At 44.5% G+C, this 60,025-nt stretch overlaps 2 protein-coding genes across 4 annotated transcripts; both read left to right on the plus strand.

The window, feature by feature from the left end:
- Window positions 1-8,765: 8,765 nt before the first annotated feature.
- On the plus strand, window positions 8,766-27,530 carry PNLIP (pancreatic lipase). 3 transcript variants are annotated; one of them, XM_032608515.1, is made up of 14 exons: window positions 8,766-8,811; window positions 10,048-10,202; window positions 10,806-10,928; window positions 12,835-12,969; window positions 15,235-15,346; window positions 16,593-16,712; window positions 16,829-16,948; window positions 17,470-17,588; window positions 19,722-19,851; window positions 20,965-21,073; window positions 22,203-22,351; window positions 23,546-23,555; window positions 24,394-24,399; window positions 27,405-27,525. In XM_032608515.1, the coding sequence occupies exons 1-14, from the start codon at window positions 8,766-8,768 to the stop codon at window positions 27,466-27,468; spliced, it is 1,398 nt and encodes a 465-aa protein (XP_032464406.1). In that variant the 3' UTR covers window positions 27,469-27,525. The 3 variants fall into 3 exon arrangements, with proteins under 3 accessions (XP_032464406.1, XP_032464404.1, XP_032464407.1); XM_032608513.1 differs by lacking the exons at window positions 23,546-23,555; window positions 24,394-24,399 and having other exon boundaries at window positions 22,203-22,367; window positions 27,405-27,530; XM_032608516.1 differs by lacking the exons at window positions 23,546-23,555; window positions 24,394-24,399 and having other exon boundaries at window positions 10,048-10,217; window positions 22,203-22,367; window positions 27,405-27,468.
- An 8,336-nt stretch (window positions 27,531-35,866) lies between these two features.
- Window positions 35,867-50,681, plus strand: PNLIPRP1 (pancreatic lipase related protein 1). The gene is made up of 13 exons (XM_032608520.1): window positions 35,867-35,874; window positions 36,330-36,378; window positions 36,922-37,076; window positions 37,555-37,680; window positions 39,338-39,472; window positions 40,281-40,389; window positions 41,907-42,026; window positions 42,134-42,253; window positions 43,742-43,860; window positions 44,773-44,902; window positions 46,792-46,900; window positions 47,673-47,840; window positions 50,564-50,681. The coding sequence occupies exons 2-13, from the start codon at window positions 36,330-36,332 to the stop codon at window positions 50,625-50,627; spliced, it is 1,404 nt and encodes a 467-aa protein (XP_032464411.1). The 5' UTR covers window positions 35,867-35,874; the 3' UTR covers window positions 50,628-50,681.
- The last annotated feature ends 9,344 nt before the right edge of the window (window positions 50,682-60,025 follow it).

Genomic DNA, 60,025 nt, shown 5'->3' on the forward strand with positions numbered 1-60,025 from the left:
CCATCAAATGTGAATGAGATCCTTGCTGGGTAGAGTAGTCTTGGTTGCAGGCTATTCTCCTTCAGCACTTTCAGTATGTCCTGCCACTCCCTTCTGGCTTGTAGGGTTTCTGCTGAGAGATCAGCTGTTAACCTTACGGGGATTCCCTTGTGTGTTATTTGTTGTTTTTCCCTTGCTGCTTTTAATATGCTTTCTTTGTATTTAATTTTTGACAGTTTGATTAATATGTGTCTTGGCGTGTTTCTCCTTGTATTTATCCTGTATGGGACCCTCTGTGCTTCCTGGACTTGATTAACTATTTCCTTTCCCATATTAGGGAAGTTTTCAACTATAATCTCTTCAAATATTTTCTCAGTCCCTTTCTTTTTCTCTTCTTCTTCTGGAACCCCTATAATTCGAATGTTGGTGCGTTTCATGTTGTCCCAGAGGTCTCTGAGACTGTCCTCAGTTCTTTTCATTCTTTTTTCTTTATTCTGCTCTGCAGTAGTTATTTCCACTACTTTATCTTCCAGGTCACTTATCCGTTCTTCTGCCTCAGTTATTCTGCTATTGATCCTATCTAGAGTGATTTTAATTTCATTTATTGCATTGTTCATCGTTGCTTGTTTCATCTTTAGTTCTTGTAGGTCCTTGTTAACTGTTTCTTGCATTTTGTCCATTCTACTTCCAAGATTTCGGATCATCCTTACTATCATTATTCTGAATTCTTTTTCAGGTAGATTGCCTATTTCCTCTTCATTTGTTAGGTCTGGTGGGTTTTTATCTTGCTCCTTCATCTGCTGTGTGTTTTTCTGTCTTCTCATTTTGCTTATCTTACTGTGTTTGGGGTCTCCTTTTTGCAGGCTGCACTTTTGTAGTTCCCGTTGTTTTTGATGTCTGTCTCCAGTGGCTAAGGTTGTTTCAGTGGGTTGTGTAGGCTTCCTGGTGGAGGGGACTAGTGCCTGTGTTGTGCTGGATGAGGCTGGATCTTGTCTCTCTAGTGGGCAGGTTCACGTCTGGTGGTGTGTTTTGGGGTGTCTGTGGCCTTATTATGATTTTAGGCAGCCTCTCTGCTAATGGGTGGGGTTGTGTTCCTGTTTTGCTAGTTGTTTGGCATAGGTTGTCCAGCACTGTGGCTTGCTGGTCGTTGAGTGAAGCTGGGTGCTGGTGTTAAGATGGAGGTCTCTGGGATATTTCCACCGTTTAATATTATGTGGAGCTGGGAGGTCTCTTGTTGACCAGTGTCCTGAAGTTGGCTCTCCTACCTCAGAGGCAGAGCCCTGACTCCTGGCTGGAGCACCAAGAGCCTTTCATCCACACAGCTCAGAATAAAAGGGAGAAAAAGTAGGGAGAATTAGTAGAAGTATGAGTAAAGAAAGAAGGAAAGGAGGAAAGGAAGGAAGGAAGAAAGAAGCAAAGAAGGAAAGAAAGGAGGGAGGGAGGGAGGGAGGGAGGAAGGAAGGAAGGAGGGAAAGAAGGAAAAAAAGACAGAAAGAAAGATGATACAGTAAAAATAAAATAAAGTATAATATAGTTATTGAATTAAAAAATATTTAGAAAAAAAAAAAGGGACGGATAGAACCTTAGGACAAATGTTGGAAGCAAAGCTATACAGAGAAAATCTTACACAGAAGCATACACATACACCTTCACAAAAAGAGGTAAAGGGGGAAAAATCATAAATCCTGCTCCCTGAGACCACCTCCTCAATTTGGGGTGATTCGTTGTCTAAAGGAGGGAGGGAAGGAAGGAAAGAAAGAACGAAGGTAAAGTATAATAAAGTTATTACAATTAAACTTAATTATTAAGAAAAAGAATTTTTTAAAAAAAGTCATGGACGGATAGAGCCCTAGGACAAATGGTGGAAGCTAGAGTATACAGACAAGATCTCACACAGAAGCATACACGTACACATTCACAAAAAGAGGAAAAGGGAAAAAAATCATAGATCTCGCTCCTAAATTCCACCTCTTCAATTTGGGATCATTCCTTGTCTATTCAGGTATTCCACAGATGCAGGGTATATCAAGTTGATTGTGGAGCTTTAATCCGCTGCTTCTGTGGCTGCTGGGAGAGATTTCCCTTTCTCTTCTTTGTTCTCACAGCTCACAGGAGCTCAGCTTTGGATTTGGCCCTGCCTCTGCGTGTAGGTCGCTGGAGGGCGTCTGTTTTTTCGCTCAGACAGGACGGGGTTAAAGGAGCAGCTGATTCGGGGCCTCCGGCTCACTCAGGCCGGGGGTTGGGGGATGGGGGAAGGAGGGGCACTGCGTGTGGGGCGGGCCTGCGGCGGCAGAGGCGGCGTGACGCTGCGGCAGAGGCCTGCGTGATGTTGCACCAGCCTGAGACCCGCCGTGCGTACTCCCGGGGAAGTTGTCCCTGGATCCCGGGAACCTGGCAGTGGCGGGCTGCACAGGCTCCGCGGAAGAGGGGTGTGGAGAGTGACCTGTGCTCGCACACAGGCCCCTTGGTGGCGGCAGCAGCAGCCTTAGCGTCTCCCGCCCGTCTCTGGGGTCCGCGGTTTTAGCCGCGGCTCGCGCCCGTCTCTGGGGTTTGCGCCCTCAGCCGCGGCTCGCGCCCGTCTCTGGGGTTCGCGCTTTTAGCCGCGGCTCGCGCCCGTCTCTGGAGTTCCTTTAAGCAGCGCTCTTAAACCCCTCTCCTCGCGCACCAGGAAACAAAGAGGGAAGAAAAAGTCTCTTGCCTCTTCGGCCGGTGCAGGCTTTTCCCCGAACTCCCTCCCGGCTAGTCGTGGTGCACTAACCCCTTCAGGCTATGTTCAAGCCGCCAACCCCAGTCCTCTCCCTGAGCTCCGTCCAAAACCAAAACCCGAGCCTCAGCTCGCAGCCCCGCCCGCCCCGGTGGGTGAGCAGACAAGCCTCTCGGGTTGGTGAGTGCCGGTCGGCACCGATCGTCTGTGCAGGAATCTCCCCGCTTTGCCCTCCGCACCCGTCGCTGTGCACTACTCCGCGGTCCCGAAACTCCCCCCTTTGCCTCCCGCAGTCTCCGCCCGCGGAGGGGCTTCCTAGTGTGTGGAAACTTTTCCTCCTTCACAGCTCCCTCCCACTGGTGTAGGTGCCGTCCTTATTCTTTTGTCTCTGTTTTTTCTTTTGCCCTACCCAGTTACGTGGGGAGTTTCTTGCCTTTTGGGAGGTCTGAGGTCTTCTGCCAGCCTTCAGTAGGAGTTCTGTAGGAGTTGTTCCACGTGTGGATGTATTTCTGGTGTATCCGTGGGGAGGAAGGCGATCTCCGCGTCTTACTCTTCCGCCATCTTCAAGGTCCCCCACTCTTGTTTCCAGTAGACCCTGTAGGCAGTGTTCCAGGAGACTGACTGACAGGGTAAGAACTTAGCTTCTGCTCTTATTACAGTCTTGTACTACCCATTGTTCAATCTTTGCAAATCATTTATATATATTTTTTTCCAAACTTTTAATTATTTATGGTAAAAGGGCAAGTCTGATACCAGTTGCTCCATCCTTACTAGAAGTAGAAATCCTTCAGCTTATAATTTTTTAAGTGGACTTTGCTACTTGCCTTACAAGGTTGGTTATGAAATGCACATGGTGAGACAGCCTCTGGCTTTGCCTGCCTCTCTGTGGGGTTCTTCAGGTCGTTTCTAGTTGTCTGACCCCCAAAGCATCTTAGGTATAAAAAAAATTGGTACAAATTATTAGTTTAATATTTTTCTTTCTTTCTTTTTTCTTTTTCCTTTGCTTGCTATCTCTCTTTTGTCCCTCTTTCACCATAGCTCTCAGTATCCAAGCTGTGATCTCTGGGTCTGTTGAATTTTGCATCTCTCTACCTATTTGCTGTCTCTTCCTGCTCAATGACATCTGGAAAATCTTGTTATTCCATTCGTTAAGTACCCTGTAGTTGGATCCCATTAAACTCTCTTGAGAGCTCATGTCTTGAAAGGAGTTCAGAGTGGCTGGAAAATGGACCAAATGGGTATGCAACAAGGTTAAAAACCTCAGAGAAGGTAACCATATCTGTAAAGCTTTACTTGTGATAAGAAGAGTTAATTTGATCTAGAATTGTGCTATCTGTTATGATAGGTGCTAGCCACATGTGGTCCCTTGAAATGTGCCACATGTTGAAGCGATAATATTTTGGGTATTTTAGATTAAATAAGTTATTAAAATATATTTCACCTATTTCTTTTTACTTTTTAAAATGTGGCTTACAGTATATTCCTATTAGGCTGTGCTGATCTAGAAAGCACAGGGCTGGGGTTTTAAAAACAATAGTGGCCAGTCTGCATTTTAAACCCGACTATCAGGCAGTGTGTAGAGGATAGACAGTGTCCTGAGGGCAAGAAAAGCAATTAGAAGTGTGATGGCCCAGGAAAGAAATGATTATCATAGTTAATATCACAAAAGTTGCATTTCCGTTTGAAAAAATACTGCCATTTGCTGCATTAGTAGTAAGGGAACAAAATACAAATAAAACAAGTTATCTAAAAGATATGTGTGGCTTTGTTTTGGAAAGCAGATACCCAGTCTTATACATATATATATATACATACACATTTAACATCTTCTACGGTACCCATTCTTGACCATTTTTAGATCAACTGTAACACAGCCTTGGAGAACATGGCCTTTTGTGGATTTACGCAAGTCATCTGGAGCTGGAGGAAAGAATTTGTCCCCAAGACTTAGCTCTCCTGCTTACCAACAGTGTGACCCTGGAAATGTTGCTTAAACTCTCTGAGTCTCACTATCCTCATAAGAAAAATAGCTAAAGCTTCCACAGGTTCTGCAGGACATTAAATGCATACTTTATAAGTATGTAAAACTGAATAATTAATGCTATAAAATTTTAAGTATGCTTGCTCTTCTTTTTCACAAAGTAAACCATCTTCATACATAACAGAGGAGGGTTGACTATAATTTCAGTCCCTGAGTCTGGGGGAACTGAAATCCCTCACGTTTGTTTTTTTTTTTTTTTTTAATAAGCACACTCAGCTATAAAGTGTTTTGGTGTTTTTTTAATTAATTTATTTATTTATTTTTGGCTGCATTGGGTCTTCACTGCTGCCTGAGGGCTTTCTCTAGTTGCAGCAAGCGGGGGCTGCTCTTCGTTGCGGTGCGCAGGCTTCTCATTGCAGTGGCTTCTCGTTGCAGGGCATGGGCTCTAGGTGCACGGGCTTCAGTAGTTGTGGCACATGGGCTCATTAGCTGTGGCTCGCAGGCTCAGTAGTTGAGGTGCACGGGCTCAGTTGCTCCGTGGCATGTGGGGTCTTCCCGGACCATGGCTCAAACCTGTGTCCCCTGCATTGGCAGGCAGATTCTTAACCACTGTGCCACCAGAGAAGTCCCAGAAACACCTCACATTTGGCAGGATGGTTGCTCTGGAAGGTGTGAGGCCACAATAACCCTCAGATTATTGCGGTCTCCTTCTGCTCAGGGAAGGCTGGCATTCTCATGTAGGCATATTCTCCCTCCCATTGAAGGCCCTGGCTGTGGGCTGAGCAGGATAAGGGAGGACATGACAGGCTCTGTGAAGGTTAAGTAAATGAGACCCCGTTTGGCTAACATGTCAGTTATCTGTCTGCACAGGTGTCCCAGGGTCTTTCTTTCTCTCACCTGGAGTTTGTTATCACAAGGCTGCCAGAATCAGAGCCTAAACATATGTCAATATTTAACTCCTCTGCAAACATGGCTACTGGATTAGAAACATCTAAGTTTATCTTTTTATTTTTAAATGTCCAAGGTTTCAGAGTCAAAACTGAATCAGTGTTATGTAGGGCTCTGCTGAATCCAGGAGACATAGAATTATTTTTCAATGAAAGCCCACTTTCAATGCCATGCAATAGCTGGAGAAGGACTGCCGTGGCTCTATCAGCCTTCACAGGGCCCACCCTCTAGCCCACAATCCTGAGATGTGAGGAGTAACAAAAGCTAGTGGAGAGCAGAATTTTGGTGGTAGCTCCAATCCACCTGCCTGTGGTGCTTGAGAGTTTCCTAGGTACCCAGCACACTGAACTGCTCTAACTACAAGTAAGTTGCATCTGGGGACCCAGGCAACACTGGGTGAATTCTCACTAAACGTTGAAGTATCATATGGCCTCAGGTTCCTTGTGAAACAATGGTCACTATCAGGGTCTGAACTGAAAAATACCCAGTAAAATTAAAATTCTGCAAAAATAGAGTGAAGAATTGGGCAATTACTTTTTATAATTTGGGAAGTGGCAGGAAAGGGGATTTTTTAAGCCAAGAATTGGAAAGTAACCTGGCAAAGTATTAATGTTTTGCATAATGTTTGCATCCAAATCTCATGGTAAAATTTGCAACCCAGGATTCAATGTTTGGTACCTGAACTGTTCTTGGAAGTAGCAGAAGTCATTGCACAATAAAATAATCTTTGTTGGTTGAGGTAATGCTAGTTGATGTAACCCTGAAATATCAGTGACTTCACATAATAGGAATTTATTTCTTGCTTAGGTAAAGTTCAAAATGGGTGTTAGCGATTGATGGTTGGCTTTCATCTAAGCAGGGAACCCAGGCTCCTTCCAGCTTGTGGTTCCACCAGCTTCAACACATGGCCTTCAAAGTCACTGTTCTTGTCTGCATCAAGCCACAGAAAGGAAGGCATACGGCAGATCACGTGTGGCTTTTTTATGAACAAGACTAGAACTGATGTGCGTGTGGGCGCTCACATCTCATTGGCCAGTGGATCACGTGGCATATCATACTGCAAGACAGGTTGGGTAACAGAGTTTAGTTCTATTCCCTGTAGGAAGAGGCCAGCAATCTCTCCTATACACACTATAAACAGACATAGATAGCATGTTAGTGATGTGAATGGAACAATATAGTTCATAAAATTTTACAACCGAACTAAAGGGTTCAGCAAGATTGAGTTTAGGGGAAGTCATTCATCCAGAATTGACATGATAGACTGCTGATTACATACAATTCCTTTCTTAGCTTCTATAAGTCAGTTTGGGAAATTGACTCTTCCCAAAACACGATAAAATTTGAACTTATTTTAGTTTATTAAAAAAAAAAATTCTCCATGAACTCTAGTCTCTGTTTCAGAACTTAGTGACTTTTGGTCCTAATTCTACAACCTATATTGAACAAAGGTCTCCTTAACTATGGATTAAATTTTGTACTATCTAAAATGCCAACTTAGAAATCTTGTGTGAATTAGTTGGTAATTCACACAGAAGGTATTTTATTTTATAGTCAACTCCAGAGTGAACATTGGCTCCTTTTTTTTTTTTTTGGTTTGTTTACTTTGCTTGTTTTCAGTTAAAAATCACAGTTCTTTACTGTGAGATTGTGTAGGCAGTTGTTCCTGTAGAAATTATTCAAACTATATTGCTTTTTATATTCATTTCCTCATTTGTTTGTTCCTTCATTCATGGGGGATGTGTTCAGGGCCTGCTGCATGCCAACATGTCTAGATGCTGACGTAAGACAAGGCCTGGAGAATTCCAGCTTTCTCAGAGTTTATGATCCACAACTGATTGTGATGGGTGTCAAATGAGGCTAGTTCTGAAGGGAGGTGTTTCTAGAGGAGAGAGGGAAACCAACCTAATCAGCGCTGGAGAAGAGTCCCTAAGGATAGGATTAAATGCTGAGACATGAAGGATTCAGTGGGACTTTGCCACTGCTCCCATCCATGGGATTCCTTCCTTGCAACTTCTGTCCTGATTTTAACATTTCCCTTGCCCAACATTCCTGAATTTTCTTCATACACAAATAATTTTCTTGCTTTTTTTCTGTACCTGTAAACTTTGTCAGGGAACTGAATCCTTTGACCATTTTTGACCTACAAACGTGACAATTTCATATGATTCGACCTATAGCTGTGATGCTGTCAGGCCAAATGCTCCAGTCTCTTAAATATAGTAGCCTATCCCAGTCTTTTTAAAATTAATTTTAAGCAATGCGATCACCAACTGAAAACATACCAGTTCTTTTCTATCAAATACTTCTCTTCCATATTATATTTCCCAGACCATTTTTTTCCAAGTTGAATTTTGTTTTTCTCTTATGCACAATTTCATTTGGTGATGGGGTCACTGATTTCACCTCTGTGTTCTTAGAAGTACCCCCAGTTCCTTTCATCAGTTCATTTATTCTTTCCTCCATGCTATTGTTGAGAAATAAACTAGTCCTATGGACTATCAAAATAAGCTGGCAACAGCTTTCCTAAAAGAAATGAACTCTCTTGTAGAAATGCCTCTATTTCACTGTTTTGGAAGGTAAGGCAAGGTTGTACAAAAACTGCATGAGCTGGTAAGCTTTTAGTATTTGTGGTCAAGACTGCTGCTATCAAATCTATGAAAACAATTTAGTTTCACCCATACCCACAGACCTGCACAGAGGACTGTAAACTAAAAAACGGGCAGGCTAGAACCTTCACTACAATGAAATTGTGGTGATTCTAAGCATTGTATAATCACATTGAAAGAGAACTGTGCTTATCTACCCTTTCCTCATCTTTCCAAGAGTACTGTGGAAAATTTTACCTACTCTATCAATCTCGGTTTATTTATGATTAAAATTAGAAATACATCCTTGGAACCTCCTCTTTATTCATGCCACTTTTCCATGGAACTGCTCAAAAAGATAAGGTTTGCCTATAAAAGGACCTCTAGGTGCTATCTTGTGGGCAGAACTTGACAGAACGGCCATGGTGAGTCTGGAACATGTTTACCAGGTCTAATTTAGTCGAATTTACCCATTTTCCCTCAGAGGTCTAACTGAACTTGAATTATCCCAATCTTTTAAGAACTTACTTAGCCAGACTTAATTATATTTTAAATTTTTATTTAGATGCTGCTAATCTGGACACTTTCGCTGTTGCTGGGAGCAGTAGTAGGTAAGAAAAAATATTTATGTCATGCTGGAAGAGACTTGCTGCTCAATACTTGGAAGAAGGGCTACAACACCTGAATTCCAGCTACTATGAGGATGAGAAGTAGAGCAAGGGGGACAGACCCATGATTAGGAGCACAGCACTGGGAGTAGGGCTGCCAGATAAAAGCTAAGACGCCCAGTTAAAGTTGAATTTCAGGTAAAACGAAGAATATGTGACATAGTTATATAAATGATAAAATTTATCATTATAATAAATAAAATTTTAAGTTAAGAAAATTTAAATTTATTGTTATTGTTATAATAAAAAATTTATTGTTTATCTGAAACTCAAACTTAACTTGTATTTTCATTTGCTAAATTTAGCAACCCTAGCTCGGAGTCAAGCGTAAGCTTTGAACCCTGGTTCCATCAGCCACAACTGTATTTCCCTGAGTCAAATTCTTAACCTCTCTGTGCTTCACTGTCTTCATCTGTGAGCTGGGCATATAATGCCACCCCTGTTGTAGGGTAACTGTGAGGCTTAGGTGTGATAAGTCACGTAGATCATCTTGCCCGGCACGTGGCACATATCGAGAATGCAGCGCCCACAACGACTACTACCCCTATTCCTGCTCCCACTATTAATGGAGACTTTATCCCCCTGGAGAACCCTTCCTTTGTGTTGTTCTTTTATGGGTTAACATTCAAGCACAGAGTTGTGTCAAACCATGGGCTTTCTGTTTGATTATTTGTGAGCAGCTTCTTCATCACAAGAATCCAGGATGCCCCTCAGATATAGGTCAGAGACCTAAATACTCATCCAGGGAGAGACGTAAAGTTTTGGCATTTGCATGAAACTTAAGCTCTCAACCCAAAGCCCAATGCCAGAAGATGTTTACGAGGAGGTAAGCGCCTCACCCCCTGCTACCAAGACCTGGGGACACCAGACTGCTCCCTTCTTGGGCACCAAGGGCCCAGAGAAGACATCTGAGTTGAGAGGCTCAAATGAGTCCTAGCATGGGACTGGACAGAGACAGAAGGGGAGTGAGGCGGTCCTGCATAGTGGAAATTAGAAGCAGCAGCCTCTCTTTAGCTGGGATGTTGTCTGTTGAAGCTGTTTTGTGAGTGTGTGTAAAGGAAGGTGTTTGAAGATGTGGAGGAAGAAAATATGCCACAAAATGTAGTTTAACTCATGTATTGTCAGAGAGACCATCAAAAAGAACATCCTGGTGAAACTAACACTTCTGGGTGATTGCAGGAAAAGAAATCTGCTATGAAAGACTTGGCTGCTTCAGTGACGATTCCCCTTGGGCAGGAATTGTAGAAAGACCCCTCAAAATCTTGCCCTGGTCTCCAAAAGATGTCAACACTCGTTTCCTCCTATACACTAACGAGAACCCAGACAACTTTCAAGTAAGAACACTCATGGTTTTCAGAACTAAGTTTCATCTGTTTTATGTAATAAGGATACTGAATTTTGTCTTCTAAAGAGAACAAATCAGACAGTGGAATTTGCACCTCTGTAGACTGTTAGCACAGTGACTGTATTATCTTATATAACTTGTTTATAAAAGGTTTGCTTGATAATTTGTTTAAAGTATCCATTACTTGATATTATTTTTATTCTACCTCTATGGTACCATTTAATACAATATTCTAAATATGGATATGACATATATATAATCTCTAAGTATTATGTATAACCTCCCGACATACTTTGTATCTATAAAACACGCACACACACGTACATAGCCTTCCTTTGGGTGGAGACAAGACCCTACCACCAATATTATAGCAGACATATTACCCCAAGTACAGCAAATGCAAAAATGTCATGACATCTGGAAAGTATCGACTTGGTGATGATTGCGAATAGCTTGGTTGTAATGAGAGAATCCTTACTCACAAGGTTCCCAAGTCCCAGGAGTCTTCTCCCATCTGCCACTTCCCTCCTCGTAACAGTTCTATTTGATATTTTCAGAAACTTGACATTAAACATTTTTCTCCCCCAAATAGAAACTTGTTGCAGATCCATCTATTATCACAGACTCCAATTTCAAAACAAATAGAAAAACTGTCTTTATTATTCATGGATTCATAGACAAGGGAGAAGAAAGCTGGCTGCACAACATTTGTAAGGTGAGACTGTAAATCTCTTAAGGGAAGTTTGTTTCCAGAGTGATAATTAACAACAGAGAAGGCAAGGCCCTACCCAGGCAGGACAGATGCCTGCCACAGTGAGGCTGGAGGATCCTCTGACCCCACTGGGCCTAGGGTTCCCAGAGGAGGTCCAGGAGGTGACACGGGGTGGAGGGGACCTGGGACAGTCAGAGCAGCAAGGCTGGCAGGCATTTGGTGGCTCTGGGTAGCGATTATTTAATAACTAATACAGAGATATTTCTAAATTTTAGCAACAGATGTTGCCATACTGATGCAACATTTGTTGCATTTTCAATAGCTTTTAGTCTCTTCAATAGGCTTTGATTTCTGTGTGAAGAACTAAGATAATTCATTTTGCCCAAACTAATTATTTTCCCTTGCTACTCTTTTATCTCCTATGGTAGCAATAGCTAAGAAAACTGTGTAGATTTTCATTTCTGGCTTCTGTTGTTTCAGCACTAGTGATCCTATTTTCTTAAATTTGCCTTTGGCTATGTGCCCTGTGATAATGAAGAATTAAAAGACAGAAAATCAAACAGAATAAATTAGTGCTTAAGGAACATTGTCATTGATTCATTTCTTCATCAAGATTTTGTGGCCAGCTGTGGCGCAAAGATGCAATCATTTCTTTAGAGGTCTTATTTCAGGCCTGCCTGTGACTCAAGCCAAAGGCTGATCTGAGTTAACTCCAGAGAGTTTCGACTGATCTTGAAGACAGTTAAAACGAAGGGGCTAATTAATTACACAAGTTTAAAAATAATCAGTAAAACCACAACTTGTCTTCGAAAATAATTTATAGGTGATGATTATTGGGCTGGGGTAGAAGGGAGGGTAGTAATAGATTTCTATACTACAGTGAAGAAAAAATAAGTAAATGATTCTCAGCTCAAAAGGTATGTAGATTTTCAGAGATGCGTATACAATTTATTTCTGAGATCCGAAAGCAGTGTGTTTTTCTTGCATTTGACTTGGCTTTGGGCATTATAATGGAGGAATGAGAACATTAAATTAGAAGGTTAAATGCAGTAGATTCAAGTTCTGATTCTATCTTTAGCTAACCAGGACACTAGCAAATCGTTTCCCCTCTTTGGATTTTTCTATCTGTAAAATGAAACAATTGGAGATGGTTTCTCTTATTGCTGCATTCTCAAATTCTTCTTGGAAAACAGGTGGGGATATGCATAAATAAATACTCAAATAAATAAAATTCCTGCCAGATCTAGCATTCATGAAACTATCATTGACCCCCATCCAAAAAGGCTTCCAGCAGATATCTGAAAGTTTATATTTTTATGTGAAATAACTTCAGTCATGTACAATAAAACGTGTTCGCACAAAAATTTTGATTAGTATTTCCATCATGGAGAAGCTTACTCATTTGCCTTCAGTACCTATATTTAAAGGGTCCTAACATAGTCTTTCATTTATTCTATTATTTAATAGATATTTACTGAGTGCCTACTATGTGCCAGGAACTTTTCCAGGCACTGAGGATACAGAAGTGAACAAGACAGGCAATGCCCTGAGGTGCAATCTTGTAAGGGACAATGTCTTGTGATGTTTATGATGCTCTAATGAGACAACCCATTGTACCATATTTTATACCCTTTTCCCTGCAACAAATGTCTATGCACCTGTTGCTGTAGAAATCCCAAGAATCCAGTTCCCATTATGGCCAAATCTCTAGTTTGGAGCCAATGTTAAGCTTTAAAAAGGATTCCATAACCATAACAGATTAAAAGTTTTGTTTATTGGTTTGGGGTTAAAAAGCGAGCATGATATTGTGTAGGTCAAGGAGGGAATTTATCCTGGTCTTCAAGAGTGTTAATTAGTAATTAGGAAAGATGTTGAATTATTTACTTATTTATTGTGTCTCTTCCATCAGAACCTGTTTCAAGTGGAAAGTGTGAACTGCATCTGTGTGGACTGGAAAAGTGGCTCACGAACTGGATACACACAAGCCTCACAGAACATCCGGATTGTGGGAGCAGAAGTGGCATATTTCATTGACGTTCTTGAGGTAACTACCTCTGGGTTATATAAAAACCCACGCACATTGCTCTCTGGATTCTCTTCCAGAAAAATTGCTGTATGTATGATAATTGGTAAAGTATTTTCCTACTTAGAGTTGGCGTTCTCCGTGATTAAAAAGAAAAATGCAAAAAAAAATCTAGATAGGCATATTTCATCAATATGCCTATTAAGGTGAATAAACTGATTTTTAAATGCTATTATTCAACCAACCAGGTAGATTGTTTCTACTGAATTCCATCATTAGTTCTTTTAATTTTACCAGTTATTAAGCCGAGTTGATATGATAATGTCAACCTGAAGATTAAAGCAGAGGTTTTGTTGTTTGTTTTTATCTTTTTAAGAGAAGCACAATGATAACAAGCTAACCTGAGCTGGTAACTAAAAACTTAGAAAATCTTAAACCTGAAAGTGCTTAAGTAATTGCTCTCATTATTCTTTTCTTTTATTCTTCTTTAATTTTTTTCTTTTTCTTTTTTTTTTTAAATTGAAGTATAGTTGACACACAATATTCTATCAGTTTCAGGTGCCAAAATATATATTGCAATGTCTGGTTGGTGGAGCGGCAGATCAGTTATTGATCAAGTTCACCATCTTACTTGAGTGCAGTTTGTGACGCCCCTAAACAATTACAATAGTAATGTCAAAGGTCACTGGGCTTCCCCGGTGGCGCAGTGGTTGAGAGTCTGCCTGCCAATGCAGGGGATATGGGTTCGTGAAGATCCCACATGTCGTGGAGCGGCTGGGCCCGTGAGCCATGGCCGCTGAGCCTGCGCGTCCGGAGCCTGTGCTCTGCAACAGGAGAGGCCACAGCAGTGAGAGGCCGCATACCACCCCCCCAAAAAAAAAAAAAAAAAGTCACTGATCACCATGAGAAATATTATAATAATGAAATAGTTTAAAATATTGTGAGAATTACCAAAATGTAACACAGAGACCCAAAGTGGACAAATACTGTTGGAAAAATGGTGCCGATAGACTTGCTCAATGCAGGGTTGCCACAAACCTTCAGTTTGCAAAAAACATAATATCTGTGAAGCACAGTAAAGCAAAGCATAATAAAACATGGTATGTCTGTACCACAGCTTCTTTATCTGCTCATCTATTGACAGACACTTAGGTTTTTTCCATTACTTGGCTATTGTAAACAATTCTGCAATAAACATAAGGGTGCATATATCCTTTGGAATTCATGTTTTCATTTTCTTCAGAAAAATAACCAGTAGTGGAATTGCTGGACCATATGGAAGTTCTATTTCTAATTTTTTGAAGAACCTCCATACTGTTTTCCACAGTAGCTCTACCAAGTCACGTTCTTACCAACAGTACATGAGGGTTCACTTTTCTCCACATCCTCGCCAATGCTTATTATCTGTTGTCTTTTTGATGATGGCCGTTCTGACAAGTGGGAGGTGGTACCTCATTGTGGCTTTGATTTGTGCTTCCTTGGTGATTAGTGATGTTGAGCATCTTTTCATATGTCTGTTGGCCATCTGTATGTCTGACTTGGAAAAATGTCTATTCAGGTTCTCTCCTCATTTTTTAAATCAGATTATGTTTTTTTATATTGAGTTACATGAGTTCCTTGTCCACTCTGAATATTAACCTCTTACCAAATATATAATTTGCAAATACCTTCTCCCGTTTAGTAGGTTGCCTTTTTGTTTTGCTGATGGTTTCCCTCACTGTGCGAAAGCTTTTTGGTTTGAGGTAGTTCCATTCGTTTATTTTTGCTTTTGTTTCCTTTGCGTGAGGAGACAGATCCAAAAAATATAGCTAAGATGGATGTCAAAGAATGTACTGTCTATGCTTCTTCCTGGAGTTTTATGGTTTCGGGTCTTACATTTAAGTCTTGAATCCATTTTGAGTTTATTTTTGTATATGGTGTAAGAAAGTGGTCCAGTTTTATTCTTTTGCATGTAGCTGTCAAGTTTTCACAACACCATTTATTGAAGAATAATCATTACTTTCTAATCCAAATACTTGCTTCACCACCTCTGGGTAACAAGTCTTAATATCCATCAAGAGTCCCCTCTACGTAGTAGAAGAATAAAAGAGAACACTACTTCCACCAGTTTAAACATTACACCATCGCCATTTCTCATGATAAGTGAAAAGAAAAATCCATGAAAATTGACTGCTTTAAAGGAGAAGCTTCTCTTCTTAAAAATTGGGTTTTCAGAGCGTTCTCTTTTCTGCCCATCGTGAATTTTGCTAGTTTGAAAACATTCTGAAGAAGCTTTCTTTCCAACAGTCGTCATTTGGATACTCACCTTCCAAGGTCCATGTCATTGGCCACAGTCTAGGTGCCCACGCTGCTGGGGAGTCAGGAAGGAGGACAAATGGGACCATTGGACGAATCACAGGTTGGTCAAAGCTGCAAAGTTGGACTAAATGAAGCCTATACGGGGTCTAAAAAGACAGAAATTTGGCACAGACCTGCTTTTACCTGAGGAGACAAGTTTTCACATTTTCCGAATTAGATCACATGATCAGAGAAATCGGTATGCTCTGAGACCTTACGAATTTGTTATTAATACCAATCTTTAGTCTACAGAGCCCTGTTTAACATATAAATACTGCACGTGACTAAAATGTCAATTAAGACCATCTGGAAGTCTTATTCATATCTATTTTCTCTTTGTCGGGTATTCACAAAGGATGAGTTTGGCGAATAGAAGAAACGGCATAAATAATAGAAGCAAATAGAATTAAACCCAAAGAGCTCAAAAATGTATCATTAATTATATTCTGCTTCATAGCAATTGATAATGAGTCCAGTCCTCATGAACCACGACCCGAGAGTGGTGGGGACAGATAGTCTGGGTGCCCTGGGCTGCCTGGGCTACATGCTGCTAATTAGATAAAAAATATGATTTTGCGAATCTCAGACGGGTTGCCTTTAGCCAATGGAGTCATATGTTGGATACCCAGGTCCTACAACAACCTTGTAACTTTATAAGGAAGACTTTGCGATCCTGGATCTGGGAAGTGACTCTTTCAGGAAATGATTACTTTATCCTTGCATCTTCCCTTCTTTATGTTCTTCCCAAATCCCCTGTCTCCGACCCCCTGATTCTCTCTTTTAATACTTTGGATAAGTTGGTTACATTTGCATTGGTGGGGGTGTCTGGGATATCTCTTTAACTTGCTGGAGAGAACATTCTTTCTCATAGCCCATAAATGCTTATGAGAGCCTGCTCAGTCAGGCACTTGCCAAGCTGTGGTCGCAGGGACCGTGAAAGCCAAGATCCTTGCCCTCACAGGAGTTTATAGTATAGGTGGAACTCTTTTAGCTTGAAAATCTCTTAGGAGTCCAGTGTTTCGCAGAGTCTGGCTCTTCTGTTGTAACTGTGCTATTGACAGGGATTGTCCCAATGGCTAAGCATCCGTAAGTAGGGCCAAATTCCATGGTTTGAGGAAAATGCACTTTAATGCAAATAGTAAATTAGACACAGATTTCCCTTAGAAATTGGTAAGATAGGGAAGAATCAGCTTATTTCATTGCATGCATTACTCATGATTACCACCAAAGCTGCACTCATGTCTCTAAAGAGAAAGGTGAACATGCATGTCCACTGATAGACACTGACATGACGCATCCTATTTTAGGGTTGGATCCAGCAGAACCGTGCTTTGAGGGCACACCTGAATTAGTCCGACTGGACCCCAGCGATGCCCAATTTGTGGATGTAATTCACACAGACGCTGCCCCCATAATCCCCAACCTGGGTGAGTTCCTCAATTTGTCCCCCTGGAGTGTTTTTTGAGTCTATACATAAGAGTGTTTTAGAGTGTTTTGAGTCTTTACATTAACATCAACTTTCCCATATTTAAAAATTCCTCAGGTTTTGGAATGAGCCAAGTTGTGGGCCACCTAGATTTCTTTCCAAATGGAGGAAAGGAAATGCCCGGATGTAAGAAGAATGTTCTCTCTCAGATTGTTGACATAGATGGGATCTGGGAAGGTACAACGATTATGTATATGAAGAGATTTTCTTGGGGGGGGGTGGGGTGTGAATCTGTGTTTCCTTTTGATAAACTTGCTAAATATTTTGGTATTGTACAGGTCTCACATTTTCTATAACAAAGAACTTTTAGTTGTATCCCCAAGATACAGGTTTTCACTGGCGGAGGTGGACATGAGAAGACTATAGGAAAGAAAGTGTATTTGTAGTCAACTTTTCAAGGATCTAATTCAGGGAATTCACTATTCAGTCATACCTATCCCTTACAGACCAATCTTTTCCTCCTAGAGTTATTTTTCCATTTCATTTAGCTATGGCATAACTATTATAATCTTAAACAGATTATATTAAATTCTGATTGCATCTCAAATCATAACTACCCTTCACAAATGATTTTGTTCTGTGACTACCATGAGTTCACACTAATTAGAGAAATCTATTCAACAACTGTATTCTGACCATGACATTAACTTGGAAAAATAAAATCTGTCACTGATGTGTAATCATGTCTGATTTTAAAGGAACTCGCAACTTTGCGGCCTGTAATCACTTAAGAAGCTACAAGTATTATGCTGATAGCATCCTCAGCCCTGATGGCTTTGCTGGATTTCCTTGTGCCTCTTACAGAGTTTTCAGTGCAGTAAGTAGATTCTATCTTGCACCTAAAGAATTTTGTGACCATCACTTCTCATGACCAGTGTGGTTCACTATACATGACATGCATTCAGTGAATGTTACTATATGACTGCCACATGATTTATACTTTCAGTAATACATATTTATTTTAATAGTGATAAAGCATTGGAGAACTTTGGAGAAATGCGCTTGTAAACTGAAATATCCCAAATCTACCTTGCTCTCTACCACTTCTGTATGTGTCAGCTAAATGTTCACACCTGGTTTGGAAATAATTCTAAGTGCAAAAATTGTCTATGGAAATCTGATCTATGGTTGCAGGGTGCTGATGAACATGAACAACTTGTTTTAAATGTTAACCTTATAAAGGTATAGGATTATGGGCATGTGGACATTTCTGTGCAGTCTCATAATTGCCAAGATTTTTTTTAGAGTGTCCATCTTTTTTTGGTATTCTCTAAATATCTAAGTTGGGATCCTTAAATCTGATCTTGAATATGACATATCAATTGCCTGGGTTTTTTTTTACTATGGTTTTTCCTTTCACAATAATTTTTTTTCAAATAAAAATGTATACCCTATGTTATTTAATATGTAAATTTTCAAGTAACGTGCTAGGTGAAATTATAATTATCAAGTAGATATACTTTAGCAATGAAGAGACAGGATCTGATTCCTGGTTCTACCATTAAATAGTTGAATGACTCGGGGCAAAATACTTAACTTCTCTAAGGCACTTCCTTCATTTCAAAATGTAAATAAAATGGTAGATTCCATAGATTTGGTGGGAGGATTTAATAAGATAACATGTTTTAATTGCTTAGCCCAGAACCTAAAATAAAATAATTAGCGTTCAACAAATGTTAGCTATTATGTGTAGGGGAGAGGGGCTGGGTGCATATTTTGTTCACAATGTAGCTTGCATATGCAACGAGAATGCCCCCTCTTCTTTGGTCTAACTTTATTTTTATTTTCTTCCCAAATCCCTATTTTCTAGGTAATGGGGAAAACAAACAAACACAGAAGCTTTAGGTTTCATCCAGTTAAAATTTGATCTGATTCAATAATATAAACAGTCCTTTTAAGTGATGCTCACACACTTTTATAGGAAAACAATTCTCAGTTTTGCAGATTTCTCAGCCTTTGGACCACCTTTCTCCAAGCTGGTATTGGGCAAGGTGATCATGGTGGTGGTGGTCAGTGTGTGTGTGGAGCGCAGAGAGGAGGCTTGGGGGTCCGCCTTCTTGACGGGCTCATAGCTGTCATCTGCAGGTGATGTCTGGGCATGTTCAAGCTACTGGCTTGGGCAATGCTCTCAGAGAGCTTTGGCCATTTCTTCCTGGCTGGCTCAGTTTCCCTTAGCTTTTGCTGAATGCGGACCCTGAGATTCAGCCCATTCCCCGTCTGGTCCACTGATTCAGGAGTTCACCACTTTCCTCTACTGTGGGGCAGCCTTGCCCTTTCATAGCAGGAATTTTTATGTCCGTCTGCCTCAGCCTCTGTTCATCCCCCTCCTTCTCTTCTCCTCGCAGTTTCTTGGCCCACGAAAAAAGGACATTTTCCTATATGATATCCATCTTCTCCAGACCTCATGGCTAAGCCTGACTGACCAACTAGAGCATCTTCCCTTCACACTGGGAGAATTCTGAGACCTGAATCTTCCAGACTTGATATGCTAAGTGGGAGCTAGAGAAAATTGAGAAAAGCTTGACTTTTAAGTCTATTGTCCTCCCAGTGAGTCCTATTTTGTGAACCAGAAGCTGATTATCACCTCCTGCTCTTTCTTTTGCAATTTTTCTAAAATAAATTCTAACCACCTAAAGGCAGATGTGTGTCTTGGGGCAACCGGAACAACTTAGAGAGGCAAAAGAGAAAGGATTAAAATGTAAATAAATAAATTCTCTTAGTTAATTTTTATAATATTTATGTTAGTGTCATGTTATTTAATAGTGAAATTGCTGACATCATTGTAAATAATGAGACATTTTTAACCTTTGTTGAGATACTGTTAAAGTCTTCTTTTACTATCAGAAGATGATTGGCTTTAAAATATTTGAAAATTCAACAACACGTGGAATAAGATGGTACACTTTTAAAAAAAGAGCCTCCTCATTCATCATTTGTTTATTCTCCTTAGAACAAGTGCTTCCCCTGTCCAAGTGAAGGCTGCCCGCAGATGGGTCATTATGCTGATAGATTTCCTGGGAAAACCAAAGAAGTGGGCCAGGTATTTTATCTAAACACCGGTGATGCCAGCAATTTTGCCCGTAAGTCCCTATTTTATTTGTCTTAAATTCTCAATACTATGTATCTTATCACGTCCAGTGGAAATGTGTGAAATTGCTTTTCCGTACAAAAGTTTTAAACACTCCTCCCCAAAATGGAAAAACACATCAATGCCATGCTCAGTGTGAACATGCTCAGTGAACATGCTAATTTGGGCGGCAGAACAGAGTTTAGGGCCTGAATTATCAATGATGCAAAAATAAATTTCTTCACAGTTGATTCTGGTACCGAATTCAGGAGGCTTCTTCTGCTCCAGCCTCTTCATACTCTATTAAAAGTTTCACTGTGCAAAATTCTGAGGTTTTTACAAGCAGAAAAGCAACCCAGGAGAGAGATGGCAGAGGTTGTGGGAGTGGAAAGGAGGTGACAGGTTCAAGAGATATTAGGATTGTAGACTCCATGTGTGATGGGAATCAGAGAATGCAGGAATGGTGAGACTTGGGGACAGACCCTGGGTTTCTTTTCTGGGTAATAGAGGAGGAAAACTATTTGGATGGGAGTCAATAGGGTTATTAGCTGCATTGTAAAAACTAAAGCTAAATTTTATCCCCTTCCCAGTTTGGCCCAGGCTAGCTCTAAATGGCAAAAAATTGTAGTTCACTATTGACTAGTACCATAAAATGGTTACCATAAATTAATACAATTCCAATGGTGATGAAAAGTTGAATTATAGAATGTTAAAGATAAATAGATTATTTAGACAAAAAGATGACAGTACTCTAAAATTTTGTGATCTATAAAAATGAAATAAACTGATGAAAATACCACACTATTATTTTTCCATTATCTTTTAACATAAAGTTCTTATAATGTTCAAGAATAAATTGTTAGGTTAAAAAATTGAAAACAAAATATATAACTTAGTCCCTTGGCTTGAAATCTTTTGACTTTGGAAAGGGTCTGTGTTCCTCCACTCCCCCAATGTCTGCCCTCTGAACATTTAGTTAAAGGAATATCCATCACTATTTGATTAGAAGAACTACCAAAACCTTACAAAAATTGTTCAAAATTCAGCAGTAGTGGAATCCAAGTTAGCCTGTTTCCAGAATAATTTTCCTAAAAGCTGATAGTTTGCAAATATTTCCCCCTTGCAGGTTGGAGGTATAAGGTGGCTGTCACACTGTCTGGAAAGAAGGTTAGAGGACACATACTAGTTTCTTTGTTTGGAGATAGAGGAAACTCTAAGCAGTATGAAATTTTCAAGTGAGTAAACTACTACTCTAAGCTCCTTCAATGTTGGAATACTTCACACGTACAATGTATGTCATGGACATAAGAGTTTATTCATTACTATATGGGAATATAGGGAAGGAAAGGTTTTTTCCCTTTACCTTTCTTGGCTCTTTGGCTGGTCTGGTAATCAAATTAACATAGGACAGATTAACAGGGGAAAAAACTAATTTAATTATGTACATATGGGGATCCCAGAAGAATATGAGACCCACAGGCAGTGAGACAATTGAGGCTTATATGCCATTCTGAGCTAAGGAGAAGGGACAGGGGTCTGGGACTTCAAAGGGGAGAAAGACAATCCACAGTAAGATGGGAAGAACAAAGGTTTGGTGCACAAAGGTTTGCCATGACAGGCAGAGACAACAGGACACGGAGAGGAATTTGATCTCCAGGCCCAGCTGAGCTCCCCGCCAGCCTAGCACACCTAACCCATATTCCTTGTAGCTATCTCAGGTGATAGTTCCCTTCCTGAACCAGGCCTTCTATCTAAATTCTTTTAGGCAGTTAAGGGAGAGGTAAAAGTTATCCTTGAGTCTGCTGGGTCTCGATTTCCTTCAGCTCAAAATAGTCCACCTGCCAAAGTGGCACATTCTGGGGAGACATGTTCTGAACCCCTTCAGAAGCACAGTACTGCCATGTGTCATTAAAAGGAAGAGACTGTTTCACCCTTGTACCTTAATACATTTTAGAACTCTGTTTCTAAATTTTTTCTCTGCTATCTCCTGAGAAAACCACAGATGTTTATTTTGATGCATGATTTATAATCACTAAATAATTATTCTACCCACAAAACAACTGGAAAAGGATGATATAATGATGTCATCATTTGTTAAATTGTGGGAGGATTGTGACTATAACATGTTTGAAGTTTTATGAAAATAAGGATGACTTCAAAGTAATATGAGATATTGATGGCAAATGAACTACCACTGAGTTGGCATACATGTCTACACTTATTTAACCATTAGATTCACAAATGTACTATCAATCATCTTACTAGAGATACACTGTTAACTGGTTTTAGAAACATATATGTGCATATTTATATGTATGTTTATGTATATTCATGTATGTTTTTATTAACTTCTTCATTCCCAAGGGGCATTCTCCAACCAGACAGTACTCATTCCAATGAGTTTGACTCAGATGTGGAAGTCGGAAATGTGCAGAAGGTTAAATTTGTTTGGTACAATAACGTGATCAACCCAACTCTACCCAGAGTGGGAGCATCCAAGATCAGTGTGGAACGCAATGATGGAGAAGTGTAAGTAATAAAAATCCAAAGAGATTTGAATCACTGTGTCACGTTTATAATTCTACTCCCACTGAAAGACAACTTTAAGTCACCTACAGTGGTTCTCCTATATCTCAGTCACCACTGCTTCCTAATACCTTTTGTCTCTTTAGAAGAAAGTGTACATCTTTAGGAAAACAACTTTGATAGATTCGTAGATGACTGTTGTACGATCGGATACAAGTGTTAGAATGAGAATCTGGCTTCACAATCCTAAGGTGAAGAGAAAGAGTTCATTCAGCAGCTGTGCCTTGTGCTATGTGTGTGCTTAATATGTGTATCTTCCCCAAGCTTCCTGGGTTCACCAAATTGCCACTTAAATTACCGAGAAAACACTTATCAAGGAATACAAATAGATTCTCCTGTGTCATTAGTCCTTTTAGTGAAGACAAAGGTCAACCCTTGGTTCTAATCAAGACTAAAGTGTGTGTGAACCAACGGATATTTACCATAGTGAACTACCAGAAGCAATGAGGTGATGATGATGATGATGATAATCATAACAATACCAATATCAGCCCAAGTGTTTTGAGTATAAAGCCGAATTCTGAGGCCCGGTGCTATGCTGCTTCTGCCGTCATATCGTTCAGTCCTCATGTAAGTCCAGTGTGGAGACTTCTGCTTCTGGCAAAGATGGAGTAACAAGAGCCCAGATTTACCTTCCCAACTGAAACAAACAAAAACTCAGACAAAATATGTCGAACCACAGTTTTCAAGACTCTGAACATTAGGCAACAAAGGAAAGTGATCTCTGAGACATAAGAAATAAGGTAGAGTCTTCAAATTGTCCCGGCTTACGGCCTTGAAAGAGTCTCCAGGATGTCACACAAAGAGGAAAAATTCAGGCAGAACCCAGTAAACTACCTGAGTTGAAGAAACAGAACTAAGAATCCAAAAGATCCAAGGCAACTAGATTTCACGGGACAGAGGACCAGAGAGGAGAGAGCTACAGAGAGGAAATCTCAGGGAGCTGGACAATTTCCTTAAACATTCAGCAGAGGACTGATCAGCACATATAGATGAAGAAACTAGCCAAGGTCTGTGAAGTATCCACCTGAAAGGATTAGGGAGAATAGTACCCAGTACTCTTGCAGGGCTGGGAACAGTACTTGTTTCCTCCAACCAGACCAGAAAAGCTCATAATTCAGGAAATGTTGGGTAGAGTATTTAAGAAGGTCTTCCCTCAGCAGTGGGAAAAAAAATTAGCCTAGAATTAGCAAGACCTGAAAGGATCAAACTGTTTCCAAATAACTGCACCCCAGAACAGAGCTCAAGAAAATTTATAGGAATACAAAATTATCCAACAGTTAACAGGCTAAAATCCACAATAAATGACATTAAATGAAAGTTTTCCATGTATATAAAGAAGCAGGAAAACACAACCTATAATGAGAAAATCAATCAATTGAAACCAAACCAGAGCCAGCACAACTGTTAGAATAGCAGACATAGATTCAAACGGTTAGTAAACCTGTATTCCATTGGTTTAAAAAGGTCAGTAGAGGTATGGCCTATATATAGAAAAAAGGCCCAAGTTGAATTTCTAGAGATGAGAACTACAATATCTGAAATGAAAGAGCAGATTAGACATTGTGAGAGAAAAGATTAGTGGAGTTGAAGAGGTAATAGAAAGTATCCAAAATGAAACACAGAGAGAAAAAAATTTTTTGATGAAAAGAACATCAGCGATCTGTGAAATAAGAAGTCTAACATAGTTCTCATTGAAGACTCTGAAAGAGGAAGGAGAGAAATATATATTTGAAGAAATAATGGCTTCAAAAATTTCAAACATAGTGAAAACTGTAAACATATAGATCCAAGTGATACCGCAAAAAACATGAAGAAAACTATGCCAACACACATGAAAATCAAACTGCTCGAAACCAGTTATAAAGAGGAAAACTTAAAAGCAGCCCGAGAAAAAGCACACATTACCTACAGAGGAATAAAGATAACAATTACAGGCAGATTCCACATCAAAAACAATGCAAGTGAGAAAACAGTGGAACAACATCTTTAAAGTACTGAAAGGAAAAAACCATTAACCTAGAATTCTATATCCACAAAAGTATCTTTCAAAGAAAAAGATGAAATAAAGACTCTTCAGACATATCAAAGCTGAAAGAATTCATCACCAACCCGTCAACATCATGAGAAATGTTAAAGGAAAGTCTTCAGAGAAAGGAAAGTTATACTGGTTGTAAAAGAATCTACAGAAAGGCATTAAGAGCATAGGAGATAGTAACTACATTGGGAAACGTATGAGATTTTTAAATATGGTTATTTAAGTCTTTAAAAATAATTGACAGTTTAAAAAGTAATGGCAATATTTGGGGGAGGGGCTGTTATAACGTGTATAAGTAAAATATATGAGAACAATGCCATCAGGCATTAGGTAGGAGGGAGAAATGGAAACACACTCTTATCATGTTCTTATACCATATGTAAATTAAAATATTATCACTTGAAGGTAAAATGTGATGTTAAAAATATATGGTATAGGGCTTCCCTGGTGGCACAGTGGTTGGGAGTCCGCCTGCCGATGCAGGGGACGTGGGTTCGTGCCCCGGTCTGGGAGGATCCCACATGCCGCGGAACGGTTAGGCCTGTGAGCCATGGCCGCTGAGCCTGCGCGTCCTGAGCCTGTGCTCCGCAAGGGGAGGGGCCACAGTGGTAGGAGGCCCGCGTACCGCAAAAAAAAAAAAAAAAAAAAAAAAAAAAATATATGGTATAAATTCTAAAGCAACCACTAAGATAGTAAAACAAAGAACTATAGCTAATAAGCCAAAAAAAGGAGATTAAATGGAATTTTTTAAGGCATAAAAAGGGGGAAAAACAGCATAGGGAACAAACTGCAAGATAATAACCGTATCAATAAATGTATTAAATTAAAATACGACAATTAGAAGGCAGAGATTGTTCAACTGGATTTTAAAAACTCAATACACAACCATATGCTACCTACACGAAATGTACTTTAAATATAAAGACACAAAGAGATTAAAAGTGAAAGAACAGAAAATGATATTCTATTAATTATTAGGGAAATGTAAGTTAAAACCACAATGAGATACCAACATAAACTTATTTAAATGGCTAACATTTAAAAGATTGACAATATCAAGCACTGGTGAGGATGTGAAGAATCTTGAATTCTCATATACTGTTGATGGGAATGTAAAATGATGCAACCACTTTGGAAAACTCTTTAATAGTTTCCTAAAAGGCCAAACATACACCTACCTACAATTCAGCCGTGTTTCTCTTTTATGCATTTACCCAAGAGAAAAGAAAGCATATATTTATACAAAGATTTGTACATAAATATACATAGTACCTTTTATTGCAATGGTCAAAATCTGGAAATAACCCAAAGTCCACCAACAAGGGAATGGATAAACAAATTGTGGTCTTCTGTACAATGGAATACTACTCAGCAGTGAAAAGGAACAAACTAGTGATACATGCAGCAACATAGACGAATCTCAAAATAATTATACTGAACAAAATTATACTGAATGAAAGAAGCTAAACAAGAGTGCATACACCTTTGATTCCATTCATATAAAATTTTACACAATTCAAAGTAGTCTATAATGACAGTAGGCCAGTGATTGCCTGGGGGAAGGGAAGATGGAAAGGGATGGGAAGGAGAGATTACAAAGGATAGGAGGAAAATTTTGGAATAATGGATATGTTTACTCTCTTGATTGTGGTGATGGGAAATAAGTACTGTTATTTTCCCCATTTTACAGATAATTCAATGAAAGCTCAATGCCAGAATTCATGTGCAGGAAATCTGACTTCAGCAAATCCTTAACTACCACAATAGAAATTCAGATCACCTTTATTTATATATACTGTGTGCCCTTCATTTCTTGTGACCCTTTTCAATATTAGTTTTTTTCTGATGGTATATCTTAATTTATTATATTCTAATGGGAAAAATGAAGAATAACATTAACTTATGAATTGCCGTCAGATGAGAGGGAGCTTTTAGTCAAGTCCTTCACTAATTTGCACTGAGTTTCATCTTGTCCAATATTTTTCTTTTTTAAAATATTTATTTATTTTAACATCTTTATTGGAGTATAATTGCTTTACCTTGTTGTTTTAGTTTCTGCTGCGTAACAAAGTGAATCAGCTATATGTATACATATATCCCCATATCCTCTGCCTCTTGCATCTCCCTCCCACCCTCCCTATCCCACCCGTCTAGGGGGACACAAAGCACCGAGCTGATCTCCCTGTGCCATACAGCTGCTTCCCACTAGCTATCTATTTTACATTTGGTAGTGTATATATGTCCATGCTACTCTCTCTTTGTCCCAGCTTACCCTTCCCCCTCCCCATGTCCTCAAGTCCATTCTCTACGTCTCCATCTTTGTTCCTGTCCTGCCCCTAACCTTTAATTTGCTATTTGCACATCGGCTAGCCATTAGATTACAGAGAAGAAAATGAATATGAAGAGAAAAGAGCATTTTCTGAGCATTTTTTATGTGCCAGGCACTTTATATATGCTTCTGTATCTTATTAAAGAAAATTAGCTCCAAAGCCTCCTAAGTATTGCTCAGTCTTAATGAGTAAATTAGTCATTTCAATTCAATACTGAATTAAAATAAGAATGCCTAGCCAGTGTAACACCAGGACCTCAGGATCTTTACTCTGGCTGATTTCTTGTCATGCCGCTGACCCTACTCTTCCCCAGGTGCATTCACTGACAGTGTACCATGTTTAGTAGGTGCTTTGGGGATGTGACAGATGGGCCCTCCGTGTCCTTTGGAGTGTCCAATGATACCTCTTCTTTCTGCTATTGCATAGCCATGGGATAAAATTAGAAAGGAAAATGCAGTCCTTTATACCCAAGAGGTATTCACTCAGCCAGTGTCTAGTTTTGGGCACAGGGTGTGCCACTCACTCAGACTGAGGGGAAGGAAGTGGCTGTCATCAAACTCCACATACCAACTGTGTGTCAGGAAGAGCTGACTTTTTGTTTTCTTTCCCCAGGTTCAACTTCTGTAGCCAAGAAACTGTGAGGGAAGATATTCTGCTTACCCTCACCCCGTGTTAGGAGCTGCTGACATGTGAACACTGAATCTTACTGCTAATAAAATCTAGTGGTGAAGCATTGCATTCCTTTCTTTGCCATCATGTCCATTATTTCCAATGAAATGTTTGGATAATGTGATTAAGTTCCAATATTTGGAGCTGGTCTGAAAAACCGCAAATGACTGTTGAATTTTGCTACATGTTACCTGGCATTTGAACTTGGGAATATTGTTTACTTGATACTGACGTCATGCCCATTACTATTACTGATGTCATTCTGATCACTTAAGGCAGGCTTCCAGGTCCAAAGTGACCCTCTTGATGGTGGTGGGCACACATGATAAGTACCCACCTTTGCCACTTTTTCCATCGTCTTTAATCGACATCTCAGGAGGATTGACACATAGGGAGTCTCCAGTTCTAATCTGAACTTTTCTCTTTCAAATCCTTGGCCATGTCTATTTCTGTGTCTGTGTCAGTTGGGCCCTCTGAGAATCAAGACGCCAGGGAAATGTCTGGGATGGATGAAAGAGGAGAGAGCAGGAGTAGGCAGGAGAAACTTCAGACCTCAGTGCAGGTCTAACACCCATGAGAGGGGAAAGGAAGGAAAGATTGGGTGGGAAGAGCCCCAGCCCTCAGCAAATGTCTGAGAAGGTCTTAGCCAGGTCGATGGGGAGTCCCCAGGGGAAGGTGACCCTTGGCAGGAATCCTACTTCAGGCAGGAGTAGACGGGCTCTCGTACCCATGCCGTGCTCAGCCATGGGTTGAGGCAGCCGGCAGCAGCGTGGCGTCTGTGTGAGTGCCCTGCGGACCCAAGGGGCGGCAGCTGGGCCGCCAGTCATCTCTGGTCCTGCCGCAGGTTTTCCTGAAGGGATCTGAGCAGACACCACAGTGGCCCACCTTGTTCCTTTTTGGATTTCTCTGGAAATGACACCAGCTTGGTCATTTCCTCATTGGAACTGAATTAAATATATTACTCAATTCAACAAACATTTATGGAGCCCCCATTACTATATTCCAGACACTGCTGTTGGCACGAAGGGTGTAAAATAAATAAAATACATTTCTCACCCTCCAGGAGATTGTAGTCTGATGAGGGAGCTGGACAAGGAAACAGTTATGAAACAGTGTCAGGAAGTACGAGTTACTATCCTGGGAGGAAAGAAGTGTTGGCATTTGATTTGGGGAGAGACGTTGAGAGCAGGGGTAGGATGGAGAAAGGCTATATAAAGTAAGTAAAGGGAAAGAAAAGGGGGTTAAGCCTCCCACAGGAGCGTAGGGGGCCAAGGGTAGGGTAGCCTGTGCCCCAGGTGCCCATCCTATGAACAATTCTGACACTTTCTCTCTGTGGTTCAGATTGCACTGCAGAGTCAATCCCCAGTAACACTTCCTCCTACTCTCCACTCCCCTTACTCGTGCTTCCTAGAGTCACTTCCCAGATAAACTCTCTGCACCCAAGCCCTTATCTCAGATTCTGTATTCAGGGGAGCCTAAAATAAGACCAGGGGTGAGCATTCCAATAGAGGGGACAGCTTGTCCAAAAGTATAGTACCTGAGCATGGAGTGTTTGGCAAACTGCAGTGTGTTACATCTTGTAGACCATGTTCAGAGAGGGGAGTCATAGGAGATGGGACCAGATTGGGCTTGATTGACCATTTATTCCTCGGACAAGCACATGTTGAGCACCTAATGTGTGTAAGGCACTCTGCTAGGCACGAAGAACACACTGTGAGCAAAAGGGGGACCCAGTGCCTGCTTCTGAAGGTCCATGACCATCAGATGATGGAAGATTCTCTAAGTGATGAGCAGAGACCCCCAAAGGGCTTTGAGAAGGGCAGTGACTTGACCCATGTTTGGGGTTTAAATCAATCCAATTGGTACTTGCATGGAATGCAAGTTCTGATCCATTTCTTGATCTAAATCCTGCTCTACTTGGCCCAGAACTTTCAGGTACTCTGGGATCCTAAAAGCTGGGGCTGTTCTGGAAATTACCGGGCCCCCTATAGAGGGTGCAGACTTTTGGGCCTAATTCTCCCCAGCTGGCACCAGGGTCTGTCTGCCCTGAGACTTTCACTTGTTAGCCAGCCCACAAGAACGGGTGGAATCTACCAATGGCCCTCAAGGGCTTTGGGAAGTCTGAGCTACACTCAGAACCTGAATCCACATCCCACAGACAGGGCATCTCTGATGAAAGAAAAAGAAAGAAGTCAATGGTTGACTGATGATAAGGCAAAGTTTTGCACCCCCCACTTCTGTTACTACAAACACAGGGAGACATTCAACCAGTTCAAGGGATATTTAGAGCTGTGGTTCAAACGAATGCAGGTGAGTGTCCAGGCTGTGAAAAAGACTTAGAAAACAGCTTTTTCAGCACAAAAACTTCTTTGGAATTAAGGGGCTGCTAGAACCCAGCTTGAACCAACCTACTCCTCCCCTCAAATTTACAAGATCGTTCTCTTACAAGATGGCAAGGTATCTGTACATTGTGAACTTGAAATTGAAGGAGAAAACGAGGACAGAGCTGACTGGCTAGAGGAAGGCAGCTACTCGGCTCCATCTGGATGTGTGGACATGGCAGATAATGGCTGGCAATCTCATCCTTCACCTTTGTGACTTTCAAGGAGTCATACATCTTGAAGACAGGAGAGCTGTCTGGTGGAAATGAAGTCGCATTTTCAGAAGAGATCCACAGATTTGTAGGCACATGAGTCCTGCCTTAATTCCCTGAATCTGACCAGGATATAAGTTCATTCAACATATTTCAGTTGTTATTATTTAAAAGCCTCACCCAGGAATCTTTCCATCTAGTGTGGAGTGAATTAACTGGTCTAAGAGGCTTTAAAGGAGAAGCAGCTTAGACCCCAGTCTTGCTAGGGGCTTTGTCCAATTAAATCCCTCAGGACATTTAATCAAGAGCCAGTGCATTCGAGCACAGCGTATATTGACAGATGTGGGAGTGTTCTCACTGTCTTAGAAAAGAATAGACGCTCATCTGATTCTGTGTACCCAAGAATGGTGACAGTGAGTGCAATGAGAGCTCTCTCTCTGAATCCCAGGCCTGGCTGAGCTGGGTTTCTGTATTGGGTAGCTGCTGCATAACAAATCATCACTAAACTCAGTGGCTTTAGACAGGTTTGCTCACAAATCTCTAGGTTAACTGGGTGTTTCTTCTGGATTCACTCATGTGTCTGCCATCAGAGTGGGTTGAGTCAGAAGTGCAGCTTATCCTGTCTGGGTCTCTCACATACTTAGGGGTCGGCTGGTTTTGAGCTGCTCCAAGATGTTGCTGCCATCACATTTAATAGCCAAACCAAGTCACACAGCTAGCCCAGATTCAGGCGGTGGGGTAATAGACTCCAGTTATTGATGGAAGAAGCTGCAAGATCACATGGCAAAGGGCAGCTTCAGGAAGGGGAGGGGGTAAAGAACTGTGACCATTTTCACAATCCATCTGTCATCGTCTAACCTGTTTCTCCACCCGGGAAGCCTGGGGCTGGGGAAGGAACAGGTCAGGTGTCAGGAGGCTTTTCACAGCAATGGGTCAACCCAGGCTCCAGACTCTGGCCTTCTTTTCTTTTTTTTTTTTAATTTTATTTATTATTATTATTATTTATTTTGCGGTACGCGGGCCTCTCACTGCTGTGCTCTTGCATGGCGGAGCAAAGCCTCCAGACGCGCAGGCTCAGCGGCCATGGCTCACGGGCCCAGCCGCTCCACGGCATGCGGGATCTTCCCGGACCGGGGCACGAACCCGTGTCCCCTGCATCGGCAGGCGGACTCTCAACCACTGCGCCACCAGCGAAGCCCTCTGGTCTTCTTATACTGCCTTTTCCTCACTGCTGTCATCAGAAGTGAGGGTGCCCTTTTGGTTCACTTGCTTTTGATGTTTGTAGAAAGCAAAGTGCTTCGATACAGCACACTTATTCTTGAACAACTAATGCTGATGAATACAGGGTTGCTTCTTCTTATCTTAACATAATGCAACAGTCCTGATCAGCAAATCCACTCCCCAGTGTTGCCAGTCACTCTTGGTAACTCAAGAAGATCATCTCTTCATTTTTCAAATCCCCTGCCCACTGGCACTGAGCCACTAACTGTGCACTTTGGTACAAATTAAGTAGAGTCAGTTGATTTAGGATTGCTAAATTTACTACTGCAGAACCACTTACTTCTTGCTGAAGGTGCCCAGCTCACAATTTCACCTGCATCTTTTGGTGCACATCCAGGCCTTCCCAATAGGACTTATATCCCATTGCTAATTAATTCAGGGACAGAGGGGCGGAGGGGATCTGAGGAAGACCTGCCGAGGTGTCCAGAGTGGTTTCATTTCTTGGGTTTCCCTGGGTGTCACAGTTCAACAACTTCATGGATTCCATGAGATGCCCCAATATTCTCCCAACAAATCTCTCCTCTTTTAAAAAAATTAACTATCCAGAACTGATTTCTGTTGCTTACAACAAAAGCCCCATAACTAACATACCTCTAAAAAGTTACTGTTTAAATAGTTAATGGTCTCTCCTTCACTGTTGTTTCACGGGTGGGGTGGAGAGAGTAGCCAACATACACAAGGAGCAGAAACCACTATCAACATGTTCAATGTACATTTCTTTTACTCCTTAAATTCCACTTGTAGGAATTTATCCTACAGATACACCATCCATCCAGAAGACAAATGTATAAGAATATTCAGGGGGCTTCCCTGGTGGCGCAGTGGTTGGGAGTCCGCCTGCCAATGCAGGGGACACGGGTTCGTGCCCCGGTCCGGGAAGATCCCGCATGCCGCGGAGCGGCTGGGCTTGTGGGCCACGGCTGCTGAGCCTGCGCGTCTGGAGCCTGTGCTCTGCAGCGGGAGAGGCCACAACAGTGAGAGGCCCGCGTACCGCAAAAAAAAGAAAAAGAAAAGAATATTCAGTAAGGCATCCTTTTTAATAGTAAAAGATTGGAAACAACCAAATAGTCATCAGTAGAGGACTGATAGTGAATATCCAAATATCAGAATACTGTGCAGTGGGTCAAAAGACTGGAACACATCTGTGTGCACTGATAAATGGTTTTCAAGACATATAATTAATTTTCAAAATCAGTTTGCAAGTGCTTCCTTGGTGGCGCAGTGGTCAAGAATCCACCTGCCAACGCAAGGGACACGGGTTCAATCCCTGGCCTGGGAAGATCCCACATGCCACGGAGCAACTAAGCCCATGTGCCACAACTACTGAGCCTGTGCTCTAGAGCCCGTGAGCCACAACTACTGAGGCCACGTGCCACAACTACTGAATCCCCGTGCGCCTAGAGCCCCTGCTCCACCACAAGAGAAGTCACCTCAATGAGAATCCCACGCACCGCAATGAAGAGTAGCCCCTGCTCGTCGCAACTAGAGAAAGCCCGTGCACAGCAATGAAGACCCAACACAGTCAAAAATAAAATAATTAATTAATTTTAAAAAATCAGTTTGCAAAATAATGTATAGGATTTGTTAATCATTTATATTTTGTATGTTTTTAAATAAAATATAATGTATATACTCATAGTGGATAGAATATCTTGGAAGGACACACAAGGAGTGGTGAAGCATCATTTTTAACTTCGTATTGTATCAGATGTAGAGAGGCATATATTACCTATTTACAAACATGAGTGAAAGAATTTTTTTTAAGAAAGAAAAACTAAGCCCTGGGCTTCCCTGGTGGCGCAGTGGTTGAGAATCTGCCTGCCAATGCAGGGGACATGGGTTCGAGCCCTGGTCTGGGAAGATCCCACATAGAGCAACTGGGCCACAACTACTGAGCCTGCACGTCTGCAGCCTGTGAGGCCATGGCAGTGAGAAGCCTGCACACCGCAATGAAGAGTGGCCCCCACTCGCCACAACTAGAGAAAGCCCTCTCACAGAAACGAACACCCAACACAGCCAAAAATAAAAATAAATAAATAAATTTATTTAAAAAAAAAAAAAGGAAGAAAGAAAAACTAAGCCCTAAATGCCCATGCCTCTCCCCTGAGTGTCTGGAGCCCACACTTGCTCTGACCACCCCACACGAGTGGCTGTTGGAGATTAAACCTTCCTTTCCTGCCCAGAGGACGCCACATGAGCTCTGATCACCTTAAGGCAGTTTCAACCATTGAACTGCTCTGCAGGGGTGAGCGTGGAACCCACAGATGAACTTGGCAGTGAGGTGAGCTGAGGGGGAAGTAGGCATGGGCGCCTGACCTTTGGGGAACCTGTGACAGATCATGTGATGATTGTTTCTCCTAAATCTAATCAGATGTTTATATTCTTGCTTCTCTGAAGAACAGCATCTTCTTTTCTCCTCCTTAGAACTGTGCCCTCTCACCATTCCCAGGACTGAAATCCACTCAGAGAATAAGGATAAAATATCTATGAACTCTATTCATATGTACATTCTTTCTTTCATTAATTTATAACCACTTCAGTGTCAGGTTCTAGAAGGTGGAGGGCACACCAGTGGCCAAAGTAAATGAGGTCTGTGTCCACATGGAATTGCATTCTAGGTGGGAAAAGGAAGATTGCAAATAGATAGAAAAACAAGAGAGGTAATTATAACTTGTGACAAAGTGATGTGAAGGAAACAAATAAGGTGCTAGGGATCGGGTGGGAGGCTGGCAGTGGAGGGGCTTCAAAGGTGGCCAGGGGTGGCCTCGCTGAAGAGGTGACATTTAAACTAATCATTGAATGACAAGAAGGAGCCAGCCCAATGGAGGTCTAAGGAAGAGAGTTTCAGGCCGCCGGAATGGTAAGTGCAAAGGCCCTGAAGTAGAAAAGAACTTGGCACGTTTGACGGAGGCCACTGTGGTCATGTGGGGAGGGTCAAGTGGACAGCAGGAAGAGAAGAGGTCCAGGAGGCAGACAGAGTCATCTGACATCTCCTATCAGCCAAATTTCCTATTTTACCCACTGTTAGATTATCACAAATCTCGTCCTGTGTCAGCACTGCAACGTCAAAGGAAAGCATAAATGCCTTTGTCTTCTCCATGGTCTTTGTCAAGTGCTCCAGCACCTGCCTGGACCATATGAACAGACTTCCAAAGCTTGAATACCTCATCACTTAGGTCAACCAGATGGCTCAAGTCTGGAGAAGGGGGAAATTTATTTTCTATTTCAACTTATTCTATGTAAGTAGTTCCCCTATTCTTTGCAGTGGATTGACACTCAACAAACCTTGTTGATAACTTGCTCAGAACAACTGATATTCAGCAGCTCCTTATTTCACTCTGGATTCAAATCCCATCTCATCACTCATTAGCTGTGTGACTTTATAGGCAATGAAAGACCTGTCCCTCTGTTTCCACATCTGTAAAGGGAGGCAAGTAATGGTACCTACCTCCTGGGGTTGTTGTAAGACTTTAAATTAGGTAATACATGGAAAGTACTCTGACTGCACATACTAAGCCTCACTAACTGTTGTCTGCTATTCCTTATGACTCTAGGGCAAGTCTTTTCCATTTTCTTCATAGAAGGGCCCTCCAGCCTGGACCCCAGTGTCCTGATTATTCAGGAGCAGAGTGAACTTTGACACGGAGGCATATTTAACTTGGGGGCAGGGTAGGGCACCAATGGCATTTGCCATGTGAAGGCTTATCTGCTTGTTGTGTGAACCAGACAAGCTGCTCACAGATGCTTGGGTCAGAGGGTAATTCATGACAGCCTCAGAGGGAAGAGTCTTGTAGGACAGGTGTGCAAACTTTGGACAGTCTGAGGAAACTCGACAGACATTACGTGGTCTGGTGACATGGGCTTTTATGGGCTCCTGAACCCAGCTATTCCAAATTATAGCAGGAAAATAATTGTTATTGTTTTAAACCCTTACATTTGGGGTTGGTTCATCCCATAGCAATAGGTAACTGGAACACTAGTTAGTGGGAGATTGTGGTCAGAGGCTATTATGGGGGCCGTTGACTCTCATGTGCTCAAGTATTACTAGACTGCCAGAGACAGAGATAGACAGACGGACAGACAAAAAGAAAGAGGAGGTTTTCTTAGACACTTCCTTTCACTATCAGCGATTTGCAAGGGCATTTCCGGCCATTCTAAGTGAGAAACACAGCCCTCCACGATTAGAGTTTGCTGCAGTGTCCTCAGCGGGACTTGTACTAGGTGATAAAATAAAACATTGGAAAGTGGGGCCCACTCAGCTCATAGTTACAGGCACATGTACATAGGCGCAAAGTTAGAGACCTTTCACCTCCTTTTAATCAAGCATTCTTTCATCTTCCCAGACTTGTGGGAAGATTTGGCCTCTATTATTAACCTTGTTTTGTGTATTTGGGCAGATTAAACTATTAAGTGCACACAGTATGTTCTATAATCACCTGCTGTTTCCTCGAAGCAGTGTCCAATTGATAAGGCTTGAATATAAGAAAACAGCCCGGGCACTTGATCCAGAGGGAAGGAAGGCCTAGAACATCCAACAGGGTAAGTCTCCCACCAGCTGTGAAGGAGGGAGGTGGGGCAAAGAGCCTTGCATTCTTTTTTTTTTTTTAAATGGTACGGTTACTTTTTTAAATTTTTATTTATTTATTTATCTACTTTTGGCTGTGTTGGGTCTTCGTTTCTGTGCGAGGGCTTTCTCTAGTTGTGGCAAGCGGGGGCCACTCTTCATCGCGGTGTGCGGGCCTCTCACTATCGCGGCCTCTATTGTTGTGGAGCACAGGCTCCAGACGCGCAGGCTCAGTAGTTGTGGTTCACGGCCCTAGTTGCTCCGCGGCATGTGGGATCCTCCCAGACCAGGGCTTGAACCCGTGTCCCCTGCATTAGCAGGCAGACTCTCAACCACTGTGCCACCAGGGAAGCCCGAGCCTTGCATTCTGGAGTCTGCTCACTGCTCTGGTCATGCTTTTGGTGAGGCCAAATATCTGAATTTATTGTAGATGGTGAGCATCTGGACACTCACTCTTTTCCTGCTGGGAGCAGCCAAAGGTAAAACACATCCCACCTGCCCCTTGGGAAGGGCATAAACCCATCATCTCGGCACTGGCCAGAGAAAGCTTCAGCCACGGCAGGGCTTCCAGCGGCTGCAGACAGCTCCAAGCTTCCACAGAGACGTGGGTGGGGCTGCAGTTTGTGTGAGTCCATCTCAGAGCATCTCCCCACCAACCTGCCTTCATGTCCAGGAGGCCTGAGGCCAGACTCTTCCAGATAAAGCATTAGACACCTGCCTGGGTTACCATATTGACTTACCAGTGCCCATTATCACATTAGTCAAATAAAACTATCGGAAGATCTAGGCAGGGAACACAGGACTTTTAAGTTTTTATGGTGGTTCGAAGAAGAGAGGTCTCTGTGGGATTAAGTGAGACTGTTCCCTGATCAGAAGGTGGGCACGGGGGGAGAGGGGGCAAGGAGAGAGTCAATGGGACAGAGGCAAGTGTCTGCATGGTCTTCAGCCTGTCCCCAAGCAGGGGAGCAACCAGGCCAGCCTTGGGAGCTAACCCCTGAGCAGGGTCATCTTTTCTCTTACAGGAAAGGAAATTTGCTATGATTCTATTGGGTGCTTCTCTGACTCTGAGCCCTGGGCTGGGACCACCATCAGGCCCCTGAAAGTTCTCCCCTGGAGCCCTGAGAACATCGGGACTCGCTTCCTGCTCTACACCAACGAGAACCCAAACAACTTTCAAGTGAGACCTCTGCCATTTTAACATTGTTGTAACTGGTGAGGGGCTGTGCCCACTGGGGGACCAGGAGTTCTTACCTCTGTACCCTCTGCCTCTACCCGGTCCCGCCAGCTGCCCCCAGGCCTAGCCAGACCTGGACAGAGTAGGTCTCCGATAAAAAAGCTGGCTTGAATGAGCGAATGGTTCACATTTGTCAGAACCTCTAGCTATTTATGTGATTCTGGTGTTGGGCAAAGAGCTTATGGAAGAACCTATGGAAGGTGTAAGACCATGAACCACAATCCAGACCCAGTAGAGGTAGTGATTCCTGACTTGGGAAGGTAGAGCAGGGCAAGAGAGGTCAGGGTGGGCTTCCTGAAAGAGGTGGCTTTTTGCTAAACTTTGAAAGGTTGTGCATTGGAACAGGCAGAGATGGGGAAGAAAGAGACAGGCTAAAGTGGCTGGGCTGCAAAAACACGGAACCCTTCTGTGTTTGTCACAGATTCTTATTCCCTCTGATCCATCAACGATTGAGGCATCCAATTTCCAAACAGACAGGAAGACCCGGTTCATCATCCACGGCTTCATAGGCAAGGGAGATGAGAGCTGGCTGGTGGACATGTGCAAGGTAGGGCCTGGTTCTAACCCCTGTGGCCTGCGCTGCGGGCAGCTGCCACTGCTTCCCACTAATGTCTCCACCTCCCTTTACGCAATCTCAATTAGTGAGTTCGGAACAGGAAATCCTGATGTATCGAGGTACCTTTATGCAATAAAAATGCCTCTTCACCAAAATAAGAATCCCCTTCCAAGTTTCTAGACTACATCTGTAGCCTGAAGCAATGGCATCTGAGGCGTGAACAAACACTTCTGTCCTCTCATTTCTGGTTAAAAGAAGCCTAAATATTGTCTGCTTCCATTTCAGTGAGGCTACTTTGTGTTCCTATAAAAGCAGGACTATGTTCTTTCTGTTCAAGTCTTTCCCACTTCCCTGAGAGTCAGAGATGTGTGCTATGACCATTTATTTGAGATACGGAGAGCTTCGACTGACTGGTGCCCCAAATGGCAGAATAGAAAATGCCAAACCCACTGTAATAGAGCATCTTTTGCTCAGAACGATAGACAACAGAATAACAAACACACGTTCACATACACATACACACAAAAACACATGTGCAGAGACATGCACACACAAATACACATGATATACCATCATCCCTTCTTTTCTTGTGTTCACTGATTCAGTACGTTTTTCTGACACCTAAGAATTTACCCTAGCAGCCTGTCTTCCACCCTCCGACTTAAAATGTCAACAGGAAAAGTTACAAACCCTGAAAATTAAAATCATTCTGCATTTGACCTTGGTTGTACCAGCCATTTAACTCTTGGTATCGCTTCTGTCCCATCATTAATAAGTATCTTCATGTATAAACTGTAAGATATAGCTTATATCCCAAATTCTCCAGGTTTGTAAGAGATTCCTCAGGGCTGCTTTAAAAATAAAAGTCCTGAGAAAATGGTGTTTGGTATCCGTGTGTGTGTGATCACACATATTAATATCATATATGTGAAAAGATTCTGGGTGGATTTTAAATTTATAGTAACATTTTAGACTCCAGCTGGTCATACGTCCTGCCCGGCAGAACTTCTAAGGATATATCAGTTCCTTTGTCATCCAAGAAGAAGTTTCCCTTTCAGAATTCTTCAATATCTTTTAAATCAGTGCCAATTCTCTTTTTAAAATATCTTTAGTGTGTTTCCTCCATGAAATACTGTGCTGTCCTGACTGCAAAAATAGTGACACTTCCCTCCCATCTTAAAACTTCGTAAATACCCAGCAGCCTGGGGTGAAGCAAGCCCAGCCTTTGCCAAGAGGCTGAAAGGACCCCTAGCAGTCAAATCCACAAAGTCATTTAGACCCTGGCTGCCAGAGAATGCACTTGAGACCTTTTCTTTTCGAAATAGGATTCTTTGAATGATGCCCTGGTTTCAGCCACCTTATTGAATCAACCTGATTGAATCTGGTTGAAGAAAACCAGAGAGTGGTCAGCTTTTAATTAGTCTACGAACTAGAGAGGGAATCGATTTGCCTTTCTTGTAGCTTTTGCCCTGAGGGATAACTCCTATCGGCAACGGGATTCCTAACAAAGTCGAGTTCATCCCAGTGCCCCAGCTAGGAAGAGACAGAAGGACAGCCAGTGGTAACTCTCGGCGTCCATTTCTGAGCTCTGGTTGGAAGCAGTTTCATGAGCCCCCACGATAACCCCCTGGTGTCTCTCCAACACCAGAACATGTTCAAGGTGGAGAAGGTGAACTGCATCTGCGTGGACTGGAAAAGAGGCTCCCAGACCACCTACACGCAGGCTGCCAACAACGCGCGTGTGGTGGGCGCCCAGGTGGCCCAGATGCTGGCCATGCTCAAGGTGAGTGGTGGCCGGGCTGCGAGGGGACACACGGCACCCACCGGTCTCTTTTGGGTAAAGACACAGCTGAGGGTTACATGTTTAAAGAGGAAATAGAAAGAATTGATATTTCTATTGGAGTCTTACTTCTAAAACTCACCTCAAATCAAAACCTATGGTGTTTGTGCTCAAGGCGCTGTACACCTATAATAAATGAGTACTTCTGGGTGAACATCTCTGAGACCAACAGGTGTGAATACTTTGAATTTGTGTCATTCGTTTGTTCATCCAATATTTGGGGGCACATTGTCAGGAGCTCTGCTAGGGAGTAAAGAGAAAGCCCTGGGGGAGCTTACAGGGACCACTGAGTGTGATCAGGGTTCTGATGTGGGGAGGGGGAAGGGTGGCGACAGGCTTTATAGGAACGTGTGTGGGGGTCAGGGGGCAGCTAATCCAGTCTGGGGAGCGGGGGTCGGTGATTAAGGATGTCTCTCAGGAAGAGACGTCTATGTTGAGAGCTAATGGCTGAGCTGTGTTGTGAACTGGACTGACTCGTGGTTGGGGAGACATGACAACAGGAAGAGGAGGCTAAACCAGACCCAGAGGTGAGAGACTACGACATATCTGAGGGCCTGAGAGTTCCACTAAGGGTCTAGCTAGAAAAGAGTCTAGAAAAACAGGTGTTGAGTCAGAAGAGCTCTGAGGCTTTCGTAAAGGGCTGGGCTTGATCTTACGGGCAGTGGCAGGTTTTCAGCAGAGGAGTACCGGCATTAGGTTTGCAAAAACCACAGCATGGAAATGTCCTGAAAAGACAATCTTCCCTCTCCAGTCGAGCTACAGTTACTTACCTTCCCAAGTCCACCTCATCGGCCACAGCCTGGGGGCCCACGTGGCAGGAGAGGCAGGGAGAAAGACTCCAGGCCTGGGCAGGATTACAGGTAAGACTTGAGGGCTGGGGCCCAAGGTTTGGTCCCCAGTAGCCCCAGAACGTATACAAGACTGCAGCCTAGCTTGGAGCTGGGCCCAAAGAGTCCATCCCCTTGGCTGTGGCAGAGCCGGTTAGAGTCTGCACAGAGCATTTTAGGAAGCCCCCCCAGAAGCCTATCTTTGTGGCAGGGGAAGTGGTGTCTTTGTTCTCTTTGCTTCCCCCGCCTCTGTCCCCATCCATTTTCTGGTGATGTGGGTCTCTCAGCAGGACTGAACACCCAGGAAAATGCAGAGTAAGGCTAGCATGAACGTGAGCAAACATAATTAAGACAAGTCCATAATGTCATTCCTTTCCCCCTTCTCTGAAATCAAGGGCAGAATAGAACACAAAAATTTTGCTTCCACTGCCTTCATTGGTAGAAGAAACCCAGACACCATCACACCAAAAGCATCCTTTTAACCCAAGCAAAGCCTTTAAATTATAACCACAAAATATATCAATATAGTCATTATAATGCTAATATAATAATTATAGTAAGCATAGATTAAGTGCCTGCTTATCCCAAATACTGTGCAAAGTGCTTTACGTTTTCTCATTTAATCCTCAGAACTAAAGAAAAAGGCTGAGGGAAGCAAATGACTTGCCCAAGGTCACACAACTAATCAGTGGTAGGACTGACATTCAATCCTGGTTCTGCTGTCTTTTGGTTCAAGTCTCTACCTTTATAAGAACGTTCCCTTTTATTTTCAACAGACAATTATGTTCGTGCCTTTTCATCTGCTCTGATGAAACCTTCAAAAACAATTGTTAAATCTAGGAGTCCTGTCAAGAAGGAAATATAGAGCACGTGCTTTTAATGAGAGCCCTGCATTACGAAAAGCTCATAGCCGTTCTAAACATTTCAGGCTTTGGAACGAAACAACAGAGATATAAGAGATATAATTCTAAATATTTACTTATACACCCATAATGATGTGCCAGGCACTGTGCTAAATGCTACATGTATTATCTCATTTAATCTTATAGCTCTATTATCACCCCCTTTTATAAAAGGGGACACTGAAGTGTAGAAGAAGTCAAGTGATTCATCCAAGGTCATACAACTTGCTCAAAAAATAGCCGAGTAGGGATTTGGAGCAAGGTACCCAAGTCCCAGAATTTGTGTTTTGAATTGTGATACCATACTATTTCGCCCCTTTTTCCTTCAAACTTGGGAAGAGAAAGAGAACGTTGAAGGAGAAAGATATACAAGTAAGTGGGAGAATCTGATGTGGAGAAAAACCCTTGCCTAAACAAAATCTAAATGTCTTTGCTCACCTGCCCTTCTCTATCCACTCCACTGGAATGTAATGAGCATGACTGAGATTCAATGTCTCCGTACTCAATACCCCGGCCATGGCACTGCACAACTCCAGGGTATGGCATCCCTTGAGTTAGGTAGCGCACAGCCTGGGCAACCGTACAACCTCAATCCTGCTGGCACCTATAGCCAGGCCTATTGTGTGCAACACTGACCATCTCTTTTAGGGTTGGATCCTGTAGAAGCAAGTTTCGAGGGTACTCCTGAAGAGGTCCGACTCGATCCCTCCGACGCTGACTTTGTTGATGTGATCCACACGGATGCAGCTCCCCTGATCCCATTCATGGGTGAGCCCCTCCACGTTCCAGCTGCAATCACGTGCGATTGTGAGAGCATGTGCTTTTAATGAGAGCCCTGCATTATGAAAAGCTCATTGCTGTTCTAAACATTTCAGGCTTTGGAATGAAACAACTGGTGGGTCACCTTGATTTCTTCCCAAACGGAGGAGAGGAAATGCCCGGATGCAAGAAGAATGCCCTGTCACAGATCGTGGACATAGATGGCATCTGGGCAGGTAAAGCCAGAGCAGAGTGGGGACATCACTTCCCTGGGGGAGCAACGCCACTCCCACAGCAAATCTTAACAACGAAAACACACTGCTCTTTGAAAATATACAATCTCCCCTTCTGGACCTTATTTCTTAAAAATGTAGCCACGTATCATCTGTTATATCTCAGCTCTGCTGATTTACTTCTTTATACATTGTGTGGTGCCCTGGAGTGAACAAGCAACAAAGAATTACAAAACCATTGCTTAAAGCTGTAACTCCAACAATCAGTTGATAGCTACCCAATAAAGGAAGGAAATACCATAAAAGTAAATATCCTGAATCTAAGAGAATTTTTCTGCCAATTGTCCCTTGGGAGTCAGTGATATGGCTCAAGCTTATGTAACTGGCTTCCACTCCATAGACAGCTCCATAGACAAAATTCCCAATCATGTCCACGGCAAATCCATTCACATGAGAGTCACCACTCCGCTATGTTGGGGAAAGAATAAGAAGCAATCACGGGTAAGGAAGGTTAGAGCAGAGACTGTGCTACTCAAGGTGGCTATTCTTTATCATTGATCAGCACACCTGGGATAAAGGGCATCTTTCAGATACAGCTCTGACTCTGTATCTAATAAGGTCAAAATGGCAATGAACAGGTGAGATTTTCAGCCAGACTCAACATTTGGCACCACACAGGTTTAACTCAAATGAGTAAAGACTTTTATTGAATGTGAGCGTAAGGCTTGGCAAGTATGGACACCATCAAAGCAACTATTAAGGATGAGGACCTATGTGTTTGTCTTTCACAGCTTTAGGAGGCTTTGCACGGATAGAGTAGCCTAGACTCCCCATCAGTAACGGCCAAGCAAGTTCAGGCCAGGTGTGGAATGCGTGCTGGGACATCTGCCACTTGGCAGGAATTTATAGGAGCCAAGGAAGGTTCTAAGAAGGAACAAGGCATGAGAGTGAAAGGCATGCTCACATAAAGCCACCTAAAGCTACTTGACCTTCCTTTTTGTTCACCTAAACATGGCATGACAATGTCCTTGCCCGGGTTTGGTCGTGCCTAGGAGGTCAAGTCACATCCGGTTGTGTCTTCGAGGACCTCCAGCCTGGTGCCTGGGACACAGAATGGAACAGAGGTTAGAGGCCTGGGCTCAAGCACCAGATGGGCTTGGGTTTAAATCCCAGCTCCACCACTTCCTAGCTGAAATCTGAAATCTGAGGCTGTAGCCTGTATGTCTTTCTGTAATTAGGGATGGTATGTTACCCACCTCTGAGGAAAGGTGAAGCTTACAGGGACAATACATGTAAAGTGCTCAGAACATTGCCCGGCACACAGAAAGCAGCCTTTATATGTTAACTGTCATTTTGTGGCTGGATTTTGGACTAATTTTCAATTTCTGAAAATATGGTCCCACTTTGGAACCATCCCACTTGGAGAGAGAGGCAGAGAAGTTGTCATGGGGTCCTGACCACCTGTGCAGACTTCCTTCTTTGCTTACCCAGGAACCCGGGACTTTGTGGCTTGCAATCACCTGAGAAGCTACAAGTATTACTCGGAGAGCATCCTCAATCCCGATGGGTTCGCTGCGTACCCCTGCGCTTCCTACAAGGACTTTGAGTCTGTAAGCTATTATGCCACCTTGAGTCCCAAGGTGGGGCTGTTGTCCTGCTGCGTTGGGATCTGCAGTACTCTCTCACCAGGGTCTGAGCATCCCCTACTTGTTTTGCACCGCATGTCAGAGTTCACGGTCCTGTAGAGTGGAGGGGGAAAAAAGCTTTAGGCAGGAGGTAGCTAAAATTCTAGAAGAGTCATGTGGGAGCGGAAGATTCTGGGAAATCGGAGAGTCGAGCAGTGAATTCAATGATCTAGGAAGGCTTCCTGCAGGGGCAAAGTTAGAATCTGGCTGGAAAATCATAGAGTTTAGAAGGAGGGGAAAGTGTGCACATTTCTGACAGGGGCGGAGCAAGTATGGAATGTGGGAGAGAAGAATCTACATGCCAGAGAGAAGGAAAGGTGGATGCTGGGGTTCTACACACTGGGCTGGGAGTTTGTGCCGTGTGCAGCCGGCAACAAGGAGAGAGATGCACGAAACGATACCCCGGAGCCTGCCTATGCGGGCTCACTAGAGCCGGTGTGAACATCTATTCCCGACCCCACATTCAATGACATCATGTTGATAGCCTGAACTTGGCCACAGGCACAGAATACCACAGAAATCGGTAAACTCTGCAGGACTTTTTGTCCCAGAGTTGCCTGTTAGTCACTCACCAGCATACCACTCGATGGAAGGCGTATTTGATCTAACCTGGGGCCCAGGCATCAATATTTTCTGAAGCTCCCCAAATAGTTCTAATGTGATGTGCATCAGGCTTGGGTACTACATCCTGGATGAAGTTAGTTTAGAGACCATCTATTCCAATCTCTTTCCAGTTATGAAAGAGGAAACTGAGACTATAGGAAAATTGCTCCCCAGACGTGTGGATCATAAAAAGACAAATTCACACCTTACAGCCGGATCCATCTTTCTCATTAGAACAAGTGCTTCCCCTGTCCAGATGAAGGGTGCCCGCAGATGGGCCACTATGCTGATAGATTTGCTGGCAAGACACGTGAGGAGCAGCAGAAATTCTTCCTGAACACAGGAGATTCCAGCAAATTTGCTCGTAAGTTGCGCTGTGATTTCCCACCCAAGTAAAAGAGGTTTCCTTTCTGTTTTATGTAAAGGGGTGGCCTCTAACCTGAAATATTTGTGGGTACATTTCATCTTAGTAAAAGGACACATCCACCCAAACCACCCCATTTAAGACTCAACCAAGGATTTAGAAAGGGTCTGCTTTACTTTCATTTTATTTCTATGGCATGAAATGAGTGGACACAAACAGCATAATTAATGGGATAATAGCAATTTACCTGTCTCTGTGGCCATCTTCTCAGAATTTTCACCACCCCACAGTTCCTTGTCCTATGCATTTTAAAAATCGTGTCATCCGCACCTGTCCTATCCATTCAAAATTTATTTGGTACCAACTCTTTGCTTATCTAGCCCACTTAAGAAGCCCAACTCCAATGTCCTCAATTTCCAGCCTTCTGTCCATGTGTCCCTCATGCCCGTTGATGGGGGTGCCTCTCTGGTGGAGGGTTGGAGGGGATCAGAAAGGGGTAATTCCTCTCAAAATTCTGCTGAATGGGCTAGGACATAGGGGAGAGTCAGGCATGTTTCAGCCTCTTTGTGCCAACCTGCCTTATGACAGTTCCCTAAGATACTGTACTGTAAAAAAGAGACTGTGTTGATATAAATACATAAATATATACAAGTCTCATATAGTTTTTTAAGTCAGGTTTATTGAGGTATAATTTATATACAGCCAAAGTCACCCTTTGTAGTGTATAACTCTGAGTTTTGGTAAATAAAAAGTCATGTAACCATCTCCAAAATCAAGATATAGAACATTTCCATCACTGTTTACATATTTTTTTAAAAGGCGTTGGTTAATCAATCCTTCCTCTGATGTAGTGATGCACAAAATACTTGCCAATATTTTAAACTTAAACATTCAAAACCAGATATTCGTTCCTCAGCTAACATTTATTTATGGGCCACAGGCTATGCTAGATGTGGGGTGGTGCAGGGATGAACAAGACACCCTGGCATGCAATTTATAACCCGGCAGAGAAAACTGAAACTGAGCCAGCAGCTACAAGTGTGTTGGCTCGAAGGCTTGCTGCTGTGACATGGTGGGACAGTGGACCTGGCCCTGGTCAGAGGAAGGGGCAGGGAAAACACCTCTGAGGATGTAAAGGACAAGTAGGAGTCAGGCAAAGGATGTGTCTGTGCCTTTGCATACATATGTGTGAATGTGTATGTGAGTATGTGGTGTGTATGAATGCGTGTGCGTGTGTATATGTGTGTGTGTGTGTTTATGTGCGCATGAGTGTGTGGTCAAGCGTGTATAGGTTCCTGTGTATGCGTGTGTGCTCCTGGGCACCAAGACAGCCCTTCAGGCATAAATCTGGATGACCACTGTGTTGGAGACTGCCCAGGGCCCTGGAGAGGCAGAGGGAAGACACAGACCCTGCCCTTGAGGCTCCCAGGACTGCACCCCTGAACTACCTTTCCAAATGTGGGGACCAGCCCTTGTTCCTTCTCTTTCCACCTTAACTCATAGTACTGTCCTTCGAGAACAGAGCTGTCCAACAGAACTTTCTGCCATGATGGAGATGCTCTGTGTTGTCCAATGCAGTAATCAGTAGCCACATGTGGCAATTCAGCACTTAAAGGGTGGCTAGGGAAAGCGAGGAATTGATTTTTGTTTTATTTAATTTGGGTTTAAATTTAAGCAGCCACATGTGGCTAGTGACCCCTTTACTGGGCGGGCAAGTCTACAGGGGTCCACTGCCAGATACGTGTTTCTCCTTAAGGCCTAGTTTGAGTCGTAGGTTAACATGTAGAACTTCTACTTCGATGCCTCAGTGTAAGGGATGCGACAAGAACCTGAGATTTCTGTCAATTATTTTGAGCATGAACAAAAACTCTTTTCTATGTCCTGTGCAGGCTGGAGATACGGAGTTTCTATAACACTGTCTGGAAGAAGAGCCACTGGTCAAATCAAAGTTGCTTTGTTTGGAAATAAGGGAAACACTCACCAATACAATGTCTTCAAGTAAATTTCCTTTTTTGATACCACCTCTCACTTGATACACACGGCCTTCACATCCGTGCACTGACATACTTGTTGTCTCTTTATCAATGGATTCTAAATTATTTACTTTAGGTACTGAAGTTAACTTCAGATTTTTGCTAACACGTGTTCTTTTCTCTATTATAAATCCAGGCATTTTATTCTTTCTCTCTCAATAGATCAGATTTTTTAAGATAAATCTAACGTTAGCCCAGATATCATATTTTCTGATTAGCCCAGTCACACGTGTTTGTTGTGTTAAACTAGTGGATAACTTGCTATTGTACAAATAATTCTACCAGAAAAAAATGATATGAAGGAATTATATAGTTTTCTACAGGAAAGTTTTGAAGGTAAATTAACTTACGTTTGAGGAAATAATAGTTAAATAGTAGTTTAAGGGACTTCCCTGGTGGTCCAGTGGTTAGGACTCTGTACTTCTACTTCAGGGGGCCACGGGTTCGATCCTTGGTCAGGGAACCAAGATCCACATGCTGCATGATGTGGCCGAAAATAAAATAAAATAAATAGTAGTTTGAGGCTGCTGGCATACAGCTGACTTTTTCATTTCTCTAACCTTTATTTGAGGCTGCTGGCATACAGCTGACTTTTTCATTTCTCTAACCTTTATTTGAGAATTAATTTGGAAAAAAAATCATCTAGTTAATCTAGAGTAGAAAAGAGAGGCAGGGACTTGTATGGTCATTAGAACTTGTTTCAGTGAATGGGAACGTTTCTATTTCTCTGTTTCAAGGGGGATTATCACACCAGGCTCCACCCACTCCAATGAGTTTGACGCGGATATTGACGTCGGAACAATTGAGAAAGTCAAGTTTCTTTGGAACAACAACGTGGTAAACCCAACCCTCCCCAAAGTGGGTGCAGCCAAGATCACCGTGCAGAAGGGAGAGAACAAGACGGAGTATGTGTCTTTGCTGGCTTGTGCCTAAGGATGTTTGTAGAGACTTGCATTTGTCATGGAAACTCACCCCAGAAAGTCAGCTGAGGTTCAGCCAGTGTTCTCAACACCGTCTGTGGCAGGCACAGATGATACAGCCCTGCCTTCGATGAAAACCAAGGAGGAAAAATAAGAAAGAGAGATAAGAAATAATTTCTGAAGGGTATAAAGTTATAAGTATCAGTTAGAGAGTTGGCTACAAGTTAAAGAGGGGAAGATCAATGAAAGTTCAGGATAATAGAAGGAAAAGGAAATCAGTTTTAGCAAAAGATGTAAAATTTGAGATGAGGCGAGAGGGCTGAGGTGGCAACACTTACAGAATCCTCATCCTGGCCCGTGGCATCCCTGGCTGTGGCGTCTGCGGGGCGGTGGGGGTAATGACCAAAGCTCAGACCCCAGGTCTGGCCAGCAGGACACCCCCGTGCCGCTTGGCGAGAAGAAGATCCTGGGCTCTTGGTCACTGATTGAGGTTTGGAGGTTAGGTGGGGTCACTAAACTCAGGCCCCAGGGAATGTCACACCCCCGGGCAGGGGGCGGGCAGGGGGTGGGTTGGCAGGCCTCACAGCAGTCTCACCAGCTGGATGAGCCCTGTGGGGTCCACCCCGTCTCTGTGACGGGAGGACCGAGGGGCTGGCCCAGGCAGGGCGTCCGCGGAGCAAGAAGGTCCTCTCTCTGAAAATACAGTGTCGAGGAGGCCAGTGGGGAGCCCTGTGCAGGCTGGGGGTGCAGCTGAGGCCTCCTCTCAGCCATCGGAGGACACTGGGACTCTAAGGTCAGTGACCCAGGTCCCATTAGGAAGTGGACCTGTTTCCTGGATCCTGGGATGTAGCTGAAATCATGTCAGAAGAAGGTGGTCTCATTGGAATGTTTAAAATAAGAGGCATTCCCAAGGAGATGCCTTGTTCACAGGTGGATTCAAGAAAGGAAAAAAAAGTAGGAGACCAAATCACCCAGGGCGTTGCACCCTCTAGATACATCAGCTGTCACCTCAACCCTCCGACGACCTGAGGGCAGCTTCCCCGCCCGCCGACTCTGGAGGGAATCGATCTAAGAGAAGCTAGATGGTGGACCTCAAAATTTTTAAATATAGGAAGACAGAGCGTCACGAACTATAATAGTTTGGGGAGTCAAAATACTGAATTCGTCAACTTATTCAAATATTTTGCTGTTAGGAAAACAGCTAATAAGTAACATTTTAAAAAATTATAATAAGTGGGAGACTAAAGAAAATTAAGAGTTTGGTCCAACCTCCTCTCATATCCGTCTCAAATTTTTTTAGTCATCTCATTGGGGTTTCAAGTCCTACCTGCTGACAAGAATTCCTCCAGTGACATGGTATCAAAAGGAAAATGTAGTTTCCCCCCTTTATTTCTCTCTCCCCACACACCATCCTCCTTCCTTCCCCTCTGACTTTAGTAAGTACCAGGTATGCCTGGCGGGGAGGATGCAAAGACAGAGCCTGCTCCTGAGGAGTTTACAGTATAGCTGTTGAGAAAAATGGACTTACGGCTCATTGGAAAGGTCAAATGACAGACTAAGAGCTCCCCGTGAGGGGCCCGAAGAGGGGGCTGGGGAGACGGGCAGAGGGACGGGGAGAGGTATGTGAGGGGCACAGGGAGGCCAGGCTGCTGAGGGCGGGGCTCCGGTGCAGAGGACAGGAATTCGATTGGAGGTTAGGGTTAGGGCTTCCAGGAAAGACAAATGAGGTACAAAGAGAAAGTGGGAAGGGGCCAGTGAAGGTGAGGAGAGAGGATGAAGCTTCAGACTTCACAGGTGGTGAGAGAATCCCATGTTTCCTAGAAGAGCTGTAACCACACCACTTACATCTGCATTGTCTTTAAATTAATTATAAAGCTTTTTTATATTTATTGTCGTGAGATGCTACATTATTGACTTGGGATTCTCACCAGTCATGGGAGGGAGCTAAGCCCTCTTCTACAAATAAAGACTCCATTGCCGAGTAACCAGCCCCGTATCATGGCTGGAAGGCAGCAGGGGGCAGCCCAAGGGGAGAGCCAGGCCCCTGACTCCAGGTTTAGAAGGCAAGGTCAAGAAAGGTTTGAAGCTGACCACACAGAAAACGTAGGCCACAACGTCAGCTTGACCTGTGTTTGCATCTTGGTTCTTCTACGTATCAACTGAGAGCCCTCTGTGCCTCAGTTTCCTCTCCTGTGATGTCGGACTCTTAACGATACCTCCTCACACTTGTGTGGTGAGGACGAAGTGCGCACTGCGTGAGTGGATCAGCTAGTGTGGTTGTCGACAGCTAGTGAGAGCTCAATCTACTGTAGCTGCTGTGTTTTCTTGAGCTGCTGTAGGCTGAATCGGGTCCCCAGAATGGCTGGGGCAAGAGTGAGCCCATCTGTAAACCCCTCTGCTGGGTTTGTGGGGGGCCCACATGTACTGTGGAGAAGGAGAGCCGTGAGAGGTCCAGTCGCTGCCCCAGGGTGCCCACAGTCCCAGCTGCCAGAGGACCCAGAGACAAGGGACCACTTCTGAGCGACCCCTGACCTTGTCCTGGGGTCCAGCCAGCCCCTCCCCCTGGAAGGCCCCAGGCAATCTGCCCTCCAGGAACTTTTTGAAGCTACCACCCTAGTGCAGCCCTCATCGTTTTGAATTGTAAATCAGTAATTACCTTTGCCAGGTAAGAACGCCCAGCACTTAGAAAGATTCCTTTCTCTCCACAGATACAGTTTCTGTAGTGAAGAAACCGTGAGAGAAGACGTCTTGCTCAGTCTCCTGCCCTGTTAAACTCCGGGTGCGATGCAGCCACCGTGTAATGCTAATAAAATCCGTACATGCATCTATCTGCTCACAGCATCTGTCGCTGGTGTCAGCTGCCCCCAGAGGGACATTTGGGAATTGACTATTTTAATGCCCTGCCCATTTCCGTATATTGGGGTTTCCTGCCCTTGACCTCCAGTTACCAACCCCGTTCCCCCCAGTTTCCCTGGTCCTCGTGCCCACTGTCTTCTCCTCACCCGAGGCGCGGCGGCAGACAGCAGCACTAGAGAGTGGAGCTGGGGCCCCAGCAGAGCCTTTAGCCCTGCCCCTCATCCTGCAGGTGAGGAAACAGGCGTGCGGGCTCGCTGTTGCAGCACACGGAGCGGATGTGCCCCATCGGGGCTGAGGGTCGGGCCCCTGACTCTGGTTCCAGGGCCCCTCCCTGACTCTGCCATCACCTTGAGATCATGGAAGGCCGTGCTAGGACGTGGCCCCTTTGCGATGGTAAATTGTGTGGTGATGGGACCACTTGGGGGCTCTGGCTCTTGGTGAGGTTAAGGGGCTCCAGCACCCAGAGACTGTGGTGGGCACATTTGCAGAGCACAGACAGACTTCCCGCGCCCCCTGGCCCTGGGCCGGGGCTGCCTCAGAGCCCTCTCTCCACCTGCCGGGCAAGCACCATCCCAGGCAGGGCCGGGCGCTGAGCAGGGGTCCAGGGGGTGCCCAGTGCAGGCCCGGCTGAGGGGGGACTTTTCTGTCTTTGTAGGGGCGGGGAGACCCAGCCAAGCCGACCTCACCGTGGCCCCGCCCACACAGGTGTTCCTACCTTGGGGGGAGTCTTCAAGGTGGCCCAGCCTGTCCCGTGATCATCCCCAGGGGGTTGTAGGGACCAGGAAGGGCACTGCCTCCCCTGAGTGTCTCCCCTCTTGGTCACCCACCCACTATGGCAGTTCCTAAGCCCCAGTGGCACGTCAAGCTATCACTGAGCTTCAAACCTGAGTGCGAGTGGGCTCCAGAGTGTTCCGTGAAAGCAGAGGGTGTGGGGAGGATTCCCCAAGCGACTGTAGTAAAGGCTTCACAGTCAAGGGCACAGGGTGGGCGCTCAGCAAACCGTGGTGATGAGGGGGGGTGGGGCGCACCGAGCAGGAGAGACCCAGCGCTGGCCGTGAACCCGCGCCCCGGGCAAGCAGCACATCCAATCAACGGAATGGAGCTTCTGCAGACACTCCCAAACACCACCTCTTGTGCAGGCACTGGAGTGAGAGGGAAGCCGACTTCCATTTGGCCCCTGGGGGCGTGCCCGGTGGTAGGGGGCCGGCACCTAAATAAACACCACCATGCTGCCCACTAGGTGCAAAAAGCAAGGTATATGCCAGGACAGGGGGGCCCAGAAGAAGGAGAATTAAGATGGGGAAGACTCCAAAGAGCCGTGGGAACTAGGCCCAGGCTTGCAGGAAGACGACCCACTGAGACTGCAGGCTGGGAGGCCAGCAAGGAGGAGGAGGCCCCCAAGGACATCCAGGCAAGAAGTGATGAGATGTATGAGGGTGGTGGGTGGAACCAGGTATAATGGGGGGGGGCGGGGGGGCGGGACTAGTCGGCCATGGTGAGAGGGTCCTTCCTGTCCTTCAAGGACGGCCTGTCTCACCTGCTCCCCAGACTAACAGATACGGCCAATAACTTGGAGAAAAGGATTTTAAAACAAGGAGGAAGCTGAAAAATGACTGCAGACAGAAGAAGCCAGTTGCCGAGGCCCCCTAATCTGCTGGCCACACCATAAGCACACAGCGGAGGCTCTGCCCTGAGCCTCGGGTGACCTGGGTGACCTTGGGTTTGACAGCAGGTGCACCGGTAACCTGGGACAGGTAACCTGCTCCAGGGACAGGGAAGGCAGCTGATGGAGACCCGAGCCGGAACAGGGCCAGCCTCCTGCTGGCTCCTCCCGAGTCCCTTTCCTAGAATGGGCGTAAGTCCTTTAATCGGATATACAGCCTGAGAAAATTCCCAGGAAGGCAGAGAACAGCTGACTCCACGATCACCACCATTGACCTCGTGTGTGTCGCAGGGGCCAGCGGTAAAACCAGGTAAGAATCACGGGGCTGGAGATACACGGAACGTAGCCAATATTCAATTCGTGAATCACTTGGTTATCGCACATAAACAGCACACAACACAGCTTAGTCAGAGTAGGGAAAATAGGACAGCTGGTAAATGAACCACCCCAAGAAGAAGTAGGGAAGGAGGCATCTCAGCACGAGCGGAGATCCTGGTCCTGCCACAGGTCTCCAGACAAGCATGAGTGGGAAGTCGCCCTCTGCTCTGACAGGGCCTCGGGCAGCGACCACCTGCCACAGCTCAGCACCTTGGGATCGGGTCCTCCAGCAGAGAGCCTTCTAGTCGCTGGGCTCAGTGTCTCTTTTCAAAGAGTGGGTCAGGAGGTGTAACAGTTAACCCAGGGTACCTTGTCTCTATCAGTTGCTCCTTCAGTTCTAGTGATGTATGTTACCCATCAAATTTCTTATCTAAAGTACCACTCAGTTTATCACTCTAAGACACTCGCAGTCCTACAGCGGACTTTCCAAGACAGCTAATATGGAAGTTCACCCTGGCCACTGTGACTCTGTTTTGAACTATTTAAATAGCTTAAATCCTATACGTTTCACACAAGGTAAGTAGGAATCGTAGCACAGAAGAAATCACATCATAACACCTTGGCTACTTATCAGTGTGGCTACGGAGCCTCCACTTCCTGTCCCCACACATCCTTGACCTGAACGCACCGCCTGCGAGATGGATGGGGAGATTAGGGCTCTCCGTGGTTACTCTGGGGGACACTTGCAGTGTCCATGTGGCCCCGGCAGATCTGAAATCCAGATTTCAGCAGCTTCATGGGGCCAGCTTGATTAGACTTTGTCCTTTTTTGTTTTTTAAATAACAGAGGTGGTGCATTTTTCAGAACACATATGAATACGGCCTTTGGAACAATGAAAATACACCCCATTCATAGTCAGTTTGTAAACATAAAGCTCAGGGGGACATTCAGTCTGGTTGGAAGCAATAGGAAAAGGCACTGAGCCAGCAGTCAGGGCTCTAGTTGAGCCTGGTGACCTTGGGCAAGGACTTTCCACCTCTCTGGGTCTCAGCTTTCTCATCTGTAAAATGGAACAGAAGGCTCCATCCTTAAGTCAGGGAGCTGTAAGATGAGGGAGGCTCCTTAGGGAGTATGGCCACAGCCTGACCCCAGACTCAAAGCTACCAGAAGGCAGCAGACACGCAAACCAGTGCTTGTTAGGATGGGCTTCAGACCCACCCAACTCAGGCCCTGCATGCTCACCCCAAGGTGCAGGAAGCTGGGCATCCAAGGGCTCACGGGACTAGCTGAGGCAGCTCCAGGAGTGCCAGGGTTGCACCAACCAGCCTGCAAACCAGAATCAACTGGGAGCTTAAAAAAAAGATGTGGGGGGGGGGGCTTGTCCCAGGCCCCACCCTGACCAATTCAAGAACAATCCCATGTACAGGCCTTTTAAAAAAGCCCTCGGGTACTTCTCCCCATGCAGCTGGGTGAAGCGCCCCCAGGAAACAGTATTTCCTGAATCCTCTCAAGGCGAGTCTTCTCATCCCAGGCTTCCAAGTGAACTTATTCCTCATTCTCCAAAGGAATTTATTAATTTTGTGTTTTCACCTAGATGATAACCTATTTTTTTTTAGTCAGTTACAGAGACAAGGTTTTCTCTTTGTTGTGGTAATTTGCAGTAAGAATTTTGTTTCCTAAATTGACGTGCAATGAAATGATGTTAATGGGAACGTCCGGGGGCGGGTGAGAATTTTTAGTGAGGATGGTGTCCTTCTATTTACTCAGGTCTGAGAAACCTTGGAGAGTATGGTCTGGGACTGAAAATGTGGAAGACATGTCCAGTGTCACAGGCTTTGAGAGCAAAGAGTTGGCTTTGGGACCCGGAACGGAAGAGCAAATGTGGCCAGAGAGGAGTAGGGAGGGGTGGGGGAGGAACGAGCCTTGGCGGGGTGGGAGCGGGGACCCCAGGGGGCTTCTCAGTGGGGAGATACAACTGACATCCCTGGCAGCGGAACCCACAGGTGCAAAAGCTCAGGAGAGGAAAAGAACAGGTATATTCCAGAACTGTGTGTCCTTCCATCTAAGCACTTGTAGGGTGGGAAGGCATCAGGGAAGAGCAGAAATGAAGCTGGGTGAGGCCACGTGGTGGCCATGTTAATTTTCTCGGGCTGCCATAACAAAGTACCACATACGGCGTGGCTTAAACAATAGAAACTTATGATCTCACAATTTTGGAGGCTGGAGAGCCCAGGACCAAGCTGTCATAGGTTCGAGTCCTTTTGGCAGCTGTGAGGGAGACCCTGTCCGTGCCTCTCTCCTTTCGGTGGTTGCTGGTGATCTTTGCCATTTCTTGGCTTGTAGAAGTATCACCCAAATCTCTTCGTTCATGTTCACGTGGCCTTCTCCCTCTGTGCACGTCTCTGTATCCAAAGTTCCCCTTTTTATCAGGATACCAGTCATACTGGATTAGGACCCACTCGAATGGCCTCATTTTACCTCTGTAGAAACCGTAACTCCAAAAGGTCATGTTCTGAAGTCCTAGGGTTTAGGACTCCATCATATCTTTTTGCAAAGAACACAACCCAACCTATAACAGTGGCCAACCTCGCATGTCCGGCTTAGGAGCTTGGACTCCACTTAAACTGGATCCCTCTCCACCGGTTACCCGCAAACTATTCTCTTTAGTTAAAGCCCAAATTACGTAGCCCTGGTACAAGCCCTCTTCAGTGTGCTGTTCCTTGTTAGCTTGTTCAATCAGTTGAAATTGTATTGCTTTTAGGCAATCAGTGTCTGTGCCCCAAGGGACCATCAATTCCATGAGGGCAGGGCAGTAGGATACTCTGTTCCCTCCCTGTTACACCCTCAAGGCTGGAAGAGCATCCAACACGCTCTGGCCGCATAAAAATGAACACAAAAGAGTGAACCAACATGTGAAACACGCATCTGAGGGTGAACAAACATGTGAAACACGCATCTGAGGGTGTCAAGGAGCAACCCACAGGATTAGAACTGGGAGGAAACTCTGGGGGAGGCTGATGTGGTGCCTTAGAGAGACGTGATGCCAGCCCCTCGAGGGCAAGGGCAGGGAGAGGGGAGGGGAGGGAACAGATAAAAGAGGTGATGAAGGTAAGGAATGAACAGGTCTCAATAGGCCTCAGTGTGCAGGCAAAGGAGAACCCAAGCCCCCCCCTCCCCCGGGCAGTGGCTGCGCCAGCTGGCAGGGCTCCCCAGGCTCTGACCCTGCCACTTGCCTACATGTGGCCAGTGAATGACTTTTCCCACAGGTGCTGGCCTTCCCTTCCCTCCCAGGGCAGACAGCTGGCAGGACCTCAGAACCTCAGGCCCCCAGAGAGGAAGGAGGAACTGAGCTGCCCCTGCCATGGGCAGCCAACTGAGAGGCGGCATGGGGCCCTGCCTTGGGTCACCTGTCACTGAGACCAGGCAGGCTCGGGACTGCTTGAGAGCACCCAGTGGGTCTGCCCCCAGTCACTGGTGACTGTGGCAGGGGTGCCCAGCCCCGTGGGGTCAGCCTGGTGCAGGAACAGTGTTCCTAAATCCACCGAGATTCCCCCCATTTACAGGGCAGCAAACTGAGGCCTTCAGAAGGAGAGAGCAGTTGCATAGTAGGAGGGGGCACCTAAAATCAAGGCCTCCTCCTCCATTCACCCCAACTAAGCCCCTTACTTTCAGGGCCTCTGTTGCCTCGGCTGTAGAATGGGAATATAAAAGGCGCTCTAGGAGCTACGATTTGATGGCTGCCATTTTCTCTCAAGACACCTTTTGAACCAACACCACCTATTTCTCCTCTGATATTCAGCTCTCTCACGCCCTCAACACCTCGTCCAGAGATTGTATCCCCGAGAGGTGTTTGTTCAGCTTATTTCTCATTATCTTAGATATTGTCACCTCTTGGATGACTCCTTATCCACTTTGAAAGAGGGGTTTAGGTGCTGTGCTCCTTCAGGGTGACTCTTGCTTGAATTGAAAGGTGAGTCCTTTCTCTAGGTTGCAGTTTCCAAAATTTCCTGTGGGATCCCAGATTCGAAAACGACCTTAGAAGTACATCGCTTAAGTCACCCCTCATCTGATGCTTGGCTTCTGTCCGTGTCTACTCAGTCACTATGTCATCCAAGTAAGGCAGGGGTCATGCCCCACCAGCAACGGCCTATCCTACTTCCCAGAGATTCTAACCTTTAGAAAGCTTTTCCTCATATTGAGCAAATCTGCCTCAGTGGGTCCCTTGAGGACAGGGGTGACCACGACCTGCCCTTGCCATTTAGAACAGAGCCTGGTGACCTGGAAATAACAAGAATCGCTTCTTGCCTAAATGAACTATAACCCTCCCCTTTCTTTCCAGCTCTGCCCTCCCAGGTGACTGTTGACCAGATGAAACACCACTGACCACTCAGGTGAGAAGTTTTCCCAGATTCCTTGACCAGTCTGTAGCTGGAGCCAGGAGAGCATAGACAATGGGAACCACAGATTATCTGAAAGTGTCTCACTAAATCTTTGTCAAAAATGACAATCAAGGCTTCCCTGGTGGCGCAGTGGTTGAGAGTCCACCGGCCGATGCAGGGGACACGGGTTTGTGCCCCGGTACAGGAAGATCCCACATGCCGTGGAGCGGCTGGGCCTGTGAGCCATGGCCGCTGAGCCTGCACGTCCAGAGCCTGTGCTCCGCAACGGGAGAGGCCACAGCAGTGAGAGGCCCGCGTACCCCACCAAAAAAAAAAAAAAAAAAAGACAAGTCACAGAAACGCTTGGCTGTTATTAGGATGGGTGGTGAAACCAGACAACTATACAATCCAAACCCTTTCCTAATGAGGATGGAAATGTCCTCATTAGGAATATAGAGTCAGGAAAGGGTGGTGCCCAAGGCCCAGCTAACCCACCAGATGGACCACAGGCCTCTGAACCACCACGACCAACCTCTCTCAGGGGATGTCCAGTGGCTAGACGCACCTGCCGGGGCCCCAGTGACAAAAGATGGCCCAGTCCAAGGGCTTATCCAAGGGACTGTTTACAGAACTATGGACAGGGTTAAGAGAATCCACTAGGGGTACTAAATCACCAGGGATGTAGCAGCAGCTGGGAGCTCTAACTTCCCTGGAATCTGAAGCTTGGAGGGAGGAAGCTGTCATGAGAGTCTGGAAGGAGCTGGGGCCAGGGGAGGAGCTGCTTGAGAGGGGCTGCAGCTGTCAGGAGAGAAGTGCAGCCATCACCCGACCACAGCACGGAAGGGAGGGAGCCTGGGGAAGAAATACCCCGACCTCTCCCTCCTCCCACCTCCTTCCCATTGACCGAACCCAACCAGAAGGCCGAGGGCAAGTAGTGCAGGGAGGCTGTCCATAGAGACAGCTTCCGGGGCACGGAGCAGGGAGGAGAAGGCAGCAGAGATCCGGATGTTATCCAGCTCACCACTAGCTTCCAATGTCTCATCCTTTCATCCAGCAAATGTTTAGTGATCACCTAGTACCTGTCAGGCGCTGTCCTAAGCTCTGGTGACACATAAATGATTGTACAGACCTTGACCCTGCCACCAAAGCAAGGTCTAAACAAATAATCACTGAAATATAATTACCGATTGGGATACATTCCGTGGAAGAAAAAACTAAGGAACGTGATAAGAGATGTAAAGGAAGGTCTGATTTCTCCACGGGCACTGGAGAAGACCTCTTTGAAGGTGTCACATTTAAGCTGAGCCCTGAGTGGTAACTTCAGTTTAGGCAGGGAAAGACTGAGGGCAGTGCGTTCCAGGAAGAATAAACAGAGTATGCAAAGACTCCAAGATGGGCACTTTCAACAGACCACACACAGCCCATGTGCCTGGAGTTCAATGAGTGAGACTCAAGGGGAGGGAGGGGAGAGAGGCATGGTCCAGGTAACGCTGCACCCTGGTGAGGAGTTTGGATGTTTTCCCAGGAGTGGTGGACAGCCACCGGCCCCGTGTCATGGGTCCAGGGCTTCCATTCAGCCTCATACCACCATTCCAGGCTCCTCAGTAGGGTCCTGATGAGCATGAGTGTCAGGCCTTGGACTAACCTCCTTCCTCAGCTGAGGACACCTCCAGGAGCTGTGGGGTGGCAACATTGGGCTTTGGGGTCATTGAGGTATAGGTGACCCCACTCAGGTTCATCATCACTTTACCAGTTCCACAAAGCCTGACTTTTCTTAAGCCCACTTGAGATAAGGAAGCTCATTCCTGGGCTTCCCTCAGCACCACCCTGCTCACCTCCAGCCTCAGAGTCCTCAGAAGGGAAGTTCACACAAAAAAGAAGCCATTTTCTACACTTGAAACCCTCCGGAAATTGCTGGCAACCTTAGTGCTTCTGGGATTGATTGAAGGGCAGGAGTAGAATACGGAGCAACTGGAACTCTCACCCAGCTGCCGACAGGAGTTCGTGCAGGTGCAGTCGCTGTGGGAAAGTGTTGGCAGCAGCTCCTAAAGTTAAGCAGGCACACACCCCAGGACCCGGCGATGCTACCTCTGGGGACAAACCTGAGAGAAACGAGTGCAGATCTAACAAAAGACAGGTACTAGACTAGAAAGTTCCCAGCAGCATCGTCCATAACAGTCCCAAACTAGAAAGAACCCACGTGTCCACCAAGGCAGAATGGATACACCAACTGTGATAGGTTCACACAGAAATGTACCATATAACACAGCGATAAAGAGGAACCAACGACTGATACATGGAACAACATGGACGAATCTCAAAACCATGTTGTGTGAAAGAAGCAAGACTCTAACCAGCACATGTTGTATAATTCCACTTATATGCAGTCCCAGAAGAGACCAAACTAATCTATGGTGATAGAAGTCGGAGCATGGTTGTGTGGGTGGTGGTACAGGGATCATCAGAGATACTTCTGGCTGCTAGAAATGCTTTTCGATCTGGGGCGTATACACAGGAGTATACATTTGTCAAAACTCATTAAACTGTACTCAAGTTTTCAACTTAAGATTTATACACTTTCGAGCATCTAAATCATATGTCAATTTTAAAAACAGCTGGGCAGCACCTGGCTTTCACCCCTCAGCCCTGAAGGAAAGCAAACACTTCCATCTTTCTTATCCCCAGGTCATAAACTATATTGTTTTCCAACAAAGCTGTATCTGAACAGTGTTTATTTGACTCTTTTGAGTGCCTCCACCAGCAGGGTTTTTACAACTCTGTCCAGCATCTTTGGAAGGGTGCTCTCCACCCACCACACCCCCACAGTAACCAAGGGCTGTCTTCATAAACAGATGCTTCGGACTGCCCACTCCTGCACGGCTCTGCCAGTATCTGCAGGGCAATGAGATGAGTTTGGGCTTCCTGTTTCCAAGAGGATTTTGAGTGGGTGGCAG

The sequence above is a fragment of the Phocoena sinus genome, chromosome 16 (genome assembly GCF_008692025.1).
Source record: "Phocoena sinus isolate mPhoSin1 chromosome 16, mPhoSin1.pri, whole genome shotgun sequence".
Taxonomy (NCBI): domain Eukaryota; kingdom Metazoa; phylum Chordata; class Mammalia; order Artiodactyla; family Phocoenidae; genus Phocoena; species Phocoena sinus.

What these genes read in the sequence shown, in the direction of transcription:
- PNLIPRP1 (XM_032608520.1), top strand. Translation starts at nt 36,330, where the DNA reads ATGGTGAGCATCTGGACACTCACTCTTTTCCTGCTGGGAGCAGCCAAA. An exon ending in AGAACCCAAACAACTTTCAA is followed by an intron (nt 37,077 to 37,554) that starts GTGAGACCTCTG and finishes TGTTTGTCACAG; the next exon opens with ATTCTTATTCCCTCTGATCC. An exon ending in AGATGCTGGCCATGCTCAAG is followed by an intron (nt 39,473 to 40,280) that starts GTGAGTGGTGGC and finishes TTCCCTCTCCAG; the next exon opens with TCGAGCTACAGTTACTTACC.
- PNLIP (XM_032608516.1), top strand. Translation starts at nt 8,766, where the DNA reads ATGCTGCTAATCTGGACACTTTCGCTGTTGCTGGGAGCAGTAGTAG. An exon ending in GTTGCTGGGAGCAGTAGTAG is followed by an intron (nt 8,812 to 10,047) that starts GTAAGAAAAAAT and finishes GGGTGATTGCAG; the next exon opens with GAAAAGAAATCTGCTATGAA. An exon ending in ATTTCATTGACGTTCTTGAG is followed by an intron (nt 12,970 to 15,234) that starts GTAACTACCTCT and finishes TCTTTCCAACAG; the next exon opens with TCGTCATTTGGATACTCACC.